The sequence below is a fragment of the Lactuca serriola genome, chromosome 8 (assembly GCF_051521515.1).
Source record: "Lactuca serriola cultivar US96UC23 chromosome 8, Lser_US96UC23_V15, whole genome shotgun sequence".
Classification (NCBI taxonomy): Eukaryota; Viridiplantae; Streptophyta; class Magnoliopsida; order Asterales; family Asteraceae; genus Lactuca; species Lactuca serriola.
Window position 1 is genome coordinate 169,695,652 of NC_136415.1, and position 72,089 is coordinate 169,767,740.

At 36.9% G+C, this 72,089-nt stretch overlaps 1 protein-coding gene across 1 annotated transcript; it reads right to left on the reverse strand.

Moving 5' to 3' along the window:
* Nucleotides 1-24,810: 24,810 nt before the first annotated feature.
* Nucleotides 24,811-28,022, reverse strand: LOC145067608 (uncharacterized). The gene is made up of 4 exons (XM_079014708.1): nucleotides 27,717-28,022; nucleotides 27,292-27,621; nucleotides 26,770-27,049; nucleotides 24,811-25,460 (listed from the first exon to the last, which is right to left on the reverse strand). The coding sequence occupies exons 1-4, from the start codon at nucleotides 28,020-28,022 to the stop codon at nucleotides 24,811-24,813; spliced, it is 1,566 nt and encodes a 521-aa protein (XP_078870834.1).
* Between the last annotated feature and the right edge of the window lie 44,067 nt (nucleotides 28,023-72,089).

Below are 72,089 nucleotides of genomic sequence, written 5' to 3' on the forward strand. Positions count from 1 at the left end.
AAAATTGAAAATTTTGAAAATTTCAAATTTTTAATAATTGAATCTAATAATAATAATTTGAGCTATAATTGCTAGTATTATGTGGGATGATCCGATGAAAGTTCAAATGTTTAGTTGAACCAATATACGTTATAGTGCATTTGTGGCCTCCCTTATTTTAGTGAAATCATGGAACAAAAACACAACCCCACTTGGTTTGAGGGATGCAATATGTTGAGCAGCCTAAACCTGAAATGTATCCAAGAAAATTATTATCATTAACCGATAAAGGTTGAGGTTGAGCGCCTCTGCTTAAGCATGTAGGTTTGAGTGAAAAAAAGTGAGGTACATGTAAAGAAAAAAAAAGAAAAAGAAAAGAGAGAATTACGAGAAAAGTGTGAAGAATTTTGGAGCAACTAAAGTGAAGATCAAAAGATCAAAATTCCAAGAAATTCAAAAGCTGAAGATACCAGAAATCAAATCAACAAAGGTGGTGAGTTCAAAGAAATCAAAGATCAAATGTCAAAGAAATGAAGAATTCCAAAAGAGCTCCATAGTGGTATCAATGATTGTAATTCTAGATTATGTATGCTTAGATTGCTCAACTAAAAATACCTTGAGGATAAGGAGGTTTTCTGAGGATGGATTCGAAGGGTTGCATAAAATGAGCATTGTTCGGAAAAAGTGGGCGAGTGTTTATGAAGATTGTGAGTATTTAAAGTATGGGGGGTACTTTAGGAATATTTTAGACACAAAAGCATGCGTTGAGGTCTTGGCATAATGGCTGAACTAGAGTCGGATTGTTCTATGTGGTGTTAGTAATTAAGAATTAAGTTTAAATTTGCTTGAGGGCAAGCAAAGCCTAAGTGTGGGGTATTTTGATATTGCCATATTTATACTTATTTTTAGGCAATATTTAAGTACATTTTTATTAATAAATTGATAATATGTTTAGAATAATGATACTTATGACTTCAAATTGTTATTTTCAGTCAATATAAAGGATTTTTGAAGAGATTGACCAAAAGTGCCAAAATGTGGAACATGGGATGTTTGAAAGACAAGAAAATAATAAATTCACGATAAACACTTAATTCACGACGTGGCGATGAAGCCCACGACGTGGCACGGGTGTTCCAGAAGATAAACATCGCGACGCGGAGGATTTCCTTGAAGGATACGGATTACTTGAAGCCCACGACGTGGCGCATCTGGCCACGACGTGGCGCGGGTTTTTGAGGATTATATAAGTCCTCCTGATTATTACGAAAGAGAGAAGCTTTTGGCAGAAGAAAAGAGTTCTAGGAGACAATTAAGAGCGAAAGAAAGGTTCTGGAAGAGGTTTTTCAACACCAAAAAGAGTAAAGGTTTATATTTTAGTTAAATAAGAACATGTCTTTCATTATTTTTAGTTGTGTTGGTTTAGTTGCTAGGATGAGCAGCTGAATCTAGCTACTCTTGTTTAGCTAGATGAAGCTTTAAACTTATGAATAGTTATATGCTTATGGATTAAGTTCAGTTGGTAAAAATTGCTTGTGTTTGATGTGAATAACCTAGCATGCTATTATTTGTTTTTCTAATTGCTTGATTGCATGTTTTGTGTAGCTTAGTGACCATTAAACTGCATGAACCTGTTTACCTAATGATTTAGTGAACATTGAATTGTTAGAGCTAGGATTGACTAATCTTAGTTAGTAATTAGAATAAATAAAGCTTAGCTGTGCTAGATAACGTGTATTGTGATCATAATTGCGTTTATACAACAAATCTTACATAGCATATTTACATTCATAATTAGTTTTGTGTTTAATTATGTGTGAACATACATGGTTTGACATGAATTAGTTAATTATTGGTAAAGTTAGAACTAAATTACTAATATAACCAAAAACCAACTTAATAATCCGTAATCATTAGCTAGCCATAAGAGAGAAGTGGATTCAAACTAAACAAGAGTGTGTTTTTATTTATTGAATTTGATTTAAGTTCATCTGATCTTGTAAAATCAGATAAAAACCCTTTTAAACTTGTTAATAAATTAGGTTAATTTAATAGTAAGTAAATTAATTAGAACACCGTTCCCTGTGATCGACACCCGACTTACCCAAGCTATACTGTAATCTGACTAGGTACACTGCCTATAAGTGCATAGTTAGTTAAGTTTGTTAGGTTATAAATATTAAAATTAGTGAGTACTTTTGTGCACATCAGTCTTCCACATTTAGATCAAGTATTCTTCGAGTAATGGTGGAATTGGACATCATGTTTCTTCAACACTTCCACCTCTTCCTCCTATGACTCTTCTAACGTCACGAGTTGAAAGATATGAAACAAGTCAAGCCTTTTTGGCATGTAAACATGAAGATGGAAATTATGTGTGTGCACACGTTCTAAAAATGAAGTCTTATGTTGACAAATTGGATAGGATAGGTGTCGTATTTCTAAGGTAGAAAGCCATTGATATGGTTCTTCTTTCTCTTCCTAAGTTATATGGTCAGTTCGTTAAGAACTTTCATATGAGGAATCTCGATATAACCCTAATTGATCTAACCCAAATGTTGATGATTGTCGAGGCTGAAATGCTTAAGAACACATATGAAGCAGAGATGCTTATAAGGTTTGATTCCAAGGTTTCCATGGACAATGGAAATGGTGACATTGGTGATCCAAAAAAGATTTCACTTCCCAATGGAAAGGGGTCGTCTAAGGTCAAACCATTTGATCGAATGGTTAAGAGAAATGCTTGTTATGGGATCGTTTCATGTGTTAAACCTAAAGAGTCCATTTGTTTTTATTGTCAATTGAAGGGACATTGGTTGCAAAGTTGCCCAAAGTACATGAAGGATCTCAGATATGGTAAATTCAATTATTATGACTCTACTTCAGGTACATCCATTATCTAACTCCATTGTTTTATAAGCTTCTATTCTTAGACTCTACATAATGTGATGATCACATTTAGATGGTATTGCAGGATCTAAAAAGAAGAAGGATGCTTAAGTGAAGTGAGCTAAATCTGATTGTGGGAAATGGACTTTGGTCACATGGTTCGATGGTCAGAATTTGGAGATACTACTAGGGAGTTAGGATAATTTCATAGATTTCTATTACTCTTTAGAAATGTCTAGAAATATAGTTTTTCATTTCATGCATTGTAAGGATAAGTTCCAATTTTCCTTTTAGCAATAAAATGAAGTTTTGGTTTCTAAAGGTGCCTTATTTCTTTGCAATAGCATTTATGAAAGTTTTGGTTATGTTTCTAATAATAGTAATGTTAATAGTGGATATTAATTCTTATAGAACGTGCTTATGGCATGGTCATTTTTGACCAAGTGAAAAGGAATCTCATCACCAAGTTTCAATTGGATAGAAACTTGGAGTCATACAATTCAAATTGCATGACGCATGAGAATCATATTTATTAGGAAATTATGACTAATTCATTGTTCACATGTCTATGTGATGCAAGTGAAGGACTAATGGATCTAGTATATATTGATATGGACTCTTCATATCCACCATAAGGGACAATCACTTTATTCTTCATGATTTACCGATGCTTCAGTAAATATGTTTTTGTTTATAAGATTATGCAAAATTTTAATACTTTTGAAAAGTTCAAAGAGTAGCAGAACGAATAGAAGAATCTGTCAGGTAGAAATATAAAAGATTATCCAATCTAAAAAGAAAGGAGAATGATTTAGTATCATGTTTTATGATCATCTTGGTAACTATGGAATTGTATCACAATTAATCCTCCAAGAACATCTTAGTGCAATTGTATGACTAAGAAGAGGAATCGAACATTGTTATAAATGTTTCGATCATAAGATGAGCCATACTTTGTTCCCAATCAAATTTTTAGAGCCATGCTCTAGTAATTATGAATCATAAATTGAAACTCAATTTAAAACTAAGAAGGATAACAACACCTCGTAATATGTGGAGTAATAATAACACATTTAGAATTGGAGTTGTGATGTTTTTGTTGATCGGGAAACAAAAGATAAACTGAGACCTATTCTACGAAGTGTTTTCTTGTCGAAAATGCACACGAACTTTTGAATATTTGTTTTAGCTTGTCAAAGAATATTTCTTGAGAGAAAAACTCATACGTCAAGAAGTCAGTGAGAGTCGTATTGATCTTGACAGTTTCAAGATTCAACTGATAATGATCATTTTAGTTATCACTAGCATGCGACTTGAGGTTGATAACCTATTGTGTTTATTGACACATTCTAATTTTTGTGCACTTTCCAGTTGATTTGGCAACGCATATGAGTTATATTTTTTTCATTTAACTGCAAAAGGCTAAGCATATTGGTCATTGAAAGTACACTGATCAATATAGGTGAGTTGCTAACAACATGAAAGCATTGGTGGGCTTTTGAGCTACCATAAGGCAAGAAGTTAGATTAAGCAAATTTCAGTCCATGATGGAGAAATAAATGTGATTTTGGTTTGTCCTAAACCTTATCTTATGACTATAGGTTGCAAATTAAAGTTCTACATGGATGGGAACATATACACATTTGAATCTAGGTGACAAAAGGTTTCACTCTAATTCATGAAAATGATTATGAGGAAACAATTTCGTTGATAGATTTTAAGGATCTAATAAAGATCAACATGCATATTGGTTGTGTTAATTTCATTCTCAAATTCACAATATGATTAAGGAATCCCTCTTCATATTTTGAATAGTGAGGAATGGCAAGGAATTGTTTAATCTTTCAGGAGATGTGTTTATCACGTCTTGAAAGGGTTTGAACACATACACTATCCAGATGTCGCACCCCCGAACCAGACGGCGGAAACGTCCAAGCGCTCGTGTGACTTAAATTGAAATATCATCACAATGAATATACATGAAACATAACATAACATCACCATGCATTAATACATTACAACTGACCTTGATCACATCAAGTACATTGTTTACATGACATATTTCAAAGCATAAATTGTCTGATGTTTAACATTACACAAAAGAAATTTCCTGAAACACACTTGGAGGTTCTTCAGTCTAACGATTGCCTGAGAATACAAGTGATTTTGAAAACGTCAACATATATAATGTTGGTGAGTTCATAAGCATGTTTGACATAAACTAGTTTGTATTGTTTGTAAAACCCATAAAATCCTATATTTTCTGTAAAAAAAACTCTTTGTAAAAAAACTCTTTGCAAAAAAAAGATGTGATGATCCCATAAGTGCATATGGATGTGATTTCGAGACAGGTAAAAGTGATTGTTGTTCAAAATTTATTCTTGTATTATAGTTATTGTATGTAGAAGTGAATAATGTTGTTCCCCCGGAAAACCCGATGTTTTCCGATATAAATAATATGATAGTTTTGTATTATTGTATCATCTTAACGAATGAATATGATTTCCCATGATTACTTAGCTGGTAATGGATCTCTATGTGAATCGTTATAACCATGCATAATAATGACTAATTCACCTGTCTTGGCATTTTATCGGATGTCGGTTTTGATCAAGATTTTGTCACCCTAGACTGGCCGAGTCTAACTATAGCGAACAGCTCAGGTGTGGGGGAGTCACCCCCGTATAGATCTATACACAAACTCTCGCTCTCCCTCCAGGAGACTCTGGTTATAACTACAGACTACGACCGACACTTACTAGTGTCAGCCGTTATTTCCCAATAAATCCAACTAAAATTGAATAACCTAGTTTAACAACCTAATTTATGTTTACTTGAATAAAAGGTAAGCCTAACAGACGAAGAGAAGAGGACTACAGAGGCCCACTAACTTTGTATGTTATTACAGGTTGTCGAGTATGCTACAAACATGTTATAGCCCATTAAGCATATTATAAAGGTTTAGGGTCTTATTAGCAATGCAAATGGACCATTAAGGACCAATAGCATATTAAAGCTGATAAAGGCCCACTAGGTATGTCATTGGGTCATCGGAAGCCCAATAAACATGTTTGAATATATTGGGCCCAATAATCATAATATTGGGCCATAAAGGCCCAATAACACGAATAGGAGGTATTTGAGCCTAACCATTGAATCATTTATAATTTATTGATCTTAAGTTTGTAATGTAGGTATTTGTAGTGAGTTCGATGTTTATTCGAAGTGTTAAAATACTTTGTCGTTTGATTTATAACGAAGCTTTGGTTATACGTATATATAGATTTTTAAAACCATGCATTATAAGCTTAATGTTTTTAGCTCAATAATTGTCTAGTTGGCCCAAAAACATTTAGTTTGACCATTTCATCCCCTTTATCTAAAAAAATGGCACTTTTAGTCCCTTTTTAAGAAAATTGACATTTTTGGTCCTTAAACCATTTTTCTTGACATTTTAGACCCAAACTTTATTTAAATAATAATTTCAGCCCAAAACTATTGTATTTATCATTTCTAGCCCTTAGTTGTAAAAATTTTACACTTTTGGCTCAAATTTCGTAAGTTTTACAATTTTTACCCCAAAATCAAAAACTTTGCATTTTTAGTCCAACTTTTGCATCAAAGTCATTTTCAACCCTTAAAACAATTTTATTTATGTTTTAAACTCAAATTTTGTTAACTTTTTGAAAAGACCTAAAAATCATCACTAAGAATTTCGTTTGAATAACATTACTTAAACCATGATTGTCAAACCATAACATAATTCATAACATAAAATCAAAGTATTAATTCAAAACATAATCTTATTATCAGAGTGAAACATCTCAGGCTGACTAATTATGGTGCGTGTCATGCAATCATCCTGATCTCTTCCCTCCGCTACCAGAAGTACCTAAAACCAAAACTGAAAACTGTAAGCACGAAGCTTAGTAAGCTCCCCCTAACTATCACATACCATACAATGACATATAAAGCACATATTGGGCCTTGCCCACTGCATCGGACCAAAGTCCGGACTAACTGGGGCCTTCCCCCTACATCGGAACGAAATCCGGAAACTGCATCGGACCGAAGCCCGGACTAACTAGGGCCTTGCCCCTGCATCAAACCGAAGTCCGGCTAACTGCATCGGACCAGTGTCCGGACTAACTGGGGCCTTGCACCCTGCATCGGACCGAAGTCCGGCTAACTGCGTCGGACCGGAGTCCGGACTAACTAGGTGAACATAGCATAGCATAATCATAACTACTAGCATAAATGCATATACTGCATACTGCATCGGACCGATGTCCGGAACACATACCATAAAAACATACTTGAATCACAAACACATCAAGCATATTGAACTATGCATCAGACCGAAGTCCGCAAACTAATACTAACTAGATGGGTCGGCATTGTGGCCATAGACCCGTTCCTACTAGCAGGAAACTCACCTGAACTACTGAATTCGGCCGATAACCCTCTGGCTTCTAATAGAAAACTCTCCGAAATGCTGCTCCTCTAGCTCCCTGAGCAACCAATACCCATAACAACACTTAGACTAAATTGTCCTCCCGGGGTCAACTAAGTCAACCTTGGTCAAAGTCCCGGTCAAAGTTAACCTTCCTGATTGACTCTACTCGCCGAGTCACCCGTCGACTCGTTGAGTTCTTATACTCAGAAAACTCCCATAACACGACTCAACTCGCCGAGTCGCCCCAGGACTCGTCGAGTTGAATGATCTCTGAATTCCATCTTGACCAACTCACTGAGTCGCCAACCGACTCACAGATCCGAAGCTTAACCAAAAGAGGTTGGGGGTCTGCGACCTGACTCGTCGAGTCCAAGACAATCTTCATCAAACTCGCCGAGTTGTTCTTCCAACTCGTCGAGTCCATGCCCATCTTCATATGACTCGCCGAGTCCACCCAAGGAACTCACCGAGTCTCTTCAGTCCTTCATCCATACAGAGGCTTTTTGAGCCATGCAGGGGATCCAAACTGTAGATCCACTCCTCTAGGTCATAACCCCCACGTAAAGTTGCAAACTTTACGTGAAACCAACGAGTTAAAGGTCCAAATCACTCTAGGGATAGGGCGTAAGACAAGGGGGCTTTACCAACAACTCTTTGACTGATGATTTATGACATTCTAGACCAACACAAGTCTAGATCTGGAGTAGCAACCTCAGATCTAAATCAAAACCCGAAATAGATCTCAAACATACCAAAATGGCCCCAACTCGCATTCATGAATAGATCTAGATGCAAAAGAGGGAATGTAACAGCTTATTACCTCCAAGATGTGCCCAAACTGAAGTAGATTCTGGATCTACACCACTCTCTTGATGCAAGCCCTCTTGATCTTCAAGTTTCTTCCACTAGAAACAACTTCCAAAGCTTCAATCTCCCTCCAAAGGCCTCACACACACGAGCTTAGGGTTTTCTGGTTCTCCAGGGCAATAAGGAGGCTGAGAGAAGGACATAAAGTCCTTTAAATTGGGTGCAACCCTCGAGATTAGGGTTTTCTCAATCCAGCACCAACTCGTCGAGTCCAGCTTCCGACTCGGCGAGTTGGTCACTTAATTCACGACTCAAAACCTGCTCCGACTCGGCGAGTAAGTATACCTACTCGTCGAGTCCCTTCTTCAATTTACAATTTAATCTCGTAACTCAAACTTCTGAAATTTGGGATGTTACAACTCTCCCCCACTTAAATTAGGCTTCGTCCTCGAAGCCTACTGCAGTATAGGCTTCCGAACTAACCACTTGCACTGCAGACTCCGAATTCCTAAATAACTCAGGTCCTTCCTGACCCTAACACTGTACCCCTTGTTAAATTAACTTCTTCTCGCGTGGCATCCTTGCCAAAACTCCATGCCGACCACCGGCCTCAAAGTCAACACATAACAACCAAGTACCACCCGATGATACTGTCCTCTTCCTGAAAGGAATACACTTTTGTGACTTGCGAAAGTTATATACCACAATAATTCACTGGGTCCTCTCCCAGTGCTAAACTACCCTCCCTTTTTTTCCATATATGACGATAACCCGAGGAACTCGCAAGGTTGGAACTCATTATGTCCTCTTCTTGAATCCGTTCCTTTCATGCTGACTACCCCAGGTTCCCACTAGAATAACAGAAATCATAGATCCATTTGTCCCTGTGATTCACTTATACTTGGCCATCCTTCGCAAGGCCCTAAATTCTGCAGATGAATGAATTCCTTGCAACAAGATCACATCTACTCCGTCTGAAATCTGTTGTCTCGAGATGGTCTGAATCCCTGACAAACCACTCATACTAAATCATTATAGATGAACCCCGCGGGAGGGGGTGACTTAGCATTACTCAGCAATCTGTCATGCTTACCATACATGAGATCCTCAAATACCATTACCACTGGAGACCCAAAACTGCCTGAAACACTGACCTACCTGGAAACACTGAACTGCCTGGAACACTGACTGCCTGAAACACTGAACTGCCTGAACACTGAACTGCCTGAACACTGAACTGCCTGAACCACTGAATTGCCTGAACCACCATGTTGCTACATGGTTGCTTTCCAACATCAATCGAGACCTTCATGGTCTCAATTCATTCGTCGGTCATCTGAAATATCGGGTTCCAACCCGGCTACGGAGCCAAAGGACTCCCTATTTAGTCGCCTCACATGAATTCTGAATAAAATTCTTCTCTGGAACTAGTTGCCACTAGTTATCATGTAACCGAGACTCTAACAACCTCCTGATCAAACCGATCGGTCTGTGTGTCGAATTTTGATGTTACTAGACCACAGCTAAACGTGACTGCTACATGACCAATCGTAGCCTTATGTCATAAATGACCTTAAGCCGTCCACTACTTCCTTGCTCTCATAACTGTAGTGGCGCTTCTACAGTCTTATATCTGGCTTAACCAGATCTAACCCGTCTGAGTAAATTTCCGAAATCAAATCCGTGGATTTCCATCTCCTCACTGATACACCCGAATTGGTGGGTACTACTGTCCTTCCCGCGTCCTAACCACAGACTCAAGCTGTCTACTAACATAGTGAATGCTACAGCTACTCCCACAGACTTACAACACTCTAATACTATCTGATTGCTAGTGAATGCTACGGCTACACCCACAGACTTACAACACTCTAACACTATCTGGCTGCTAGTGAATGCTACTGCTACACCCGTAGACTTATAACACTCTAACACTATATGTCTACTAGTGAATGCTACGGCTACACCCGCAGACTTACAACACTCTAACACTATGTGGCTGCTAGTGAATGCTACGGCTACACTCGCAGACTTACAACACTCTAACACTATCTGGCTACTAGTGAATGCTACGGCTACACTCGCAGACTTACAACACTCTAACACTATCTCATTCGCATGTTACTGATCGAAACACATCCGACGACGAGTATACGCATGACCTATCATTCCAGACTGAACCCATGCCCAGACTGGAATCCCCAACCTGATTCCCTAAGGCTTGCTGGCAAACATTACAGGAACGCAATCTCCTTACTGGCAAGTTTTTCCAAACTTCCATCTCACACTATCCTCAAATCACACAGTTGCCTAGGCTGTCTTCCCTTCTGATAAGGATGCGAAACTTATCCTAGTTTCAAAACTACTCCTACTTCTAAATCCTTGGACGATTCTCCCCTACTTTGATTCGACTAACGTTTTACAGCACACAATGTTGGAAGGATTCTCAATCCTTCTTACCATTCTATGCGCAATCTGCTGAAAACCACGCTTACCATTGCTAGTGTGTCAATACTAACCAGTCCAAAAGATCACACCACTTCCAAAAATCCGGATACATCTCCGGTAAATACCTGCTAGACCCAGGAAGCTTTGAATCTCAATTGAAGACCTCGGAAACTCCCACTGCATCGCGGCCTCTAACTTAGCCGGGATGACTAGAATACCCTTCTGATTGACAAGGTACCCAAGAAATTGTACCTTGCACAACCAGAACTCACATTTGGAGTACCTTGCAAAAAGTCTCTCCCTCTTCAAAGTCTCTAGCACCTCCCTCAAGTGCTCCTCGTGCTGGAATATAACTGATCCATACCCGAACGATACCATCCTGAAGGTAGTGAGATACTAACGAGTCTCACTCATACTTGTTATAGTTACTGCATCCGTAAGACCCTGCTCTACAGGGGACGACCTCCAGCTATTACTCCAAATCCAAGATATGCAAATGGCATATGACTCACTCGCAAGTAGGTAATATAATATTCCAATATATGTACCTACTAAATCGGTGCCGTAACATAACAACAACATAAATAATAATAATAATTGACAGGAAGGTAAAAGATGCGTACCTCCAACATCTCGTGTTGCTCAAATCCTTGCTGAAATCAACCGGAATGCTCTGCTCCGAGCCGTGGGCGCCCTGGCCCGACCCTGCTGTCTATTGGCGGCTCTCGAAGTCACAGGGGCAGGAGCTGTCTACTGCCCTGCTGAACACAAACTCGGACAGTATGCCTTATTGTGGCCCCTCCGACTGCAATGGAAACATATTGGGTCAAGTCCCTAGGCGATGGTAGCAGAACAATCTCTGCTAAAATGACCAGTCCGGCTGCACTTGAAACAACCAGGATCGCCACCTCTACTACTCCTACACGCACCCCCGTGCGTCCTGCCACTCTTGCCGCATCGGTTGCGGCCCTCGAAGTCTCTCGATCTCGAACTCGGCCCTTTGGTTCTTTTACCCGAACCTGTGGGCCACTGAACCTCATCTGGTTTCCTCTTCCTTTTCGACTCCCGGTCAATCTCTCGCGCCTGTGTTACCCCGTCGTCCCCATCAATCGTCTGAACAACCGCTATCTGATCCTGGAGCTCCTCGGTCAACCTATCAGTGACCCTCTCGACGATGTCGGGTAGCTCCTCGCGAACGAACTGTGAAATCTCCGCAACAACCCAATCATGCAGAGAACTCTCATGGGGACAGGGTGCCCACTCACTCCCGACCCCTGATGGCAAGAGCTAAAAATAGGATCCCCTCCCTGATGGATCCCTGGGATCCATAAGAATCGGGCTCTAGACGAGCCCCAAAATGCGCTGAAATTATCCCGGCCCTAAGGGCCTCAAGACGACTGTCCAAAAGCTCCTCGATTGCCTCCCTAACCGAACCTAATATCACAGGAGTCTGATCAATGATGTTGCGCATGATCTCTGCGGAAATGACATCTCTCATCTGATTCTCAAACTGTCTGGCTCTAGAGCCTGAGCCAGATCCCTCCCTGGTACCTGAACTGCCAACTGGTATCTCACGCAACGTCGCCATGCTGAAAACATATCTCATTAATGGTCAGATTACTCATCGCTACTGAGGGATCTCACACATACTCTACAAATTCCCTGGTTTCGTCCTGGCCCCTCTTGAATCGAGTACGGATCCTCTGCTTTCAATAATACGGGCCCATACTACCTTCCACATCTATCCGTACTTTCCTCAAGAGTTACCTTAACTCCACCAAGTCCCTTCTACTTCTACTGACCCCTGCTACTCTTATCCTAGGCTTGCCCTAGAGAAATCTTTGACTCAATCAATTCCATTCCTCAGCTACTGAAGGCCTCTTTATAATGCCAATTATTCATCACCTGAATACCATCACATGTGACGAGGCCCAAATAATCCTTCGAGTAAAAGACTCGTCCCTACAACGGTTGGACTCAAACAAGAGTTGCGCAATAGGGCCAAATCTAGCACTCTGAGATTATTCAACCCTGATCACATGTGATGTGACATATTCACCTAATGGCTAACTCTCATCACTCAGAGTCCCACAAAGCACAAAGCAAGCATCATTCGGACTTAGGAAACTACTCAAGCAATTCTATCCTCATAACGAGAAATATACTAGCATACAATGCTAAGCTCATACAATCAGGCATAACCTAAACAGGCTATCCTACTGCTGTCTACTCAATACTAGCATGCAATTCTCATAAAGTTGAAACACATATAGCAGGTACATAAGGCATCCTCCTAGATCCTTAGTCCTATTCTAGCATGCTGTTCTACTGAAGCTGAAAACTGATAATCATAACATAAACTTGTATGAGTAATTTGGGAGTACTTACTTAAGCTCGGCTGATTGCATGCACCACAACCTTTTCTCTTTTCAAAGTTCTTTCTTTCCAAAAATTCTTTTTTCTTTTGCTAAAACTCTTTTCTTTTTGAGTTTCTTTTTCAAAAATTTCTTTCAAAAGTGTTTTTCTTTTGAAAACCTCATACCATTTCCTTAGTTTGAGTTCAGACACACCTAAAAGTGTGCCCGAATCCTTCAAACTAAGGCTCTGATACCAACTTAAAACGACCCAAAAATCATGACTAAAAATTTCGTTTGAATAACATTATTTAAACCATGATTGTCAAACCATAACATAATTCTTAACATAAGATCAGAGTATTAATTCAAAACATAATCTTATTATCAAAGTGAAACATACCAGGCTAACTAATTATAGTGTGTGCCATTCGATCATCCCGAGCTCTTCCCTCTACTACCGGAAGTACCTGAAACCAAAACTGAAAACTATAAGCACGAAGCTTAGTGAGCTCCCCCAACCTACCACATACCATACAATGACATATAAAGCACATATTGGGCCTTGCCCACTGCATCGGACCAAAGTCCGGACTAACTGGGGCCTTCCCCCTACATCGGAACGAAATCCGGAAACTGCATCGGACCGAAGCCCGGACTAACTGGGGCCTTGCCCCTGCATCAGACCGACGTTCGGCTAACTGCATCGGACCAGTGTCCGGACTAACTGGGGCCTTGCACCCTGCATCGGACCGAAGTCTGACTAATTGCATCGGACTGGAGTCCGGACTAACTAGGTGAACATAGCATAGCATAATCATAACTACTAGCATAAATGCATATACTGCATACTGCATCGGACCGATGTCCGGAACACATACCATAAAAACATACTTGAATCACAAACACATCAAGCACATTGAACTACTGCATCAGACCGAAGTCCGCAAACTACTGCTAACTAGACGGGTCAGCATTGTGGCCGTAGACCCGTTCCTACTAGAAGGAAACTCACCTGAAGTGCTGAACTCGGCCGATAACCATCTGGCTTCTAACAGAAAACTCTCTGAAACGCTGCTCCTCAAACTCCCTGAGCAACCAATACCGATAACAACACTTAGACTAAACTGTCCTCCCGGGGTCAACTAAGTCAACCTTGGTCAAAGTCCTGGTCAAAGTCAACCTTCCTGATTGACTCTACTCGCCAAGTCACCCGTCGACTCGTTGAGTTCTTATACTTAGAAAACTCCCATAACACGACTCAACTCGCCGAGTCACCCCAGGACTCGTCGAGTTGAACGATCTCTGAATTCCATCTTGACCAACTCACTGAGTTGCCAACCAACTCACAGATCCGAAGCTTAACCAAAAGAGGTTGGGGGTCAGCGACCTGACTCGCCGAGTCCAAGACAATCTTCATCAGACTCGCCGAGTTGTTCTTCCAACTTGTCGAGTCCATGCCCATCTTCATATGACTCGCCGAGTCCACCCAAGGAACTCGTCGAGTCTCTTTAGTCCTTCATCCATACATAGGCTTTTTGAGCCATGCAGGGGCTCCAAACTGTAGATCCACTCTTCTAGGGCATAACTTCCACGTAAAGTTGCAAACTTTACATGAAACCAAGGAGTTAAAGGTCCAAATCACTCTAGGGATAGGGCTTAAGACAAAGGGGCTTTACCAACAACTCTTTGACTGATTATTTATGACATTCTAGACCAACACAAGTCTAGATCTGGAGTAGCAACCTCAGATCTAAATCAAAACCCAAAATAGATCTCAAACATACCAAAATGGCCCCAAATCGCATTCATGAATAGATCTAGATGCAAAAGAGGGAATGTAACAGCTTATTACCTCCAAGATGTGCCCAAACTGAAGTAGATTCTGGATCTACACCACTCTCTTGATGCAAGCCCTCTTGATCTTCAAGTTTCTTCCACTAGAAACAACTTCCAAAGCTTCAATCTCCCTCCAAAGGCCTCACACACACGAGCTTAGGGTTTTCTGGTTCTCCAAGGAAATAAGGAGGCTGAGAGAAGGACATAAAGTCCTTTAAATAGGGTGCAACCCTCGAGATTAGGGTTTTCTCAATCCAGCACCAATTCGTCAAGTCCAGCTTCCAACTCGGCGAGTTGGTCACTTAATTCACGACTCAAAACCTGCTCCGACTCGGTGAGTAAGTATACCTACTCGTCGAGTCCCTTCTTCAATTTACACTTTAATCCCTTAACTCAAACTTTTGAAATTTGGATGTTATACTTTTCCATTTCAGCCCCTCAAATACTTCATTTTTTGCAACTTTGGGCCCAAAACTCGTGAGGCCCAAATTTAAAGCCCATTAAGCTAAAATTTATGTTTTTGACCCCTAGACAAGTGTTATTTTCATAAAAGTTAAATTCCTATGTAAATAATACTATTTGGTCCATATAAAACCGAAAATGCCATATTTTACCCAAACTTTGATTATTTTTGCAAAAATGACACTTATAAGGATTTTGACATTGTTTTCACTTCTTAAGCCTAAAGATCCTTAGATCTTTGAAGTAAGTTGTTTAATATGTACATTATTTATGTATTCTTCACACTTTAGCCATAGATTTCAAGATTTAGCAAATAACATCATATTTTCACAACATAAACCAAAGAAATCACATATGACAAACATACACACATAGATCAACACATAGTACTTGTATTGTCCCCCAAAAATAAGTAAAAACCGAAAACAAGGTGGTATAAACTCACCTTGATTTGTTGCTCACGGTTTTGAAGAAGAAATGGAAGGGGTTGAGGTGATTCTCGGCCCTAGCAAGCTTTTTGAGAAATCTTTGGGCATAGATGGGTTCTATGAAGCATTATCATGAATTTGAATGAATTAAGAGAAGACTTTTGATAAGATATAGAAGTTAATCCATGGATCTAAGTAAAAACTTACCAAGGTTTGTGATATGAGTGAAGAGCCTTCTTAGAATGCTTGCTAATCTCGAAATTTTGATGGAAGAATGAAGGTGTTCTTGAGAGGATTTGGAAGTATTTGGAAGTGAATTAATTGTGTGTGTGTGTTGGTGCTCTCGGTCGAGAGTAGAAGAAGAAGAAGAAGAAGAAGAGGGAAGGGAAATAGATGAAGTGATAGGTCTATGGGGAGGAGAGATGTCTTGCATGCAAATCCAAAATGTAAAAATAATGTGTCTTGCCCTCATAATTCTACATTTCCCTTTTTTTATTTATCATTTGGGCTGAAATGGGCTAAAGAGAGGGGGAAGGAAAATCACTTTGGCCCATTCATGGATTTACTCAAAAACACAAGGTCCAATAAGAGGTTGTCGGCCCATTGGGCCCTTAGGGTGGTTCACAGCCCAATTTGCATAAAATAATAAATTTTATGGCCCATTAGGGCTTATTAGGTTTGTTATGGCCTAATAAGGCCCACTAAAGGTAAACTAATTCATTTTAGGTCCATTATAGCCCAAAATGTTAAGTTTCATTCATGAGGTCTAATTAGGGCCCATTTAAGGGTCCTAAGCCCAAAATAGTCAAATTGGGGGCTTATTGGTCTATTAGGTCCAATAAGTAAATCCTAGTCCATAATTGACTTAAGTCGAGATTTTTAGGGTTTCCAATCTTTTGTTGACTATTTAGAGTGTTTGCATAGGGCGATTGATGGAACTTTGGTGTTATTGAATAAACATCATGCATAACTTCAAGTTTTAGTCACAAATGGCATCATTGTTAATGTTTACAAAAGCATTAGAATTCCTAGTTGTGACAATAGATAAAGTGCACAAGCTTAAAACACCTAATTAGAGGCTTGACGAAGCATCACAAAATAGTAATCTACACTTCCATGAGAAAGTCAAAGGGTATTCATTTCTAGAAGTTTAGTTGATTTGCGAGTATATTTCAAAGCTAGTGGGAGCATATTTGTTATGTTGGTATTGCATGTAACAAATTTCAAGAGTTCATAAAATGTTTCGCTATAATGGACTTAAGGATGAGGACACCCATACTTCTTTTCAAGTCTAAAGGTTTAGATTGTAAAGAATTTAGTCAAAGGCATACCATGTTGAAATGTTTAGCATTGGGTATTCTATATATGGAAATACTATAACAAGGAATTGAACAAATATTCGACCCTTGTAATAATAAGTCGGGTCCCATATGCTTCGGATATAGGATCGATTACATATGCTATAATATTCAATTATTATATTTTTCAAATGCTTTTAGCATTGTGTGAAAAAGGATTAGAATTGCATGTGACTGAAGTTGTCAAACAACCGTCAAGAACATTCTAAGGGTTTATCGAAGAATTGGTTGTTTGTGGACAGTTAAAAATATGATATTGTTTGGAAAGGACCATAGTGGCACATTATGGAATGAGATGATTCTTGGTCAGAATTGATGGTCATATGGGAATATGGAAATGTTTCCATAATGGGAGTTTTTTTTTCAAAATATACATGTGAGTTGGAAACTTTAATGCAAATAAGTGTTCAAGCAGTGTACCTTGAATTGAGACTTCATAACCATGTAATTGTTCTAAGTAACAAGTTCTAGTGAAACATTTTGTAATGTCGAAGGCTCGGTCTCTATGACTTGAGAACCTTGACATCACAGAAAGACAACACATGTAAAGATGAAATTTCACTACATCTTAGATAGTGATAAGAATTTGGAATCGTGATTTGAGCGTCGTTGGAGTAACGTCCAATCGATATGTTCCCAAAGGAAGGACCATCAAGAGGCATAGTATGCATGTTCATGACATGGCATGAATGATGTTATATAATTCAAGTGGTTAGTTGATTACTCAAAACATTATACAATGAATAAATTCATAATTTTTATGATGATTAAATAATATGGATTTATTTATGATCAATGATTATGATACCATAGTTAATTAATTTATTATTGTGTTTCACTTTGCACGTTTTACTTCCCTGGGTAATTTTGATATTATTCAAAATTCCCCCATCTTTCCTACTTTTGGAAGTAAGTAGTGAATTAAGATTGTCATGATTTGATTGTAAATTGTCGACTAAGGTTAAGGCATTGCAATTGGAATTGCTACAATATTCATGAGTACTTTGAAAATAGAGATTTTAAGTATTGGATAAACCCACGCTTAGAGATTACTTCATGGATTCAATCACAAGTAATTTTAAGATGATAATATCTTTTATTCTTAAAGCATAGATATATAGTTTATAGTTTATAGATCAGTTGTGAATCAGTTTTCTGAAACACATCTCGTAATTGGATGTTATAAAGGGCTATTCCATGTGTGATTTGATATTTAAATTGCATGACTATATAGTTAATGTAACTCATTCCTTTTTCCTGAATAAAGAAAAGTGATATCTATGGGCCCCTCGGTGATTTGAGTTGATATAAGAAAACTAGGAGCCTGGCCTGGATTAAATTGATGTGTTCGATTTTGTAGTCTGAAATTCAATAACAAATTAAGAAATCAGGAAATAGAGTAAATGAACATTAGGTTGATCATTTAATACATGACTCAGTTCTTATGATATCTTGTAGTACAAATGAATAGTTGATCATTTATCTTAGGGGCAATAGCTTATTTGAATCAGAGTTTGGCAATGGCTTTGGAAAGCACTCTTTGTGGTTTAATTCAAGGTTTATACTTGCAATTGTAGTTACATACTTATCCAAGTGGGGGACTGTTGGATTAGGGTGTCTAAGACAATAACTAAATTGAAATATTCTTGAATTAGAAACAAATTCCTTTTTGGGTTGCCGTCATAACTAGTAACTGAATATAATGGTTTTGGAAAGAGGTTGATTTGTTAATTTATTATATGATTAATAAATTCTAACAAATAATTTATTAATATATTATATGATTAATATATTAATTAGAAATAGCATTATTTAATTAATAACTAGTGGATGAACCCGTGGTGAACCACGGGTCATGTTATTTGTCATCGTTTCTAAATGATAAACGTTTCAATTATTATTGTTGCGTATTCTACACTTAAAAAGGTAGTAAAGGACATGATATAGATGGTATTTCATAAATGAAAATTTCTTCCTTCCACTAATAGTAACTGTTGTATAATTAGTTTATTTGATAAAGTTTGTTTCCATAAAGAGATCTCATTTTGAAATAATTGTCAAGAACAAAGTCATGATTTCCCTATAAGAAAGTTGTCATTTCTCGGTTGTAATTTTAATTTCCGCTTTTACCTAGTCCTTTATGCTCTTCTCCTTATACAAAATTTGGCGTTTTCTAATATAGTAGTTGGGCACATGTTTTGGATGTTTATTGGTTGAAATAGTAGCAAAAATCAAAAAGTCTAACTAAAGGATATCATATCTGAATTTTCAGAAGAAATGGTTTAATTGATGAACAATTTCACATCCATTCTATCGTATTCTATGTTAGCAAATACCAAACCGAAATGCACCTATGCTACAAATCAAGTGTTCAAATTGTATGAATATAATCTTTTAGAAACATAACAGAATGACATTGTACTTTAAAAATATGTAAGAAGTGGTAGCAAAGTAAGCCTATAATAGCATTATACTATAAAAAAGAAAAAATAATAATCATTATTTAAAAAATGTCAATTCTGGTTGCAAAATATGCCCATAATAGCATTATGCTTTAAAAGTAAAAAGAATGGCATTATACTTTTAAAAAATGTCACAATTGGACTCTTGGATTGAATGGAAATCCATATTTGATGAACTTTTAACATAGTGTTAATCAATCCAAATATTATAATCGATTCCAAAAAAGTAAATTTGAAACTAACTATTCTAATTAGCAACTAACTATGGGGGTATATTAGAAAATTCTTTCCTAATTGATCAAAAATCAAGCGTATGTTAACGAAAACAATACAAAATTCTTATTATGTTAATGAAAACTGGAAATGGGGACAACATCAAATTCATACCTTTGGATTCTAGCAAGAGCAAAATTGTCATTTACCCTTATCCATAATGCTTACGTAATTAAAGGATGTTATGGAACAAAATTTCAAGAAAGCCATAAAACATTTTTTCTCAGGTTTCCTTTAATTCATGGGATTGGTAAAACATCTTCTATTATTTATAATTTTTTTACGATCCCATATGTTGTCCCCATTTCAAGAAGGCTTGTGAAATTTCAAATCCACGGAGTTGGAAAGGAAAAAAAAAAAAGCAAAATCATAATTGAAAAAGAAACAGAAAATCAATAATTATCACACATACAAAAAATTCTTTTATTTGGGAAAAAAATATTATATATTGGAAAAAAAACATAGAAAAAGAGGGAAATTTAAGTAATTTATTTACGTGGGACCATTTTGTAACAGATTCATGATAGAGGAACCATTTATGTAACAGATTCTTGGCACAAGGACCATTACTGCAACAGACATGTTGATATAATGACCATTTATATAAAAGTTTACGCAACAATGACCATTACTGTAATAAAAGTTTACTTTTGTTATTATTTAAATTTCTTTCTATAACGTTTCTGTACACACTTTTATATTTAGCTATTACAGTGAAAACTGATAACAACTTTGAGTTTTGTTGAGGGCAAAATGGTCAAAAAATATTAATCACTTGATATGAAAATGTTTTTAACATATGACAAAAAACTCTCATTACGGTGAGATAATAAGAAGAAGGACAAAATAGTTTATTTATTTAACTAAAAAGTATCTGAATGTCAACATTTTCCACATAAATGACCTACTTAGCATTAATCAGTAAAGGTGGCACATATTTGTAATGGTAAGTCTATCTTATGTTATACATAATGTTATGTAGTGATAGTCAGTTGTTGGTGCTATGTTGTTGGATTGATTGTTGCCCTTGTTGTTGTCTTTCTTGTGAGTTTCCCTTTTGTTAGTCGTTGTTGTTCATAAGTGGCATCTGTAAAAGCAATAAAATTGTTATGCGTTATTTTGATACACACATAGCATAGTTATGTGATATACCAGTATCTTCAGATGTTAGCCGTTTTTCGAATTTGAGTGTTGTTGCAACAGGTGTCAACTTTTTTGTTGTGACCATAATGTGTTCTGTTGTTGTCATTGGTGTAACTGGTGTGTTTGAGGGGATGACAACCTTGGGTTCTCGATTTCCAATTTCACTTGTTGAGGTGATTATGAAGCGGATGTTGTTGGTAGCTGATAAATTTGTGCATTGTATAAACCAATTTCTTGTTGATCCTTTGCATCTCTCTAATATTGGGGGTAGGATATCCCTTGGTTTACTTAGATTGCGGTTGATTAGTTCTTCTAAGGTAGCCTTTGTCAATGTTTGTGCGGCTTCATCTGACATAACAATTGTCATTGAGTCTGTGTTGTCTGTGACAACAGCTGAAACTTTGTAACTGTTATTAGATGAAAAATTATTTGTTAGTGGGTATGGATAATTGGAGTATGGTTCAATAAAGTTTTCACTCATAGAAGTTTTGGATCATTGATAGTTCCATGTGATATACAAAACCACCCATTTCCCTTTTTGTGTGTTGATTTTACACTGGTATTGCAAGGAACATGGTACCAACAATCTTTGAACGTAAAGTCTGTTATTGTAGCCTTTGCGACAAATTTCTTCCCCTGGTACATGTTTTAATTAGATATTGAACGAATGTTATATGTGTTTTTTTGGAAATAGGCGATGAGGTGAATAGTTACCACAATGTCGGAATAATTTGAGTTTTTGAGTTGTTGTAGCGTAGTTGTTATTGCTGTGGGACTAAGCCTTGGACGGAATTCAGTTCCAAACCTTGTAATTGGTTATATTAAGTTTAAAAAGTTTGGATTTTTCAGTAGAAAGTACAGTTGTGGAATAGAGTATTAATGCTATTTATAAGTATATTAGATTGTCAATTACCTTTAAAGAAGAGTTTCGGTTTCAGAAATTGGCGGATTGATATATAGGTATGTTGCCATGCTACTTGTTAAGGTTAAGCTTCCTGTTTAGAATACAAAATTAGTTAATATTGTATAATGTGTCACATAGGTGATTTGATAAGAAATAATGTTACAAAACTAACCGTTATACATTGTTGCCTTGACATTTGTTAGATAAATGACAGATGTGCTGGGATTAGACATAATGACATTCTGGTCAAACTTTGTAGGTGATTCTATGCATTCTTTCCATAAAAGTATTGTGATCTCCTCAGCACTTGTGTTGGTGGTGGTGAATTAAAATGTTAGTCCTATGCATTTTTCGGATGAGATTTGTTTATGATATATATTACTTACTTTGCGTCTGCAAGTGTCATTGCTATGAAGGGTTCCTTGTTTTTCTTCTTTCGTTCCTTTATGTTTATTAGGACCCCGATGAAATCTGAACATAGTTTTAATTGCAATGAGTATGTTTTTAAGGAAGTTGTGTACATTAGTTCTACAATGTAAGGTAATCTTTGTGTATGCATGCAAACTATACCTGGATATTCGATGTTCTTGCCAGCTATGGTATGTAAGTGAGCACGTGGTTGGAATCGAAACCACACTTTTGGAAGGGATGGACATTCAAATATTTGTTCAATTGTTGATGCCTCCCCAATGTTAATGTGAACTGGGTGATCTAGAATTTTTTGGTATTTATTTGGAGTTGTACATGTGTAATCTGTAATGCGATAGCATTCATTGAGTAGTAGTTTTGAGTCTATAGTTGTTTCATCTTTTTTTGTTCAAGTAGTTCGATTGCATCTCCATGTTGAAAAAAAAAGCAAGAAAGTTGTGGACATAAATGTGGATGACTGAGGTGGTTTGTGATTCAATTTGTTCCTTACATGTTTGTCCACAATGATGAACCAGGTGTCGTTTTTCCTAAAGTTCGATGTCCATTTTCGAAGCACACGTATCCTTAGTGGTTTTCCCAGTGCACCGAAGTAGAGGTTGGATATTCTATCCATATCTGGCATCACTTGGGTGCTATCATAAAAAAATTGTTGATTAATTTTTTAGTAAGTGAAAAACAATAATATGGTGACCATGGGGTTTGAAATTCTGTAACAAAACAATTTTACACATTGGGTTAGATAGATCATATTCCAAATACATATATATGATATAAAACCTCGCGCATTTCAACTTTCACCAACAAATCTTTGAAGACAACGTTCTTGGTACTATTCACTGGTAAATCTTCCTCTTGTTGTAATAGAATTTTAATTGAGTCGGGTGAGGTAGCTTTAGATAGTGCGACGTATAGTTGGACATGTGTGAAAACGGAGTTTTCAAGAAATAGACCGACTTTTTTAGCGATTGACCCTGAGTCTTGTTTATGGTCATTGCATAGCAAACTTTTACAGGGAATTGTTTTCTTTTGAAAATGAATTGTAGGTCTGGACTATTGTGAATAAACTTGATTCTTGGAATGTACACCCGTTTGCCTATGCATGTTCCTGTTAGTATGGATGCCTTAATGACCGACAGTAGCAACTGTGTAATAATCAAACGTATCCCATTGCACATACCTTCTCTTTGATTGATATTTCTTAGCAGCAATATAGGTGTGTTTAACTTTAACACAAGTTTGTGTGTGCAAACACTGGAAAAATCTAAGTTATTTAGGTAATCTTGTGGATACAGTGTATCCAAGTCCAATGCATCTCGAGTGGGTGATTTTATTGAAACATAGCTGCTATACACTACCTCTTGACCTTGTGTTTTTGACAAAAATAGAGTATTGACTCATTCTGCAGTCTCGTTTTTTGGACAAATAATTGCCTGAGGAAATAACTCTTGAGGTGATGCGTTAGTTAGTATTTCAGAACCATACACAAAATCAATAAGTGTTGCGAGTCCCTGATCTTTTGTTTTTATTAGAAACATGTCAGGTATGTGTATGATCCTTGTGCTATGTGGATCTTCTTTGTCTGGATTTCCGATCTTTCCATCACCTATATCTAGTAACCATGATGCAAATTCTGATGTGCGACGTGTAAAGTCAACAAAAGTTCCTATGTCTGACAATCACATCTTGTGATGCAACCTAAATACTGTAAAGCTTGACTACAAATATGAATTTGGGAGAGTAAAGGTAATTATATCTGATTTTCTACTTTTAGGTTGAACTGGAAGTGTTTGACGGAAGTCACCACCTAACAACATTGACATCCCACCAAAAAAATGACTATCATCTTCCAAGATATCACGTAGAGATTTATCAAGGAATTCAAAGCATCGTCTATCACTCATCGGAGCCTCATCCCAAATTATCATGGATGTAGTTTTTAACAGCTCGGTGAGTTGTGTTCTTTTTTTAATATTACAGGACGACTTATCAGTTAGATCAATTAGGATGACGAATCTTGAGTGTGCAGTACAACCAGACGGTAAGAGTAATGATGCAATTCCTGAGGCTGCAACTGCAAGGACAATTTTTCCAATGGATCTTAGATATGAAAGTAGGGTTGTCCACAGGAATGTTTTACCAGTACCATCGTGACCGTATAAAAAAAGGAGTATTTGTCTTTTGTCTTCAGTGGCTTTCACAACATACTCATGAACCTTGAGTTAGTGTGGATTCAATTGTGAGACCATGTATGTGTATTGGGAGGCCAGCGATTGTTTGTCATAACTTGTTTCCTCCAATAGCAATCTATTCTTAAGAATAGCTAGAACAGAAGAGGATGGAAATGGTAGCCCAAAGTCTGCAAGTGATTTCGATGGTGTTGACGCAAGTAGTGTTTTTTGAATTTCTAATAGGACTTGTTGTTCAATGATATTAGTGTCAGGTATAATTTGATAAGTTGAGTAAGTTTGCATGTATAAATAACGTATGTCGTCATCCATTTTATCCTTTGTTGATTCCCATAGTAACAAAGGAGTTCCGACTTCACAGAATATTAGTAGGTGACAGAACAGGGATCTTAGTTACGATGATGATGCTGAAAACGCAGCTTCATGGAAGGCTGTTAACCATTCCTTGTCATCGCCTGTCAAACCTAATGCATCACACACATCTCGAAAAGTAGAGTAAGTTTGCCTGCAAACAGTTCTGATATCTACAAAAGACTTACATCCTTTTCGGTGAGAAAGCAAAATTCGCAAATAAAACAACTCTCCTACGGTGGGATGTACATATGCAAGTCTACCAATAGTTGTAGAAGTTGATGTAATTGTTACAGCTCTATGAACCCATGCTTTTGCACGTGTGTCCCACTTGTACTTACTTAGGTATTCATTATATGTAAGCCCGACACCTCTTGAATCTTTTTGGTTATTATGTAACCATTCAGTCAACATTATAACTCCAAAGTCCGGATTATCTATCAATGTATCTAATCTTGCACTTTCCTTGAATATAGTAGGTTGCATGCCTTCCAAGTGAATAGGAAGCACTTGAACTGCTGGATAACGTTCCTGAATAGAAATGTTAAGGATCCTCCATGCTGCTTCATGCGGGCGTATGTATCGGCCAACTAAAAATGACTTAATCTCGTTCACAGCAACAGGTGCAATAGATGTGGAGCCACCACAATGACCTTCACTCTTCTGAAGAGTTAAACGGACACGATCTACACCTTTAGATATGTAACTTAAATAAGTACTTTATCATCATGTTCCATCCGCAATACTCAACATTAACGTGGAAATCAAACCGGCTGCATAAACGCTTATTATACGGCACCACATACTCGTTATCAACTATAATACCGTTCTGTAGAACATGGTTGATATTAGACCGCCTTCTATACCGAACATAGCCATTTTCATCAAAAGTAGTGGACTCCAGAAATGGTTTTGGAAAGTGTTTTGTGCATTTCATATCTTGCATACAAGGAGCACGTATATTGAGTAAACCACATGAACCATGTAGCATGCACGTGGTGATTGTCTTGTACAAGTCCGCCTTATTTGCAGGATCTGGCAATTCGGATGTTATGTACCTGTCAACATCACCAGCTTCTCATATTCTAAAAGGTGGCGTAACCCATAAAAGTGTATGACAATGAGGTAGACCTCTCTTCTGAAATTCAATTGTGTAAAGATCTACACGCAAGATGAGACTATATTAGTTTAAATAGAATAGAGGAACTGTACAAGACCTATATAATATATGTTGATAATTATGTTGCTCACTGTTTTGAACATTTAAATTAAGGATTTATGTGGTAAAATGGAAATAAAGGTAAATATTAAAGAAAGTAAATGTAACACCAATACTATGGAATGAATGATTACATCCAATTGTCATGTTTTGATTCATTTAAAGGAATGTAATGGTCTAATGTAACATGTTATATGTGATGTACAATTACATAATAAATGAATATAATTATTTTTACATAAATTAGTTCATACAGGTGTCATCAACATGTTCACTACATGATCTAATTTGAGGGATATTAAAGTCATTTAAAAATAAATCATAATTCATAAAAATATAATTTAAAAAAATAGAAATATATTGTTATAGTTATAGACAAACATATTTATGTTGTTCGTTTTATATAAAATAGAAAGAAAAAAGAGCAATTTCCTTTTTTATATTTAAAAATAAATCATAATTAATAAAAATATAATTTAAAAAAAATAGAAATATATTGTTATAGTTTACTATTTGTACATTTTTTGTTCATCTATTATTTTATAGTTTTACGTTAATTATAATGAAATTAGATCAGGTGAAAGAAATATTTACGGAAACATTGTGGCCGGAAAGTTGATATGCCATTAAAACTCCCAAATACCCAAATGACAAATACTATGAATATAACTTACATGCTTCGACATCGCCGAAAGTCTTATCCTCTTTAAGAAAGGTTATAAAGGCATGGACCTTTATGTGAAAGACTCAAGCTATAATGTCTAGTCTATTTTGGATATCACCTTGCCCAACAACATCCATATACCTTCTATATTCAGGCCATCTCACATTACAAGTAAAAGTGATGAAATACTGGGGCTTTCCATGAACTCTACATATAGCCAAAGCGTCTTGATAGTGTTTGTACATATACCTAGGGCCACCAATGAACGAAGCAAGCAAAAATACACGCTTATCGATAACGCGGTTGTCTGTGTCTCCTTGAGATAGGGCGTCATAAACACCACTAATATACTCAGACCTTAACTGTTGTTGATGATTCTCTATGTAATCAAGCCTAGACTGCTCAATGCATTTATAAGCATCCACTAAATATTGTTGAAACAAACGTTGTGCATGTAAAATCAAAGAATAGACACCCCTCCTCTCATGAATTTGGTAACTGTAATACATTTTATTAGTTAAACTTCTATCTTTTGATGCAGAACCACCAGGATACACATTTTAGGTGACCACCCATCCTCACTGTAAGGGAATAACAAAGGTTATTGTAGAGGCATGTATGCTGGATGTAACTTACTAACTCGTTCAGGTAATCCAGACTTGGAATAAATAACAATATCATAAACAACACCAATAACATCATCTCCACATACTATACAACCCAATGTCCCAGGAGCAGGGGGTCCATATCTTCTGTTAGGAACATTATTGAAGAGGCATACACCATATGAATCCAAACACATAGATTCAGCCATATCCCTCGCTATTTTAAAGGTACGGACATACTCATTGTTAGTATCTAACATGTGACTCAAAGCATTAATGACATCCACAGAAAACACTACATCACTGTTAGTACGAAAAGCATGTAGTATATTAGATATTTCATTCTCATCATCGCACATGTACAACTGTAAAAAGCGTGGCTGTGAAGAATCATCTAAACAAAAAGACCAATCCTATGGAAAATTTGACCAGAAATCTTGAACACATATAGACCACGAACTTTGTTAATTTCGTCATCAACTTTTGCACCAAAAGATGTCATAGAAAACATAGAGTTATAAGCCCTTATATTATGTAGAAAGTGACCATCCTCGAAAAGTTGCAATAACACAACAGGGGGAGACAGTGGGGGAGGAAGAACAATAGTGCCAGACTTACAACACTTGGTGTACCGCAGATTATCAGTCCGTGACAGATACAGAAACCTCTCATTATACCAAAAAATAGCACCATAGAATTCGCAAATACAAGAACAATTGCCACAATCGTAATACACATGCAATACAGGAACATGCACTACAGCCATATTTCTACGTGAGTGTCTTGAAACAGAAGGAACAGAAGCAGAACCTTTCCTTCGTTTACATGGAAACATCGACCCAAGAATTCAACAACAAAGGATAAACAACAATATAATAAAGAATATTGTACCCACCTTTTATTAGAAACTGACAAAATATAATTAGGAGAAGCACATAGTTGAAGCAGAGTAGGAATCCCGGTGCACAAACAATTGCTCAATCAATGTCAACCTAAACCTAAATCAATCGTGTAATCAAAACCCAAATTAATCCCTTTCATTATTTTCAAACAACAGGAACAGCAACTTAAAAGAACTTCATTCCAACCTTGTATGATTATTCGCTAAAACCTAAGCAGAAGATGAACGGATGTTGAAGTAGAAGAGAAAACCCTATGCGGAACCAAAACCCAAATCACTTCCTCTTGTTAGCCGATTGATCAGACAGCGCCGACCCAACAAATTGTAAGGATCAGAGAAGGATGAGAAAAAAAAAACTATAAACGGAAATCGTAGTAGTAGACGGAAGAGGGAGGAAAAGAATTTTGCGGTTGTAGACGTGAAAATCAAAATTAAGACATGTGTGGCCAATAAAATAAAAATTAAGACAGTTGTGGCCAATATAGGAAAACGTTAAGTATACTCTATATAATAACCATGGAAATTAATAGAGTATAATTAATCAGAAATTAATTGGAATTAGTTTTGGGATTAATTTGATTAATTAAAGTGCAAAAACTTATGTTGTAATTATTCAGTAGTTGAAAAAGAAAGAATTTCAGAACCTTTCTAAGGTTGGACGATTTTGATAAGGATAATTAGGGTTTATGGAATATTCCTTATATATAACTAAGGAGTTGGATAAAAATCAAATTTGAAATATTAATATAATATTCAAAATAGGGTTATCCAAAGCTTCCTATATCAGCTATAAATAGGGTCCTTTGACCTATTATTTTCGTGCACTCTCACTGATAACCTAAGAGCAAAAAATTTGCTCTCCCATCCTATCTCCTCAAGTCTCATAGATGTTATGGTTTTGGGTACAAACCATTAGAGGCATTAGATTTATGGTGCTTGCTTTCCAAGGCATTTGAAGAAAGGAACTGGTGTGATTATTTACTACAACAATCAAAAGGTATGTAACCCTAGATCTATATGAATTATGATTTCTATAGCCTTCCCTTAAAGTTTCTTGATGTTCATAGATTATTGCTATCAATAGAGGAAAAAACATAGATCCTTTATAAGTTGCATGTGAACTTAAGCGTTTAAGTGTTTTCCCATCACATCAAATTTTTATAACCTAGAAAACCCATCATATAAGTAGTGATTGGTTGAGGCAGTGAAGGATGTCTTACCAGCAACATAACATAGGCAGTATGCAAGGCATATCTATGCTAACTTTAGAAAGAAATTTCCTGGTGCATAATTTAGAAATATTTTCTAGAGGGCCTATAAAGCAACTACTAAAGAAGATCAAGTAATAAACCATATTGCCTTTGTTTACCTTATGGTAAATGATCTTAGGACATGGTATTTGGCTTTCTTCAGAGTTCACCATGATTCTTGTCAGTCTGTGGAGAATGGACACTTGGAAAGTTATGTTCCATTATCAATATGTTAGAGGATATCAATATTTATGCGACGCAAAGGATGGTCAAGATGCAAGTTAAAGGAAAAGGATGTAATCATTACCATGTATGTTCAGACATTAGAGACAAATGATGGGTTTATTAGGTAAAAACAAAATGCTCAGTGCGGAAAATCACTTAACAATTAAGAAGATGGCACATGCAACCTAAAAGAATCTATGTCGTTCATTTTGAAGGCAACATACTTTTAATAACACAATTAATATAAAACCTATCAATTTCAAAATGAATGTTACATGTTTACATACCTTTGATTTATTGTAGCAAAAAAATCACCTCAATCCACTCTTTGAAGAGCTTGGAAAGCTATCACCAAAAGAATGATGCCTCTAATGGATCAGACCCAAACCCTAGAACTAGAAGACAAGTGAAGAGAGCGGAGGAAAGGTATAAACTTTGTTCACATGCTCCTTGGAAAGAATAACCACGAAATTTGATGCCTAAAAGGTCCTATTTATAGTTTAGGTAATTTGCATGCCAAGCCAAATTTGACTTAATTAAATAATAGATTTAGTTCTATTTCAAATATTTTCCTTATCAACATTCAGGAGGCTTCTGGAAACCCAAAAGAGCCCCCAAAATGATCCACCCTTGGATGGTTCTAGAATTTCCTTTGTTGTTTAACTATTGAACAATTACAATTCACCCCTTGCACCTTTAGTTAATTCCAATTAATCCAAATTAATTCCAGATTAGTTTTGATTAATAATTAATTAATTCTAATTGATTTCATATTAATTTATTAATCATATAAATTAACAAATCAATTATTTAACAATTGATCTCATATTAATTTATTAATCGCATAAGAAATTAACAAATCAACTATCTATTTCAATTAATATATTAATCATATAATAAATTAACAAATAATTTCCTTATAATTTCCAATTAGTTTATTAATTATATAATAATCTAATAAATCATCCCCTCTTTACAAATGTCATTCTAATCAAGTTCTAGTTATGAGGGCAACCTAAAAAGAACTTTGTTTCCAATTACATGAATATACCAATTTAGTTATGAGCTTAGACACCTTAATCCAAAAACAAGTTAAATCCACTAAAAATTAAGCAATGCTATGTAAATATACAACTTAATGAATAATTGACAAGTTTGAGCACTAATGAATTACATTAACTAACTTTAGGTATTGGCAAGTTATTTCCTGAAGGGTGATGAAGTTTGAAACAAGAAACATGGACCAGTCTTATGTTGTTGATGTGTAGAAGAAGGAATATACATGCAGGCTGTGGCAATCAAATGGGTATAGGTGTGTGAATTCAGTTTCAACATTATCATTTTTAAACTCTAAGAATGATACAACATATGTGGACCAAATGTACTCGGAAGCCTTCTAGCATAATTCTTACTTTAACTCTCCAATTCAGGTAGTTATCCTCTATACCCTTGAAATGAAATGTTATTGCAAATTGGTCCCTTCCGTACGCTGGGCATACTTATGAGTACGCTAATCGTACTAGGGTGGAATGATCGCGAAGGTGATCCACATACGTGGGGCATAAGAGCTGGTACGCGGGGCGTATGTGGAAGATGGCCAAAACCCTAACTTTCGGACTTGTGACCTATTTAAACACCCATAAGTCATTTGGACCTTACCCTAGTCAGCCTTCATCACTCTCAAACGTCCTTAAAACCATAAAATCCTTTGTGTGTGTTTCTTGAGCATGTGAGTTAAAGTGTCCATTTAATAGTTTGGGCTAGGCTATTTAATGTAAAGGTCTTATTGAGTCTTTTTCATGTAATTGATGTGTTATTGGTGAGTTTACGGTCGTAAACAGGTTTACTGCCGTAAACCTGTTTACGGCCAGTCCATCTTTCCTATATATAGTGAATGTCTGAGTCTGTTGTCGTTGTTGATGGTTCATTATTGTTCATGGTCTTTAGTGTGTATCCAAGTTGTACTAGATGTTTTTCTGATATAAACGTGTTCAAGCTTTTGTTTAATCATCTTCTTCTCAATTCTTATCTTGTTTAATTGTTAGATTGCTTGATCACTGGTTAAGATCCTATTTTCAGGGACTTACAATCGGTATCAGAGCAAATCCGGTGTCAAATTATCCTTCAATCACGTTCTCGGTCAAAGGAGCATTATTTCATCATTGTTCAAGGCTTGTTCTGGTGTTTTCGTGGCAAAAGGGAATCAGATCTGCTTAAAACTTGCGTTTTCATCAAGAACTGTGTATTTACGGTCAAGAGTTCATAGCCATAAACTCCTTACGGCCTCAAACTAGCATTATTCATCAACCGTAAACTCTGTTCATGGCTGTAAACTCCGTTCACCACCGTAAACTGAGCTCAACCGCAATCACAACCGAAAACTACCAACCGCAAACTTGATCTGACCGTAAACTCCTATTTACGGTCGTAATCATCTGACCGCAAACTGTGTGTTTTACCTTTTAGTTTATTTTTCAAATCATTTTTATTAAAAAAAATGGACCCCCAAATCTCATTATCACATCATGAATTGGACACCACAATGGGAACCACCACTCGAATTCCTCGGTTGCTATCTGCTAAGGGATTTCCATAATGGAAGTATTGAATGGAAAAATACATTAAAATGAAATACTTCAAAATTTGGAGAAAAATTTTAAGAGGACCAATTCATATCACCACAACACTTGAAAACGGAACAATCACTAACAAGAAAATTGAAAACTACACGGATGATGACTTTGAAAAAATTAAACAGCAAGAAAAGGCATTGGCTACACTCACAATGGCATTATCTCTAGAGATTGCACAAGGTTTTAGAGAATACACTTCAGCCAAAGCTCTGTGGGAAGCTTTGATTGAAGTCTATGAAGGAAACGAATACACGAAAGAGAGTCGTCAGGATATGTTAAGACAAAAGTTCAATATGTTTAACTATGTCCTTGGAGAAATCTTGGAAGCTCAGTTGCAGCGATTTACTACACTCACTACTAAAATGAGTTCAGCCGGAATTTTTGTGTCTAAATCTGAATAAACAAAAAGTTGCTCAATTATCTGCCAAGGTCTTGGGATATGAATGTTGCTGTGATTAAGAAAACAAAAGATCTCAATCGTCTAAGTTTAGCTAAAACCATGGCAATCATTAAATCTTGTGAATTGGATGATAAACAGAGAGAGATCAACCATGTTAATTCATACTCCACTACGATTCTGGGAATTCAATCCAACAATGCCTTTTCATCTTTCACCACTCCTCAAGTTCAACCATTTGATGCTTCCCAACCATCATCATATGTCACTCCATCTATGCAAAGTGATCACTCTTCAATGTCCTACCCGCAAGTTGCTTCTATTTCAAAGACATATGTTCCAGTTGCTGCTTCAGCTCCTGCCCCAACTCCAACTCCAAAGGAAAATGCTGAAAATCTGGCTTTTGCAACTGGTCTTGTAAATTGTTATAATGCTTTTGTAGCTGGTGAACTGGCCCCTCAATTGTCATTTGCTGATCTGGACCAAATTCATCTAGAAGATGTTGAAGAAATGGACATAACATGGCAAATTGCTATGGTCGTGTTCAGAGCTAAACATTTTTCCAAGAAGACAGGCAAAAATAACTAGGGCATGAATGCAGAAAAGAAGTTTGGATTCAACAAACGCAAACTTGGCTGTTTCAACTGCCATGAACCCGGTCATTTCGCCAGAGATTGCCCAAATCCTGATAAAAGGGAAAATGGTGAAAGAACTAGGGTGCCAATGAATAGTAGCAGAGGAGCTACCATCAACAATCAGACAACATATCTCGCCATGGTGGCTCAGTCATTTGATTGGGAGGATTAAATTCAGGATCTGAGCATCTCAGGACCTGAAAATGCTCATTTCTCCCATATCAATGATGTTGCTGAAGGAGAAGCTGAAACACACCCAGAAGCAGAAATGATGGAACTCCAATTCGTATTCATGGTTCAAACCACGTCGGATCCTGCAAAGCCGGAGGTTATTGAAATTGCTTGTTCTCAATCTTGCATTAAAACTATCAAATTCCTACGTGACCAAATTGATTTGATTAAGAGAGAAAATGAGGACCTAAAATATGAACGGTACACTATTAGGAAAGAACAAAAGCCATTAAAGGAAAATTTAGAGTCTAAAATTACAGATTTCAAGAAATTGAAAGAAGATTACAACAACAAGTGTGAGAATTATGATCACGTCAAAAATAAACTTGTTGTTGTAACCAAAGAACTTGACACATTGAAAATTCGTTTAGATAATGTTGATTTTAATTTTAAGAAGTTCGATGTGTCAAGTGAAAAGGTTGCAAAAATAATTGAAGAACAAATGCAATGGAGAGATCAAAAACAAGTAGGTTTAGGATATGAGAGTGTCCCTCCTCCATTTAATCACAACTATATTCCTACTCCTTTAACCCAAGAAGAAATTGATAAAGAACCATACATGATTTATGGTAAACCAACTGTTGAACAGGAAACAGGACCTAGTGCTAGGGTTTTGGATACTAACATTTCTACTTCAAATGCAGATGTGTCAGTAAGCCAAGGAAAGCAGGGAGATGAGAAGTCTGAGTCTAGTAAATTGGTGTCTAAGTTTGGTGTTCCCATTTGTGATGAGTCAGTGTCTAATGTTAAGACTGATGTTTTTATTTGTGATGATGTGATGTCTAAAACTGATAATTCTGAAAAATGTGGTGTTGCTTTTGAAAACTCTGTCAAATCTGACACTAGTACATCCACACCTTTTACATCTGTCATATAGTCTAACTCCTGCACGTGCACATGTGGAAACATTAGAAAAGTAGATAAGAGCATGAAATCTGATCAAGGCGGTAGCAAGTCTAGTGATAATAAGAAAATTTATTTCAATTGTGGTACTGTCGGTCATATTGCTCGAAATTGTTCTAATAGAGCATTTATGCATTTTTCTTCACCAAGGAGAGAGAACGAGTATCAAGGAAGGTCTTTAACTAGAAAGTCCTCGAGATCTCGTCCTCGAGATGATGATTGGAAGGATAATCATAACAAGAAAAGGGCAGTTTTTCAAAAGAACAAACAGGTTTTCAATAACAAAGTCACAAACAATTTGCCAAAATCGAGCAAGGCTATGCCAAGGTCGGTTTCGTCAAAGAGTAGATCTGGATCTTCAACCACTTCTGGTAGAAAATCTAAATGCTTAGACCAACCTGAAAAGAAAAATACCTCAAAATCACCCATGATTTTTAAGAAACCTAAATACTAGTGGGTGCCCAAATTAACTTCCAACCAATCATTGTCATCCTCTGAGAGTGCTTTAAATGATGATTCAAAATCAAAAAGGTCAAAAGATAAGTTTATGATCGTAAAGGGTCAACCCAGGAAAGCAATGACCTAGGTCCCCAAATCTAAATGATCCCGCCCATTTGCAGGGAAAGTTGTGGAGGAATGTCATCAGACCTTGGTATGTCGACAGCGGCTGCTCCCGGCATATGACAGGAGACATCTCCCAATTGAACCACATTCAAACTTTTAATGGGGGATTCGTTTCCTTTGCGGGCGTAGAAGGCGGAAAAATTACACAAAGAGGAATTGTGACGAACGGAGTGCTGAGTTTTGAGAATGTCAACTATGCTCCTGAGTTAAAGCATAGCTTATTGAGTGTTTCTCAGATTTGCGACAAGGGTTATTCAACGCATTTTACTGATAAAGAGTGTATGATCTTGAAGCCAGGCATTGTCATCCCGGATGAGTGGATTCTTGTTAAATCAAAGCGGGATGGAAATGCATATATCATCGACATGAATAGAAACATTCCTTAACAAGTCACCTGCCTGTTTTCAAAAGTCTCAGAACAAAATGCTATGCTATGGCACCGACGACTTGGTCATACAAACACTAATAATCTGAATCATCTTGCTAAACATGAAATGGTGTGTGGCCTGCCTATCAGAGACTTCATAACATTTGAAAAATGTGTGTTATGTGCACAGGGAAAGCATCACAGAAAACCACACCTACCAAAACATGTCAATTCAATCAGTCGGGTGCTCCAATTGTTGCACATGGATCTATTTGGTCCGGTCAATGTCCTAAGCATCAACAAGAATTCATACTGTCTAGTTGTGATCGATGAATTCTCGCATTTCACATGGGTTTTCTTCGTATCCAACAAAGTTGGGGTATCTGATCTGATCAATAAGTTCATAGTAATGATAGAGAACCAAACCAATAACCGGGTGAAGGCGCTTCGTACTGATAATGGAACTGAATTCAAGAATGCGGTTCTTGATCACTTTTGCGCAGAAAAGGGAATTATGCGTAAATATAGTTCCGTTCGCATACCTCAACAAAATGATGTTGCTGAACGGAGGAATCGAACGCTTCAAGACACTGCAAGGACGATGTTGTGTGACTCCAAATTACCTGTTTTCTTTTGGGCTGAGGCGATCAACACAACATGTTACGTTCAGAATCGTGTTTTGATCAACAAAGCCCAGATGAAGACTCCATATGAAATCCTATATGGTCACAAGCCATCTGTCAGCCATTTCCGCGTATTTGGCTGCCCTTGTACCCTTCTTCACCTGGAGTCCAACCCGAAGTTCAATGCCAAAGATGATGGCTGCTATTTTGTGGGGTATGCTGCTCGCTCTGCATACAGGGTCTACAATAAAATAACAAAGCAAATCGTAGAATCCTTCAATGTGCACTGGCTGGAGGAGAATGAAACGGATGCTGGAGTGGGTCCTAATTGGCTGTTTGATTACACGTCATTGTTCAAATCGTTCAATGTGTGTTCAGATAGTTTATCTGGTTCTACTTTTGGTTCGAAGACTGTACTTGAAGATGAAGACAAAGAAGTTGTTTACAGACCGACGACAGTGTCTTCTGCAATTCCTGCGGTGGAGTTATTTGTTCTAATTACTTGTCTAGAATCTACAAGTCAACAAAATGCTCCAGATGCTGATGCTACACCTCTAACTCTTAATGAAAGAGAGTTCATGTCCAGAGATGCTTCCGTTGTTACTCAAACTTTTATGGAACTTCTCTTTCCTGAGCAAATTGCTAATAAGTTTGTGGTAGATCCTTATAACGAGACAGGTCCGTCCGAAGTGAATCATTCATCAAATGATGGAGTTATCAATATTTCACAATCTTCCCGTTTCACTCAACAACATCAGTCAGGAGACACCTTCACACATTCAACGCGATCATCCGATCGAAAATGTCATTGGCCAGCTGGGTGATGGTGTTAGAACAAGAAGTTAGAGTAGAGATGTTAATACATGTCTCTATTCTTGCTTTATCTCTCAAATAGATCCAAAGAACGTTCAAATGGCTTTGAATGAGTCTAGTTGGGTAGATGCTATGCACGAAGAGTTAAATCAATTTGAAAAACTAGGGGTTTGGACGCTGGTTAAACTTCCTAAGGGCAAAAATTCTCTTGACACACACTGGGTATACCGCAATAAGCAGGATGATTCCGGAGTCATAGTGCACAACAAGGCAAGATTGGTGGTTCGTGGGTTTAGACAGATCGAGGGTCTTGACTACACTGAGGTTTATGCTTCGGTGGCTCGCTTGGTGGCTATCCGTATCTTTCTTGCATACGCTTCCTACATGAACTTCACTGCTTATCAAATGGATGTTAAGACAGCCTTCTTGCATGGCAAGGTGAAGGAAGAAATCTACGTTGATCAACCTCCTGGGTTTATTAACTCGAAGTTTCCCGATCATGTCTACAAGTTGGACAAGGCATTGTATAGGTTACATCAAGCTCCTAGAGCGTGGTATGCAACTCTCACAAAGCACTTGCTCGAACATGGATATTCTCGCGGTACTATCGATCAAACTTTGTTCATTAAGCATGTGGGTAATGATCAGATTCTAGTCTAGATCTATGTTGACGACATTATCTTCGGGTCTACAAGTCCACAACTATGCAGAGAGTTTGAAGGAGTAATGAAAAAGAGGTTCAAGATGAGTTCGTTAGGCGAAATGACCATGTTTTTGGGGCTTCAGGTCCAAAAAAGATCAACCGGAATCCTGCTCCATCAAGCAAAGTATGTGGAGGATATACTTGAGAAGTTCATGTTTCAAGACGCAAAACCTGCCTTGACGCCAATGGCCGAGAGACCCCTGCTAACTCGAGATACTGATGGCGAATCCGTAGATCAAATTCATTACAGATCAATGATCGTTTCGTTGATGTATCTAACTGCAAGCCGTCCAGACATCATGTTTGCAGTTTGTCAATACGCACGCTATCAGGCTAATCCTAAACTTTCACATCTTATTCCTGTCAAAAGAATCTTTCGGTATCTCAAAGGCAGCCCAAATTTGGGTCTTTGGTATCCAAAAAATTCTGAATTTGATTTATATGCATTTGATGACAGTAATTACGGAGGCTGTGAGCTTGACAGGAAATCTACATTAGGAGGATGTCAATTCCTTGGTGATCGGCTGGTGTCTTGGCAGTGCAAGAAACATCACACCGTCTCAACCTCAACAGTAGAAGCGGAATATGTTGCTGCCTATGCTTGTTTCTCTCTAGTCATATGGATCCAACATCGGGTGTTGGATTACAGTTTGAACTATTTAGAAACCCCTATATTTTGTGATAATGAGGCTGCAATTCAGATTGCTAAAAATCCAGTCCAGCACTCGAAAACCAAGCACATTGAAATCAAAATTCATTTCATCATAGATTGTTATGAGCGTTCACTCATTCAGCTGGAACAGGTTCCCACTGCTAATAATGTGGCGGATCTATTCACAAAGTCGTTTAACAAAGCTTGATTCGATGTGTTTGTGAGCTTTTTGAAAATGACACGTTTTGAGGACTATTTTTTGTTTTAGGTTAGTTTAAATTTGCACATTTTAATTTCATTCTCACCCATGCACAAATTTACGGGGAGAAATAATCAAAAACCAAACAAAAATTAAAAATTAAAAAAATCCAAAAACATTATAAAATCAGAAAATTAAAAATATGTTGCTGATAGTTTCTGTTTCTAGGTGATGTGCTAGGAAGCGATATAATCATGTGATAACAGACAATCTGAATCTGTGTAAGGTGCCAAAGTTGAATTGTCTGAGATATGTGTTCGATGCGTTGGTAGGCACGGAAAGTATTCAAAATGGACTTGACTAGGATCAGATGAACTTAAGGAATCTAAAGACCTGACAAATCAATGACCTAGATAGTTTCATTTAGCTTGACAATACGACGCTTGGGTAGGTTGACCAGAGAGATATACATGAGAATCTGCAGATACATTAAATGATATGTATCTAGAACTGTGGATTAACTTTTCCTTTATGTGCGGACTTTGTCCTTAATTCCGGTATTGACGGGGCAATTAGGGAATTCCGATAAATTAGGTCTGTAGAAAATTATTTTCTTTCCCTCTATCTGTTAGTTATATGTTGTTTCCTCTGCTGATTGGAAGAGATCTGACATGGAATGCAACATATGCAAGTCTATCTCTCTGTATCTTCTTCTATGCTATTCTTCCTACCTATTAGCCATATGTTGTCTCCTTTGCGTGATTAACAATCCGACCTGGTACACAGCATATGCAACCTTCTACTTCCCAATCCCTCTAAACTCTAGTTAGTCATATGTTTCACTCTCTGCGTGATTGGAAGAGATCCGACCTGAGTATACAACATATGCATTTTAAATCTATCTTCTCTCATAATAATTGTCTGCTCATCTGATGTAAGGAGTATTCTAGAAGACCTTGATTATTGGGGTATATCAGGAAGCAGGAAACACATTCTAATACAATTAAAATTGAACATTCTATAGGTTGTCCATAAATCTCGCTACTCAATTTTGGTGGACAACAATACCTTTGGTCGTCGTCAACTGAATGGTCTTTTAGGAATATTATCTAAGTTCATAAGATCTAATGACTTGTCACTTATAGTGTGTACAAAAATTTATCAAAAACATTTCGTGTTTAAGTGCACCACAATACCGACGATCGACCAGACTTGGACATGAAGACATAAGCATCGATAAGTGGATTAAAATTGTCTAATAACTTTGATCCCAATATCACAAAATTATTTTTAGTGTTAGAAAGAGGTGAAATTAGTTTAAAATTCCTGTTAAATTTTTAAATTTTAGTTTTACTCTTAATGTTAATTTTATTTTATTTTTATTTTTATTTTTATTTTTTATTTTTATTTTTGTTTTCTTATTTCATTTTTGTCATCAAAATATTTTATTTTCTTTTTGGGTGTTGGACTTTACTTTTCTAAGGCTTTTTGAGTTGCAGCCTAAATTTTAGACATGGTATATAAGGAATGTGTACAGCCGAAAACTACTTTTCTCCTCACTTTCTAGTTCTCGGCCGCAAACTCTCTAATTCTCTCTCTCTCTCTCTCTCTCTCTCTCTCTCTCTCTCTAATTTTTTGTGAAAAATTGAGAAATTGATCTGCTAGCTTTGAAGGTACAATGATTCCGATCAAGGAAATGCTATTTTCGCTTCAAATCAACATGTTTTGAGTGGCTTAATCAGTAAAATTCATTATCGGTGTTTACGGTCAGGCGTTCACGGCCATCCGTTTACGACCAGGCGTTTACGGCCTGGTGTGTTTACGGCCGTAAACTCTCCTTTGACCGCAAACTCCATTTTAGTCAACCTGATTATGATATTTCAAATTTTTTGGGTTCATTTAAAAGCATAGTTAAAAAAAAATTCTCACTTGGCTTAGTTTAGTGCAGATTATAATGGCAGAACTTAAGTTTGCTAACAGTCATAATTTGGAAATTCTCTTGGCTGATCCTCCGGCTGCCCACGGAGAATTCAAATCAATGATGCATGGGTTGCGAGAATGTTGTCTGTTTACTGCACTGACCGTTAATCTAGCTATATTTCAAGGCATAATAAAAGAATTCTGGAAGACGGCAGATGTGAAGAAAGGAAGTGATGGTTCTGTTTCTGTTGAAGCTACAGTCAAAGACTGCAAAATCATCATCACAGAACAGTTCATCAGGGATGTTCTCAAAATTGATGATCAGTCAACCTTCCCCTCTGAGATCGAGATCTCTCAAGTTGAAGAATTTCTTATCAAAATGGGATATGAAGGTGCTTTCCCTCCAACTTTGAAGAAGTTGTTGCCACCGTTCTGGAGACTCTTAGCTCATGTCTTTGTGAGCTGCATTTTCGGCAGAAGATCTGGTGCAGATGAAATTTCTTTAAGGAATACTGGTGCTATCATCTCTCTGGCTGCAGGACTAAATTACAATTTCTCCAAATTCATTCTCCATGAGTTGATTGCAAACATCCAAGCAAAGACAAGGGACAAGTTCTTGTTGTACCCTAGGTTCAATCAAGTGTTCATTAATGAACAATATCCCGCAATGGCCAAAGACGGAGAAACACTTGACATGAAATCTCTTGGGCCGAACACCGTCGGTTTAGTGAAGCAAAACAGAAATGGAAAAATCACTTTTCAAGGAAAGTATCCCTTGGTGAAGTTTAGCTTGTTTGCCGATTTACGTGAGGCTTATGAGTCTTATGTATCATCTGATCACATGACCTCTGAAGACGATATCATTTCTAAAGATGATGTTATTCCGGTTTCTGATCACGAAGATGATGTATATACAGCTGCTGTCATTGTAGCTGAAGAGCGTGATCTACATTCGGTACAAGTTGAGAGTGATTACATCAAGGGAACAACAAAGGATGCAACAGAGAACGAAGAAGATGATGGTGATTCTTTTTCTAATTTTGGATCTTACTGTTTTTGACAAGGATGATATTTCCTTGAATTTTGGAGGCAATGAAAACCTTCTGTCAAATGAAGACCTCGATACGTTCTTTGACAATATCTATGATGTTGCTCATCCAGCAACGGAGATAAGGGAGACAGAAGATGCTCTTGAAACAACGCCTCCTTCTTATAATCAAATAGCTGACACTTCAACTCCTATGGAGACAACTTCAGGGATTCCTCCCCTTAAGGATGTCATTGCTACTGCTGAGCCAACAGTAAGTGATTCATTGATGACTCAAACCTCCTCGCCTCCATTGAAGAGGAGAAGACGCGATCCAAGACAGGGAGTTCTTGTTCCAGAATTGTCTCAAGGCCTTCAGACTCAACCAATAACTACTTCTTTTGCTGCTACTTCATTTATTCCATCCAATGAAGGTCCAAGTACTATTTTTGAGGTTTGTGGTTCTTCTGTTCCCCAAGAATCATCTCCTTCCAGGCCTTATCATGAAGTTGTCTCTGAGAGACTTGCTTTACATCTGGCCCAAGAACAAAGCTCAGAGCCTTCCTCCCGAGCTAAAGGAATTTCTATTGAGGAAGGCCACTCAGGAGAAGATGATCCCACCATTCTTGGACTTCAAAAGGAGATCAACGTGCTTTATCAAAAGAATATTGAGCTTGATATCCATGTGGCCAATCTTGAAGCTGAAAAGGCCCAACTTAAAATATGTGTTGTAGATCTTGAAGCGGATAAAACTCTGAAATCTCAACGAATTTCTGATATGCAAACACACACGGGAACATTAACTGCATGTTATTTTGATCTAAAGAAGAAGTTGGCAGAGGAGTTTGGTGACAAATTCAAATCCAATGCCGGTCAATCATTTGTTCAAGATCCCCCTGTTTATATGCCTACTGAAAGAACATCTCGGGTCGTAGATCGATTTGAGACCGAACCAGTTCAAGCACCAAATGTAGTTGCTCTTAAACGTGCAAAACTTGCAGCATATGACAAGAAAAATCAATTACTGTTCAAGAAGAGTTCAGATCAAAACACAGCTGGAAATCAAACCAAAATCACTGTCACTGATCTTGAAAAGAAGAAATTTGGACACATGTACAGTGATAGGACAGGAATTGTCTCATGGGGCTTTCATGACGGGATAAACATGTGGTTAGTAAGACGTAAAAGCAAAAATGTGGAGTACTACAAAGACTTCCATGATTTCAGTTCCTGGACTAGGGTTGATCTTTCAGAACTAACAAGTGCTCCATTCGCGAATCCTTCTGGAGATCCAAAGGCAACTTATTTCAAGATGTTCTTAGAGGACCAAGTAAAGAAGGGATTTTCTGGCATGAAGACTGTTGAGTCTTTTATTAAAAGCTTCCCTAAAGTATTGGATCCCAAGACAAATAAGCCTTTTCAGACTGTTATGTGGCCACCAACCAATCAAGTCAGACAGATTCCGGTGCTGCAGAAATTCAGTGATGGATCTCTTGCTAAAATGCTTTACTGGGTCTATGATGAAAGAACTGCGACTGCTATCAAAAAATTCCAAGATGGTTGCTTTCACCTGTATGACAAAAGAGACCTACTTCAATTTGGAAAGTAGAATATTCATCAATTGTCTCTACATTAGATTAAGGTGGCTGAAGAGATTTTCGAGTTTGCTGCTAAGGAGTTCACATCAATGGTCGCCGAGATTATTGCAAAAGAGATGTGTCAAGGGGAAATTGGGGGGGGGGGGGTCTGATGTGCTTATAATTGAAAAAGACTGAGTCACAGCTAGCCCAAACCAAAGGGGAGATTGAAGGGTCCATTTAATGGTTTAGGCTAGGCTATTTAATGTATAGGTCTTATTGAGTCTTTTGCATGTAATTGATGTGTTATTGGTGAGTTTACGGCCAGAGATAGTTTACGGCTGTAAACCTATTTACGACCAGTCCATCTTTCCTATATATAGTGAATGTTTGAGTCTGTTGTCGTTGTTAATGGTTCATTATTGTTCACGGTCTTTAGTGTGTGTCCAAGTTGTACTAGACGTCTTTCTGTTATAAACGTGTGAAAGCTTTGGTTTAATCTTCTTCTTCTCAATTCTTATCTTGTTTAATTGTTAGATTGCTTGATCACTGGTTAATATCCTGTTTCCAGGGACTTACATGAGTGCCTCAAATACCTCATTTTTGGTGTATTAGCAAAAAAGGAAGAAGTGGAAACAACCTTGAATGAGGGAAAGGCTTATGGATCTTGCATTTAGAGCAGCTTAGGAAGCTTGTGGAGGTAAAAAGCTTTCTCCTTGCTAATCCTTGTTGTTTATGGAGCTAGGGTTTTCATTGTAGTCCTCTTTTGAGTTCATAAATCATCTCTTGGGAGTTTGGGCAACTCCAGAGATTAGGAAGGGTAGATCTGAGGCCCTTTAGCTTATTCGTGCCATAAAAATGCAGACTTGTTGGGTGTTTTGACTCCATGCATGAGTTAAGACCCTTGGAAAGGTCTTAATGGGTTTGAATGGGTTTTTGGGGGCATTTTGGGCATGCAAAGGCATAAAGTTGCCAACTTTATGCCTTAGGACTTTTTAAATGACCTAAATCTAAGTTTGGAACATAACGTATTCATGCGTTAAGCACTTAACAGAGGATGTGCTTATTCCGTTTATACACTAGGCGTACCCATCGGTACGTTGTGCGTACAGCCAAAGAAACCTGTACGCTTAGCGTACTTCTGATGAACCTCGGGCGTACGCTCAACGGTGAGAGTTGGGCTTCAATGGAGTTTGTGGGCCATTTGGACTTCACTTAGCCTTGAGCCTGGACCGTTAGGATGATGTTAGGCCTTAGGAATTGCTTTGGGCTTTTGGTGTTTTGATTGGGCCTTATTGGGTCATGTGGTCCATTATAGTTTAGACTTTGGTGTTAGGCCCATTGTTATAGGATAGACTTCTAGGCTTGAATGGTGGGCCAAAGATTATGATGTTGGCCCTTAGCTAACTTTTTGTCATAAATCTAATTAGATTAATTTGTATATTTATACAGTTAGATATTTGGGGTAGTAGTCGAGCAGTTATCGTGTTCAACAGAATGAGGTGAGTCTCTTCACAATACCAATGGGTCGAAGGCATCAAGGTCGGCCCATATTTATTATGAAACTTTAATAGTTGTATGTGTAGTGAATGTGTGATTTGTTGTGTTCATGTAAAGACCATGGAGGGAGCCCTTGACAAATGGTTAAAACCACGGGGGAACCCATGGCCAATGGGTATAAGACCATGGGGCTAGTCCATGACATCTCGGATGAAGACCATGGAGGAAGTTCATGGAAAATTTTATATGTGAGTTTGCATGGCATTATGTGGATATATAGTTAGGTATGTTATTGGGAACTCACTAAGCATTAGCTTACAGTTTGTTGGTTGTTTTAGGTACCTCAGGATCTAACTGCAAGGGGCCCGACATGATGGTGCAGCGTGCACTCTCCAGCATTTTTCCCACCTAGTTGTTATGGACACTCTGATCTTTCTGAAAAAAAAATATGTTTATGTAATGGAATCTTGGAAAAAAAATTTGGATTGAACTCCTAATTATAAAATGGAATTTTTGGTATTTAAATAAAAAAAATTACTTGAATTTTTGGGCTGTTACAAGTTGGTATCAGAGCCTTGGTTTGAGGGATTCGGACACACTCTTGGGTGTGTCAGAACTCAAACTGAGGAAATGGTAAAAATTGTTTTTCAAAAAGAAACCAAAAGTTAAAAAATTTCCTGAAAATGATTTTTTGTAAGAAAAATGGGAGAGTGCAATGCGTGTAATCGGCCAAGCTCAAGTAAGTGTTCCTAATGTTTTAGCCATGCAATAGTATATATGGAAATTGGTGTTGAATGGATTATTTGCTAAGTGTATGCTTTCAAAGTTGTACATGCTTAGGATTGCATAGCCCTAAAATGAAGGAATCTGCCTTATTCTTGTTCCATATTTGGTTGTGGTTTAGGGTAGAAGCTTTATTTGACAGTCTATGTGGTTCTATTTGTGTATAACTTGCATGCATAAGGCAACCTGCTATGATTGATTTGAGTTTCTAGTTTGATGAGGATTGAGAATCATAGAATAGTTTAGGATATGAGTTAGTGTTGTATTTATGGGTCATGATTTGTGGTTGGATGATTTAGGGATATCAAGTATGACCTTGGGGAAGGTACATGTAGGTGTAGAAGGTAGTATTGGGCCCGTACTACTGAAAGCATAGGACCTGTACCCAAATCAATGACAGATCTGATAGCTCTTAGGAGTCTGGTGAGGAGGAATCCCTTTCGAATTCTTTATCATTGTTATTTATGATATTTTCAGTTGAGGATGGTGATGATCGCGCGAGGTTCAGGTTCAGGATCTGGATCAGGTTCAGACTCTGGTGCAAACCCATTGATGAGAGATTGTGCGATCTTGTCGTAGCCGAGGTTACTTGTGGCATCTTTGACGCTACCCCGGTGATCTTTGGTATCGTCAAGGAGGGCATCATGGATATCATGGAGGAGCGGCTCAGGTCTTTCCGAGTCGATATTGCTACAAGCCAGATTGGGGCCTGAGCTCCCACGTTCCGAGAGGTTAAGGCGTGTGGAGCGCCTGAGTTGTTCGGGGTCAGTGATCCCATCACTAGTCGATGTTGGGTAGAAGACATGGAGAATGCCCAACGTATGAGCTTTTTCTTCGTGGAGGCAAAGGTGGGGTTCGCATCTTGTATGTTATGGGATCAAGCACAAGATTAGTGGGAAGAAGTGACCTGCGAGGTGGGATCCGCGGGTGTGGCTGAGATTTGTTGGGAAGAGTTTGTGAGGAGGTTTGATCAGGATTTTGTGGACCAGGCTAAGAAGCCTAAGACCTCTGATCCTCCCATCAGGGGCTAGCAGGGCCGTGGCCAATGTGCCAAGTGCGGTACGCCGCACAGTGGATCCTGTTGACCAGCGGGCTCGACATGTTATGTTGTGGCCATTCAGGCAATATGAGTTGGGATTGCCGCAAGAAGGGCTTGATTTGTTTCCACTGCAACCAGAACAGTCATAAAAAAGGCCCATTGTCCGAGGTTGGTTAGAGGAGAAGGAGCGGTGGCGGCGCCTGCGCCCGCCACGATGAGGATTACTGATGGCCGCCCGATCAAGGCGGAAGCTCCTGTAGTGAAGAGCCGTGCATTTCAGTTGACTACCAAGGAGTAGGGTTGTTCACTATTTGGATAAAACCGAATTGTCCAATTGGACAATTTGGATTGGACTATTTGGTTCGGATATTCGGATTTTTGGATTGGTTTTCAACAAAACCGAATTATTATTTTGGATTCCGGATTGGTTTTGGTTTATAAAATAAGAACCGAATAGTCCAAAAAAACCGAATAACAATTTTTTATGTATTTATTTTCAATATATCTATAATTATTTATTAATTTTATAATTTTTTTAAATAAGTTTAAAAAGTTTTACCTACTAAAAGACATTAATATGTGCTTTCTCTTAAAGTTTTTTACCTATTAAATAATAAACTATAATATGCCTTATTAGTGATTGTTTATAAATTTTATATCACAACTAAATAATTTGTTTTTGCTTCTTCTGTAAAATTAGATCTTATTATAATTCTATGTCCTTTTAAAATGTTATGGTTTTTTGAAAACCGAATTATAAAAACCGATCCAACCGAATTGTAATTGGATCGGATCGGATCGGATTTGAATTTAGTTTGGACTATTTGGATCCATATTTTGAAAACCGAAATCAATTTGGATTTACTTAATTGGATCGGATCGAACCGATCCATCCAAATGAACACCCCTACCAAGGAGGCCCAAGCAACGCCATACGTTGTGACTGGTATGTGATCTATTTCTGTCTTATTTATTTTATTATTATGCTTATGCTGTTATGATCTTATATAAGGACCTTCTTGGTCAATGGTTTGTTGGCTCAGATTCTTTTTATTCGGGGGCTACCCGATCATTTGTATCTCTTGCGCTCAGCAAGAAGTTTCAAGATGCTCCAGGGACTTTGGATTCCCCACTCGAGGTACAGATTGCGGATGACTGCACGTGACCGTTGTGAGGGTATTTCGGAGGAGTGTTCTGAATATGTTCGGGGAGAGGTTTCCTATTGATTTGGTTCCGATTCCATTATGAGGATTGAAGGTGATCATCGAGATGGATTGGTTATGGACCAATGGGGCTACTATAGATTACGAGCATCAGTTAGTGAGGTTTTGAACCCCAAGTGAGGGAGAAATGGTTATTCATGGAGAGAGAGCATCGCATGGGCAAGCTCTCTGTTCGGCTGTGAGGGGTACGAAACTCCTTCAGTAGGGTTGTTATGGGTTTTTGGTTTATGTTTCGGATACGAGGGTGAAGGTCATCCCAGATTTGATTAGGGTACCGATTGTGCAAAATTTTCCTGATGTATTTCCAGAGGAGTTGCCTGGGTGCCTCCCGAGAGGTAAGTGGAGTTTTGTATCGATTTAGTGCCTGGTGCGACTCTGACAGCCAACACGCCATATCGTCTAGCTCCACCTGAGATGCAGGAGTTGCCTATGCAGCTTCATGAATTGCTAGACAAGGGATTCATTCGTCCGAGAAGTTCCCTGTGGGGAGCACCGATCCTGTTCATGAAAAAGAAGGATGGGTTATACAAGATGTGTATTGATTATCGGGAGCTGAACAAGCTAACGGTGAAGAACTGTTATCCGCTTCCGAGGATTAATGATTTGTTCGATCAACTTCAAGGCGCATCTTGGTTTTCCAAGATTGATCTTCGGTCAAGGTATCATCAGATGAGGATCAGGGATGAAGACATACCGAAAACACCATTCATAACTCGTTATGGTTATTACGAGTTTGTGGTGATGCCATTTGGGATCACCAATGCTCCAACAACGTTCATGGATCTCATGAACCGGGTTTGTAGGCCAATGTTGGATCGGTATGTGATTGTTTTCATTGATGATATTTTGGTCTATTCTTAGACCAAGGAGCAGCACGAGCAACATTTGAAAGAGGTATTGGAGACCTTGAGGAAGGAGAGGCTTTATGCCAAATTCTCCAAATTCTATTTTTGGTTGCGAGAGGTGTAGTTTCTGGGGCACATCATCAACCAAGAGGGTATTTTGGTAGATACGACCAAGATTGAGGCAATAATGCGTTGGGAGGTTCCGAAGAACGCATCCGAGATCCGAAGTTTCTTGGGTCTAACAGGGTACTATAGGAGATTTATTCAGGATTTCTCCAAGATTGTCGTACCTTTGACACGTTTGATCAAGAAAAGTGTGACCTTTTGGTGGGGTCCAGATCAGCAATTGGCTTTCAAGACCTTGAGACAGAAATTATGCGAGGCCTCGATTATAGCACTACCCAAAGGATTGGATGATTTTGTAGTGTATTGCGACGCTTCTATTTCGGGAATAGGATCTGTTATGATGTATATGGGGCATGTGATTGCTTATGCCTTGAGGCAACTGAAACCTCATGAGGAAAATTACCCCAGTCATGATTTGGAATTGGGGGCGGTGGTATTTTCCCTCAGGATTTGGAGGCATTATTTATATGGGCTCCGATTCACTATTTACACTGATCAAAAGAGTTTGAAATATTTGATGGATCAGCAGAACTTGAATATAAGGCATGTGAGATGGTTAGATGTGGTAAAAGATTATGATTGTGAGATTTTGTACCATCCCAGGAAGGCCAATGTGGTGGCCGATGCTTTGAGCCGTAAGACGACAAGTGCCCCAATTCGAGATGTTTGCGTGAGGATGACAATGATTTAACCTTTATTGGATATGATTAAGGAGGCACAGGTGGAGGGTTTAAAAATGGAGAATTGGAAGATCGATCGGATTTGGGGACAAATTCAATTGTTTGTTCGAGATCGTCGGGGGTTATTGACTCAGTGTGGTAGAATTTATGTTATGTTATTCGGGGGTGTGAGGCAAATAATCTTAGAGGAGGCGCATAATTCCAAGTTTTCTATTCATTTGGGGGCCATAAAGATGTACAGAGACCTGAGATTGAGTTATTGGTGGCCCTGCATGAAGCGGGAGGTTGCGTGGTTTGTCGAGCGGTGTTTGACCTGCAGGAAGGTCAAATTCGAACACCAGAGGCCTCACAGAAAGGGGTAGCCACTACCTATTCCAATGTGGAAATGGGAAGAGATCACCATGGATTTTATCACAAAGTTACCTAAGACAGCGCGGGGTATAGATTCCATTTGAGTTATTATGGACAGCTTGACTAATAGTGCACATTTTATTCCGATTTTCGAGAGTATCTCCACCGAGAAATTAGCAGGTATTTATGTGCAGGAGGTGGTGGTCAGGCACGGGGTTCCGGTATCTATGGTCTCGGACCGTGATGTTCTTTTCACCTCCAGGTTCTGGAGGAAGTTCAATGAGGAGTTAGGTACTCAATTGCATTCCAGCACTGCTTACCAACCCCAAACTTATGGTCAGAGTGAGCAAGCGATTCATACACTCAAGGATATGCTTCAGGCATGTGTATTAGATTTTAGAGGGAGTTGGGATACTTACCTTCCACTAGCAGAGTTCTCATACAACAATAATTATCATGCTAGTATTGACCAACCCCCGTTTAAGATGTTGTATGGTTGGAGGTGTAGGAATCCAGTTTGTTGGGGGGTAGGTAGGGCATTGAGTCATGGGTAGCACCGAAGTGGTGTTTAAAACCATGGAATTGATCTAGCAAGTGCATGAAAGACTGTGGGTTGCTCAGAGCCATAAGAAAAGCTATGCTGAACATCGTCAATAAGACCTCAAGTTTCAGGTGGGAAATTATGTCTTGTTGAAGGTGTCACCTTGGAAAGGTGTTATTCGTTTATGAAAAAGGGGCAAGTTAGGACCCTAATTCATTGGTCTATTCAGAATTTCTACCCGGATCAGCAGAGTTGCTTATCGGTTGGATCTTCTGGATGAGCTCAGTCAGATACACAACACCTTCCACGTGTCTCAGCTTCGAAAATGTGTTGTTGATGAGGTCATAGTCATTTCCTTGGATGATATTTAGATGGATGGGAACATGAACTATGTGGAAAATCTCATTACAATTTTGGATAGAAGAACAAAAGCCCTACGTAACAAAGAAGTGAAGCTGGTAAAGGTGCAGTGGCAGCACCGAAAGGGCTACGAATGGACGTGAGAGCCGGAGGATGAGATGCGTGAGCATTACCAATATCTGCTTCCGACTACAGACTTCGAGGACGAATTCTAGTTCAAGTGGGGGAGATTTGTAACACTCCAATTCAGGTAGTTATCCTCTATGCCCTTGAAATGAAATGTTATTGCAAATTGGTCCCTTCCATACGTTGGGCGCACATATGAGTATGCTTAGCGTACTAGGTTAGAATGATTGTGAATGTGAGCCATGTATGTGGGGCGTAGGAGCTAGTACGCGGGGCGTACGTAGCAGATAGCCAAAACCCTAACTTTCGGACTTGTGACCTATTTAAACACCCTTAAGTCATTTGGACCTTACCCTAGCCAGCCTCCATCACTCTCAAATGTCCCTAAAACCCTAAAATCCTTTGTGTGTGTTTCTTGAGCTTATGAGTGCCTCAAATACCTCATTTTTGGTGTATTAGCAAAAAAGGAAGAAGTGGAAACAAGCTTGAATGAGGGAAAGGCTTATAGATCTTGCATTTAGAGCAACTTAGGAAGCTTGTGGAGGTAAAAAAACTTTCTCCTTGCTGATCCTTGTTGTTTATGGAGCTAGGGTTTTCTATGTAGTCCTCTTTTGAGTTCATAAATCATCTCTTGGGAGTTTGGGCAACTCCAGATATTAGGAAGGGTAGATCTGAGGTCCTTTAGCTTATTCATGTCATAAAAATACAGACTTGTTGGGTGTTTTGACTCCATGCATGAGTTAAGACCCTTGGAAAGGTCTTAATGGGTTTGAATGGGGTGTTGGGGGCATTTTGGGCATGCAAAGGCATAAAGTTGACAACTTTATGCCTTAGGACTCTTCAAACGACCTAAATCTGAGTTTGGAACATAAGGTATTCATGCATTAAGCACTTAATGGAGGATGTGCTTATTCCATTCGTACACCGGGCATACCAATTGGTACGTTGCGCTTACAGCCAAAGAACCCAGTACGCTTAGCGTACTTTTGATGAACGTCAGGTGTACGCTCATCTGTGAGAGTTGGGCTTCGGTGGACTTTGTGGGCCATTTGGACTTCACTTATCCGTGGGCCTGGACCGTTTCTAATGATGTTGGGCCTTGGGAATTTCTTTGGGCTTTTGTTGTTTTGATTGGGCCTTATTAGGTCATGTGGCCCATTATAGTTTGGACTTTGATCTTGGGCCCATTATTATAGGATATAGTTTTGGGCTTGAATGGTGGGCCAAAGATTATGGTGTCGGGCCTTTAGTTGAATTTATGTCATAAATCTAATTAAATTAATTTGTATATTTATACAGTTAGATATTTGGGCTAGTAGTCGAGCAGTTATCATGTTCAACAGACTAAGGTGAGTCTCTTCGCCATACCAATGGGTCGAAGGCATCAAGGCCGACCCATATTTATTATGAAACTTTAATAGTTGTATGTGCAGTGAATGTGTGGTTTGTTCTTTTCATGTAAAGACCATGGGGGAGCCCATGGCCCACGGGTATAAGACCATGGGAGTTATCCATGGCATCCCGGATGTAGACCATAAAGGAAGTCCATGGAAAATTTTATGTGTGTGTTTGCATGACATTATGTGGTTATATAGTTGGGTATGTTATTGGGAACTCATTAAACATTAGCTTACAGTTTGTTGGTTGTTTCAGGTACTTCGGGATCTAAGGGCAAGGGCCCGACATGATGGCGTAGCGTACACTCTCCAACATTTTCCCATCTAGTTGTTATGGACACTCTGATCTTTCTGAAAAATATGTTTATGTAATGGAATCTTGGAAACAAATTGTGGATTGAACTCTTAATTATAAAATGGGAATTTTTGGTATTTAAATGAAAAAATTTACTTGAATTTTTGGGTTGTTACACTTACAAACACCCCCATACATGGAATGAATGGAAGCATCATATGGCCTCCTACATAACACATCCCTCCTTTTCCGCTAATAAAAAGAAGGATACCATGCATGCCAACCATGAAGAGAAAAAAAGATGCTTCTGAAAGGACTGGAAGACACACTATATCAAAGGTAGAAAACATGTATCTTGTGGTAAATGGAAACAAATAGGACACAACAAGACCAATTATGGTCAAGTTGAAAGGCCACTTAAAACCAATTGTAGTCAAGTTGAAAGGACACTACAAGACCAATTATTTTAGGGCACGAAATGTTATTTTATAGAGAGGCGAGTAAAGAACAGTCAGATGCATGGGGTTAAAATTGCAGACTCAAAATGACATTGTTTGTTCCAACTAAACGTTGATGTGACTTTATTTGTTGATGTGTCACCATTTAGCGGCTAAAATAAGTTGGGTAGACTAAAAGAACATGTCAGTAGCAACTTTATTTCCTCATAAAGCAAATAAATAAGTTAAAGGACTAAATCAACAAATTTGAAATATATTGTTGGGCTAATGTGCATTTTTCCTTATCTAAAATGTCCATGTGATTTACAAGAAAGAATAATTTAGTCTTTATTTTCTTTTACACTGATGATCCACACAGTTTTAATTCGTTGCAATTTTGTCCCCAAATCAGATAATATACTTTTTTTACTCTTTTGTTTATCTTTAATTTCTTTTATTTAATTACAATTTACATTATTATTAATTTTAAAGACCCCGCCAACCCACCCTAACCTTTTATTTCTTTTATACAGTCGTCCTCCTCCACCATCATCACCAATATCCATCAGCATAATTTTCAACCACATGAAACCATGAAAAATCGAACAACTATACTTATTCAAATAACAAAATTAAGAACTACATAACACAAAAATGCAAAACTTTTAGTTTCTCCAAATGTTACCCAATGATATAAAGATACTAATATTAATGAGAAAACTTATACCTTGGCTCAAATTCCTGAATTTGAAATAACTCTCCCTCAAACATATTTATCTATTGCACTTTCCATACCATCCCACACCTTGTATGATTCGGCCCCATTGAAAGCCAAAAACATAATTCGCTTATTGATGGTCTTGTGTTTTCAATATTGCCAAGATCAAGATCGACCATGTCATAAGTGGTCAGTAAGGTCAACACTCTTTTAACTAACTACATTTGTGTTTTTCAGTCATAAAAACCCTTTAAAGAAAAAAAAAGGCCAAAATTAAATTGTGAAGTTTGGACTGAGATTGCATACTAAAACTCTTGAATAGATTAAATAAAACTAATGATATGTTTTATAATTTTAATATCTAATCTTCCAATATGTATCAAGTCAACGTCACTTAAGCCTGACAATTCTCGATATGACACGAAATAAATGAGGTTGGGTTGAGTTTTTCAACCCTTCAACCCGCCAACCTGCCAACTTGTTTAATAAACAGGTCATATATGAGTTTGTCAAAAAACATACGAGTTGACCCGCCAACCCGTTTAGAATTTTAATAAAAAATTTATATACTTTTTAAATATATTAAGTATTATAAATAGGCATTTAAGATTAACGTGTGTATCTATGTTTGCATTAATGTGTCTTTTACATTAGCACTTGACTTTATTTATGTTTGTATTAATGTTTTAGTTTGAATATGTTTATATGAATGTTTTTAATTTTCATTTGCATCTAGAATTTATTCATGTTTAATTATCTATTTTATTTATGGAATGTGACCCACTGACCCAAATCCGAACCATGAACCCCCTAACCTGTGAACTCGTATAAATAAGTGGGTTAACGAGTCATATATGAGTTTATGTTCCAAATTCGTCAATCCGTGACCTATATAGTTTGTATAGTTAAATGAGTTGTGTTCGAAATTGGTGTATATTGACCCGCCAACCCTTCAACCTGCGACCCGCTAACCTAAACACGACACGATTGTGAGACGTAATGGTACTTCATTCATTCAATATTTCGTTCATTATTTCAACCTATGTTGTACTCCTATTTCATCTTTTACTAATTTATTATTATTATTTAATAAAAATAATCATTTTTAATTTTAAACCATTTTACTTACCAAAAAAACATAAAATTAAGTATAGCCTTAATACTAATTAAAAGGTTTCACTAATAAATTTTTTAGATGATAATAAAAATAAAAACATTATATAATAATAATAATAATAATAATAATAATAATAATAATAATAATAATAAAACATTACTATGAATTACTTAAAACATCATTGAGCCATAAGTTTTAAAAAATATTATTTCGATAATAAATTTTATATGCATGTTTCACATGTGTTCGTTATAATTTTAAAAATGTTCAATATCATTTAAATGTCGGCAGAAATAAAAAATAAAATAAAAATAAAGGTGTTATTTTAGCCCTCTTCCATTCACTTTTTAACATTTTTGTCAAATCCATTACTATTCATGTCTTTAAAAAAAATAGAAATCTCATATTTTATATGATTTTTAATTTTTAGTCCCTCAAAAATATCTTATACTTTAATATAGCCCTTTTTATTTATGTATTGATTTGAACTTTATAAAAAATTGTTTTTATACATTAGTTTTAATACAATAGTTCATCACTTTCTACAAAATTTAAAAGAGTAACACATCATTTCCTCCATATAACTTTATAGATTTTAGAAAAATAATTCATCAGATTTTTTTACATTTGTAATTTGAATGAATAAACGTCACTTCATCTATAACTTTTATAAATTTCAAAAAATAATTCATCATTTTTTATAAGTTGCAATTTGAAAGAATAACACATCATTTCATGTATCAAATTTACAAAATTAAAAAGAAAAATCATCATTTTTTTACAACTTGCAATTTGAAAGAATAACACATCACTTCATCTATAACCAAACGAAGTAAGTGAAGTTGTCAACAACTCGTTAGAATTTTCTACAAACATGGTGTTAGCTTATAGATTGTCTTTATGAATTGTCAATAAGCATTGTAAGTTTTTAATCAAACAAGATAATTTCATGTTTTCAAATCTTGTGAAGATTTAATAGTTTGGGTGCAAAGAAATTTCTACAAACATGGTGTCAGCATATAGATTGTCTTTATGAATTGTCAATAAACATTGTAAGTTTTTAATCAAACAAGTTAATTTCATGTTTTCAAACCTTTTGAAGATTTAATAGTTTGGGTGCAAAAGATAGGACGTGCACTTGGTTACATTATTATCATAAAAAGAAGAAAGATAAGAGCAAGTGGGCTCTTAACTAAAGTTAATCTTATATGTGATCGTGGTAGTATTTATAGAAGTAAAAAAAAATATTGGGTAGAAATACTTGGACAAAAAGTTATTAAATATCTTTTTGAATCGAAGGGTAAATATTATAAATTACATGATTTTTGGACATTAAATGTGGTATCTAGAATGCATAGCCATGAACCTGCAGAAGATATGGACGGTCATGCATTTGCTATGCGATTAACTGATAATGAAACTTATTTGATGGTTGATTTGTGAACAAAGAATGTGAAGCCGCATGATATTTTATTAACCTTGAAAGTGCAAAATCCAAAAAATATGTCTACACTCCAAACAATATACATTGCTAAACAGAAAATACGAAAGAATGACGAAAAAGGTATGAACCAAATGCAAGGTCTTTTGTCATCTTTGAAGAAAGGAGGTTGTATTTATTATTATCGTACATATAATTTGTCTAACAAGTTGGAAGATTTATTCTTTATTCATCCAACATCATTGGAGATATGAGAAGCATTTCCACAAGTGATGTTGATGGACGCAACTTACAAAACGAACAAGTGCCAGATGCCTCTTCTCGAAATTCTCAGTGTAAGGTCAACTCAACTAACATTTTGCATATGTAACATCACAAAAACCATAGTGATTTTTTTTTTCAAAGTCACTTTTCATAAAAACCATGTAACAGTCAACCATTGTTTCCCAAAATATCATAACAAATCAGAGTATAAAACATCACTTAAATCATAAAAATTCGTAGGATGATGTGTATGATCAAGCCTTCGCCTTTCCCCTATCATCTGAAGTATCCAAAACATTGAAATCCACAACTATAAGCCAAAACTTAGTGAGTTACCCAAAATACTCCACACAATAATACAATAACAATTACAATCTATAGGGTTTGTTGGCTTGTGGCCTCAACCCATCCATCCAGGGTTTGTTGGCATATTGCCTCAACCCAACCATCCAGGGTTTGTTGGTCTACCGCATGAAACAATACCACCTCAACCCAGTCATCTAGGGTTTGTTGGCCTCCCGCCTCAACCCAACCACTAATATGTCAACATGTGCAACAGATTAGTAAGTACATGAAATCATACAAATCTACCAATCTAACATGTCACTACAACATAGCAACATCCTATATACCAAAATACATAACACAACCTAGTGGGCCAACATTGGTGCTTTCGACCCATGAGTACAGTGTGGAAAACTTACCTCAAAGCCCAAAAGATAGTTGAACTGATCACTGCTCCAAATACCGGCTCTACAGGTCACCTATACAACAAACTGAGACCAAGCCTCATTCTACTATTAAAATTACTCCATTTGACCTATAGACAAACTTGGTCAATGGTCAAATATTAACGTTTAAGGTCAATATTCCAAGGTCACTCAGTTAGTTATCACGTCGTGACCATCTATTGGTCACGTCATGACCTAATAAATCAAAATAATTGTAATTCTTCCATTGTCACGTCGTGACACCCAAGTTCTCACGTCGTGAGGACGCTCTGGACAGAAATGAGCTATAAGCTCTTAATCTATTACGCCTTACAATTCAGACCTTCCAGAAGACTTTCTCTACCCTAGAACACCATAAAAAATTATAGCTTCTTAGACATGTATGTCCAATGCATGTCCCAAACACAAGCTAGGGCAAAACAAGAAAAGAATGGGGTTAGGATCTCATGCAAGAGTCCTAAAACCTAACCATACTTTAGATCCAACACTTATCTCATCAAAGGGACACTGGAGATCCATAAAGCCGGCAACTTTATGGACCCTTATCACTATATCAAGCCTAGACATGAAAGATGGTGCATAAAAACCTAGATCTAAGCTTATAGACTCATAAAGCACTGAACTTGGAAACTCAGAAGGGTCCAAAAGGTGTGAAAATGGGTGATGGTGAAGCTTGAATGTTGAGTTGATGCACCAATCTCTATCTTTCCTTCTTCTTGGCTAGAAAACACCTAAATGGAGCTCAAAATCAACTATAGAGGATTGGGGTTTCAGGGAGGAGGGGTGTTAGGAGGTGATGGAGGTTGAGGGTGGGCTAACCCTAGCTTTCACTCCCTTTAAATATGAAAAAAAATCCCCAAAATTAGGGTTTGGCTCGCAACAGGTCTCATGTCATGACCCTTAATTGGTCACATCATGATTCCTAAAGATATGTGTGTTTCTTCCAGCATGGTCACATCGTGACACATAAGTGCTCACGTCGTGACCATGTTTAAACTCCAAAGAAATCGATCAGAGATTCAGAAAAAAGTGTTTACCTAGAACTAGGTATTACAACATAGCATTCATATTTATGCATGAAAAAAAATCAATTACACATGTGCATTAAATTGTTTAAAGTCAACATTGGGTGGATCACTTTTCCCTCAAGTTATCATCACATAAATTGAGTTGACGTTAATGAAAGTGTGCCATCAAGAAATTTAGTTTACATATGGGCATTAAATTGTTTAAAGTCAACGATGATGAATTTAAGGGAGTCTATCAACCCATTAGAACTTTAGTTTTTGAACCCATTGTTCATAAAACTACATGTAGTCGTCCAAGCTTGAAGCATAAGCCTTTCAAAGATAATTGGGTTGATGCACCAATTGAAGATCTCTATTGACGTAGTTATTTAAACATGTCTAAACTTGGGTTAAGTTCCACAGAGATTCACGAACCACTAAGACATAGTTCATATGTAGACTAAAAAATATATTCATATTCATATATGAGTCCAAATGTATTGCATCCTTACATTAAGCAAGTACACAATGTAAAAGATAATGGACATTGTGGATTCTTAGGGATCACTTATTGTCTTGGTCTTCATAATGGACCCAAGATCGAGTTGATTTAATGGAAGAGTTAGAAACACATACTATTGAATATGGCGATATGTTTGGAAGTGAATAACCATTTCAACTATATAACTCTTTGACTTTCTTTTGTGAATCTGCACCGCTTAAGAACTGGATGATTATTCATGATATGAGTGTCCTAATGGCTTCAAGGTATAACATGATATTACATTGTTTTAGCAGAGGAGCCAATACAACATACTTACCTATTTGGTCTACTTCACCATGGATCTTAAATACTCGATGGATTTGGTTCAGAGAGAGGGCACCGTCGGATCACTAAGGTTGAATTTTGTTCATGCTCAACGGGTGGGTTTTGCAGTCAAGCTTCCTTCTGCCTTTGCACTCAAGGGCCAATCTCCATCTGACCTGAGGAAACCTTTGCACGCCTTCATTACCTTTTAGGAGGCCTACCCCCATATAAACTATCTACTTTAAGATTGTACCTTGGCCCGTATGTCCTAATACAAGGTTAGATTTCTAGCTCTTCCAGATTTGTATCTCACTGATGGCTCAGACCTCCCTCCACCCCCTGACAGCAGGAAGGAGGACTTCTTCACCTTTCACCTAAGCTATGTAGGAAAAGCCCAAATCCAAGCTTAGGGAACAATGAAGCTTTATAGGGTCATTTTGTCCAAGTGCAAGTAGTCTGCATCTTCACATACATGTCTATTTCACCGAGCCTGTCTCCAAGACAGTGCTTAGATCATTACGCCTTTCGTACTATTCAGAACTTACCTGACAAGGAATTTTTCTACCTTAGGATCATTATAGTTACATCCGTCATTCACCTGGGCTTCTGTCGTTGGATCCCCTATCACCAGGTCATCAATTTCCTTGACTTTTTGGCACTAGGCAGGCGTCAACCCCATACATGGTCTTACGACTTTACGAAGACCTGTGTTTTTGGTAAATAGTCATTCGAGCCTGGTCATGAAGACCTCCTTTGTAAGGAGGTACCCTTCTCCTGAAGTTACGGGGCTATACTGACACTTCATCGCCGATGCATTCCGCCATGTTACTAACCATAACAATTAATATGTCTAGGGCAAGAACATGAATTGGGGGTTAGTGACTGAGGGAGAAACATCCTAATTCGATGGTCACATAATTGGGCGATGAATTTTTCATTCTTGGGGTAAATTAATATATGGATGATAACATTGTAAACTGTTTTCATAGATTAATTAATTGGATAACAGTAAATGAATATTTCAAAACTACTATTAGTGGTCTACTTCTTTCAAATGATTTAGGCACACTTTATATATATATATATATATATATATATATATATATATATATATATATATATATATATATATATATCCTTTCTATTCTATGTGGTAGAGGTTAGTTTGTAACACAAAGAAACCCAACTATACATGAGGTTTGCTAATTGTTCCTAAGTCCTAACAAGAAAGATTATGTCACACCAAATGTGATATTAGAAGTGTATCAAAATAAAATGATAAATCTTAGGTATTAAATATTAATATTTATAGGTATACCACCTGATATTACCTTGGTGCCCAAGGTATGAATTGAACAAAGAAGAAAAAAAACAAAAATGAGGAATTACTTGATGAACTTTATTGCAGGAAAAAGATAACTTAAACACCCTAAACATTAATCTTATTTATACTAATAAAACTAGACTCCTACTCTAACATAAAAACTACATAAAAGGAATGTTTTTTAAAATACCCCTAGAACTAAAATTGTCTCATATTTCCTCTTATGATAAACCGATTAATCTAACAATCACCCCCTTAATCGGGTTGTCCATGCCTATCACTTACAATCGTGTTTCTCCACCATTAACCACCGACGAACACTACCACATTTATAACTTTTGTTCACCGTCGACCTACCGACTGTTTCACCTGCAAAAACCCATCGTCCGTCGACAACAGTTGCTTTAAGCAACACCATGTTTAACATTTGAATATCAAGATCCACCTGCTATCTTCATCCCGAACCATACATAATCTTGTTGTACCTTGTTCTAACAACCTGTTTTACCAAGGCAACAACCACCACGATCCTCGACCTTTCCCGGACACCCGATCTCCACCTCGGTTACGTCTAAAGTCCTCCATACCTTTTGATTGTTCACAACACACATAACATGCATCATGGCATCCCGTTGGTCACGTTCATTACCATCTCGACTTTTCCCGGATTCACAACCTCTCCCTGACCAGATCCACAACCATCTGATTTGAACTTCCACCGCCATAATGTTCATACCATGTTGTTTGCCCATTCCTTTCTTGTCTTGACAGCTATACCTTTGTTGATCCATTATATTCCAAGAGATTCTTCCAATGAACGCCCTCAGTTCATCCTTCTCACATATTTCGTGTGCATCCATAATCAACTTGAATTTGATTCCCCACACCGGATAATTCGTTGGAGTCAAAACCGGAACTTGAAACGTCATTGAACCTCCTTCTTTAACCAACGACATCTTATTCTCCTTTTGACAACCCCAACCTAATCAAACTTGTTTCGATAACACTTTTCCACCGAACAACAAGACAAGGTCACACCCACCTTTACCGTCTTTCGTCACCCACAAAACGAACCGAATCAAAGCCACCTGCTTTGACATCTTCCCGTCCGTTTATTTCACACCTCCAATTAGTCTCTCTCTACCTTAGAACAAGCCCGATCAAGAAAAATCGGGGCTGTTGTTGAGATGCTTTAACTCATGCTCAAAAAAATCTCCACCACCTTAAACCAAACCCGGTTCCCGCTGCGTCTGCCTTGCAGCGAAAGGCTATAATTTTCTTGAAACCGACTCTCAAACCGGCCGCCCTACGTCTTCACGAGCCCTAGGCTCTCATACCTAGTGTATGTATACCACCTGATATGACCTTGGTGCCAAATGTATGAACTCAACAAAGAAGAAGAAAAAAACAAAAATAAGGAATTACTTTGTGAACTTTATTGCTGGAAAAAGTTAACTTAAACATCTTAAACATTAACCTTATTTATACTAATAAAACTAGACTCCTACTCTAACACACAAACTACATAAAATGAATGTATTCTAAAATACCCCATAACTAAAACTATCACATATTTCCTCTTGTGCCAGCAATATCACATACATTAAATTCAATAATTGCATACCTTTTGGGGTTAGAATGTGACCAAATATTCATAGCCCAATTCAAAATCTAACTTTAAAGCCCAATGGCCAAACCAATATACAAAATTAGGTGAGTTATGTATTTTGAGTTTTTATAAGTGTTTAATTGTTTATTTAATTGTTTCTTGTCGCCATATGCAATCCGTTTCTATGTGATTGTCGTCTTCTCAGATGCATTTCCATTCTTTTATTAAGTGACTCTGTATACGATTTAAATGTTTGTAAATATAATACCCAATCATTGGTGATTAGTTACATAGTCATGGTTTCTTTAAGTATAGTGCTCTTAATGATTAGTACTAAAGAAAATGATAAATATAGTTTGGCTAACACAATGCGTTATTCATCATACAAAATTATAACGCGAAACAACAGGCTCGCTATGAAACTTGTGCTGCAAAATGAACCCCACATACAAAAAAGGAGCATTGAAAAGCTAATTTTTAGTTTTTATATTTATTTTATACCTAAACACATTTTAAAATTTCTCTCAACCTTAATTCCAAACTTCGATTTGGCTTCAAATTTTGTATAATATAAGTAAAAATTCAAAATTTCTCTTCATGTCGAAGGAAAATGAATGGTAAATTTTGTATAATATTTTTCTTAATAGCCATTTTGTGGTTTGATTTTTAAGTGACCATTTCTTAGTATAAAGAGTAAATTACTGAAATCGTCCCTATGGTTTGATTAAAATTACATGTTTGGTCCCTAACTTTTATTTTGCACTCGGATCGTCCCTATGGTTTGATTTGGTTGCGTTTTTCGTCCCTAAAGTTTGGTCAAAATTTCACATTTGGTCCCTAACTTTATGTATGCAAGGGACGAAAAACGCAACAAAATCAAACCATAGGGACAATCCGAATGCAAAAGAAAAGTTAGGGACCAAACATATAATTTTGACCAAACCATAGGGACAATTTCAGTTATTTACTCTAGTATAAATTTCATAATGTCCAATTCACAGGCCATTTTGCAGTGTCATTTTCAGTTCCTTATATTAGTTTCATTCTTTGGATTCTAAATATTTTCATTCTTTGGATTCTAAATATTCATTTATTAGTTTCAAGTTTTCAACACAATATGGTTCACTCCCAAAATAATCATTTTTAATCGGTCAATCAACTACTAATAATCTTTATGAATTATGAAAAGGGAAAATGACAAAAATAGTCATTTACACTAATGGGATTACAAAAATAGCCAAAAAAAAAATCAAAATTACAAAATTAGCCCACAATTTCGCAGATGGAGATGCCCCATCTGCGAAATCAGCATCTCATCTGCGAATGTACAAACACCTAAAGCACAGCTGTGCTTTAGGTGCTTGTACATTCGCAGGTGCTTTTAATTTTTTTTTTAATTTTTTTTTCTGTATATATAGGGGTAATTTCGCAGATGGAATAGGTCCATCTACGATTTACTCTCATTCTATCTGCGAAATTGTGGTTTTTTTTGTATTTTTTTTTAGTTTGACTATGAAATGAATTAGTTTGACTACGAAATCATGTTGCTATATAAAAAGTTTTATAGAAAAATATCATTTTGGTTGTTATTTGTTTAGGAACTTTCTCTACAATTTGCTCAAAAAATGATTGAATATTTGGTTTGTCTTGTAACCGGTGGGAGATGGCAAGTTAATGGAACTAATCTGGAATACATATGTCCATAGGGAGGTATTTCTGAACTTGCTTTGATATTTTCTGAGTATATTAGTTATAGTGATTTTGTATTTTTGGTAAGAAGCAAAATTGGTTTGTTAGACAAATATAGAATTAGTCTTTGTTTCCACCATCCTGAATTAAATTATTATATAACTATAGTTGAAGACATGGATGTTAGAATGTTGATAAACGTAATCAAATGTAGTGGAGGAAGGGATGTGAAAGTGTTTGTGGTGGTTGATGAAGTTGAGGAGGTTAATGGAGGTGGTGAAATTGGAAACCAGCTTGTTGGTAATTTATGCAGTTATAAAGGGAGCAACGATCCGATAGGTACTTTCAATACTCCTAGTGTACCTCAGTTTCACAGTGTTGCTGAAAATGTTAATGTTAGTTATTCACCTATTCGCTATGTGGATCCTGAGAATTACAAGCATGTTAGTGATGATGATGTTGGTACTTATCTTGACGATGTGGGTGGTCGTTGTGATGATGTTGTCGAACAAGAAGTTAAAGTTATAAGTAGGCGTGTGGTAGATAAAACTAAAAAGAAAAAAAATTCAAGTCAAAAAATGAAAAAAGATCATGTTTACGGGCATTATGTTGATGTTGGTGATGTATGTTTAGATATAACCGAGCTACAAAGCAATTCAAATAGAGATGAGTTGGATGATGAAGTTAAAGCTAAGTTTCCCGATAACCTTTTTCACGGTATGCCCCCTGTACCAGCATGGCCAGTTGATATTAATGAAGATATCCCAACACAGATGGTAGACATTAATCTTCAAAAGATTCAATGTGAGAGTATATTTAAGAACAAAGAACTTTTAAAGCGGTGTATTGGTAAAAAAATGTCTTCGAGAAGGTTTCCAGACGAGGACAAGTAGATCCACCAAATCAAGGTATGAAGTTGTGTGTGTTTCGAAAAATTGTTCTTGGTTACTAAGAGCAAAAGCAATTAAAATTTCTGATGGACTTTTCCAAGTGAATAAATTTGTTGATGTACACACATGTTCTTCAACATTGTTGCAACCTAATCATCGACAAGCAAACAAATATGTTTTAGGTGAATATGTTGCTGATGTTTTGGTTGAAGACTATAGTAGAGTTTATCGGGGAAAAGAAATTGTTAATGATATGAATGCTCAATTGAATATCAATATCTCATACCATCAGACATGGCGTGCGAAGCAATATGCATTGTTGTCGTTAAGGGGTACGAAAGAGGATTCTTTTACCAAACTTCCGGCGTATTGTCACAACTTGGCCAAACATAATCCGGGTACTGTCACACATATTAAAACAGATGCTGATGATCGCTTTGAGTTTTTGTACGTCGCACTCGGTTGCTCGGTTAGTATTATCATATTATCTTAATTTTTTAATATTTATTTTGGTGTATTTGAATAGATATACAATGTATTGTAGGTACGCGCTTTTGTCAATTTTTGTAAGCCTACCCTAGTAGTAGATGGAGCTCACCTAAAGGGCGAGTTCAAAGGTACCATGTTACTTGCAGTTACTAAGGACGGACAAAACCAAATATTACCGGTTGCATATGGTATATGCAAAAATGAGTGTACCGATTCTTGGACATGGTTTTTTCAAAAACTACATGATTGCATAGGAAATATGCAGGAGCTTACAATTATATCTGATAGGTCTCCATCTATAGCAACATCCGTTGCCAACATTTTTCCTCACGCTCATCATGGAATATGTGGTGTCCATTTGTATTTCAACACAGTATCTAGATTCGGCAAGAGTAAGACGGTTAAAGGAATTTTTTGGGAGGCGTGTAGGGCGTACACAGTTGATGCTTTTGATGCTGCCATGGATGTTATGAAAAAGACAAAAGAACCAGTATGGGAGTACTTAAAAAGTATAAATCCAGAAGCCTGGTCAAGGGCACATTTTAAAGGGAACCGATACAATCTTATGTCGTCCAACAGTGCGGAGTCTATAAATGCATTATCTAGACATGCACGTAAGGTGCCAATACTTATGTTGATCGATTTTTTTCATGCTACAATGCAACACTGGTGGTTTCAAAGACATAACTTTGCAGGTATTAAGTAAATTTGTAATATTAATGTTTTATTAGTTTTGATGTTATTGATCTTAACTTCTTCATTTTGGCTGTTTTTTTAGCGGAAGCAATAACAATACTTACCCCTTGGGCGGATGAAGTTGTAAAAGAAAACAAGAAAACTTTTACCAAATGGGATGTTCGCATGATCTCAAATACGAAATGCGAGGTCAAAAAGGGGGCACAAAATGTGATTGTTAATTTTCAACATATGACATGTACATGTAGGCATTGGCAACTTGATGGGATACCTTTTGGTCATGTCATAAGATGTTTAACAGTGAACAATTACCAAGACTGCTCGAGGTTTGCATTAAATGCTTACCTTACCGAAACACTGAGGAAAACATATGAGGAATCAATAAACCCTCTGCCAAAGCCATCCGAATGGGAGATCCCCGATGATTTGATGATTGTTAAGCCACCTATAATGGATAAACGTCAGCCAGACAGGCCAAGAAACACATACCGCATTCCATCCCAAGGCGAGGGTCCAATTATAAAAGAGTTTTCTACATGTGGTCAACTAGGACACACGAGAAATAATTGTACTGGAAGGGCGTCCGGTAGCAGAGCAGGTTACATAATTTCTACTGCAGAAATGGCATATAATATTGGTGGTTTAGCGGGTTGCTCACAAACCTATAACGCTGATTTTGATATAAAACAACCTTGAAATTAAGAGTAATGATGAGTTGTTTACTTATTATGTATTGTAATATTTTTATTAACTCTTACAAGACATTGTTATGCTTTCATATTTTAGTTAAGTTTGTTGATTATAACAATGAATGAAGCCTTTATATTATAAAATATAGTTTGCAGATTTTTTTTAACAGTTACAACATGTTATTTAAAAAAACAACAAACGATCCTTTTGCAACCTAATTTGTTTCATGATAATATTACAACAACTTTGTAACTAATTTTTAAACTCAGGGAACTGCAATGGGTACTTCTCTTTCTCCATTGTTATATAGTCATCCCTAATTCTCATTTTGTCTTCGAAACGATCCTTTTTTACCATAATGTGTATCAACTGCTCATCCTTCTCAGCAAGCCGTTTTTCAGTCGTTTTGATTGCCTTCTTACTCATTTTTATCCAATCTTTATGCTCTTTGATTTTGTTTTGATTGAGGTCAATCCATTCTTGAGCTTGTTTGCATTCCGATTCAATATCATTAGCAAGTTGAGTGAGAAGTCGGGATGACTCTTTGTCCTCTTCTTGTTGTGCTTCAGCCTTCTTTAATTCTTCAAAAATTTCATGTGACATATATGGCCCAGCTGAAGAGGGTGTAAAAAAAGGGTCTACCGAATCACAGTAGTAACAATCTACTTCGTTGCATGAGCAAATTTCGAATTTGTGTGAGGAACTCATAATAAAGTCGATATTGTATTAAACTGGAGCTATAAGTGGTATTTATACATACTAGACAGTAATGAGAATTCCAACTTAGAAATGACTAGACAGTAATGACAAGTCACTATAGTAACCTGCACATCGTAGTGGGACCCTTAAGTGACAAGAGATAAATGACAGTTTGACATGATAAAACACTGCATAAAGTTGAAAATCGTAGTCCAAATATAACCATTTCGTAGTCAAAGTATTAATTCATAGTCTATTTATTTATATAAATAGATGTTTAAGATCTAAAAACCAAACACCCAAATCACCTAAACGAAACGAACTCTCATTATTAGAAATGTCGTCGAATGCAGCAAGTTCTTCGAATGAAGTACCTGGTTCCAATTCTGAAAGGCCATGGACGACAAACGAGGTGTTAGTTCTAACACGATGCTGGCTAAGTGTTAAGGATGGTGTATCGTTACTTGCTCCCCCGCATTGCCTAATTGGTGATGAATGGACTCGCATAACATCTTTGTTTAACCATGAGATGGGAGAAGGACAAAAAAGAGAAAAATCAGATGTTGTTACTAAGTGGATGGATGTAAAGGAAGAAGTGACATGGTTCAATCGAGCATGTAATTATGCGAAAAGTAACAATGTTCGTTATCGTGACGAAGAAGAGTTCTTGGAAGTTGTTACAGATTTTTACATCTGTGAGCATGACGGCAGAGACTTCGAATATGAGGAAGTTTGGAACGTTGTTAAAGATAAACAGTATTTCATGTAGACCGCTCTAATTTCTGTTAAGAATAACCCATGGACTTGTGTTTTACGTTAATGCTTTGTTCGTATTATGTCGTTGTTTTTCATGTAATTGTTGTAATGTTTTTAATGGTTCATGGAATCCTTGTTACTAATGTATTCTAATGTATTGTGAAAACTAATGCAATGGACATTTATTTATTCAAATTAATCATACGAGTTTCTCACATAATAAACTAAAATAGATTTTAAACAAACGAAATACATACGAAATACATGAAAATAACCTAGTACATGAAAATAACCTAGTACTCACATAATAAACTAAAATAGATTTTAAACAAACGGAATACATACGAAATACATACGAAATACATGAAAATAACCTAGTAAATGAAAATAACCTAGTACTCACATAATAAACTAAAATAGATTTTAAACAAACAGGATATATTTCAAAATATTTCAAGGGGCTTCAAACTGGAATTCCAACCCGTTACTTAATGACTTGTATTCCTCCTTAGCAGCTTCCAAGATGACCTCCTCAGTAGCATTTAAACGGGTGTCGTCAATTTTGGTATAAAGATCGTTGAATAATAGAACTTCGGTTTTCATTTCATACCATCTTGCTAAGATGTCTAGTTCGCCACGATCGTTTCTTGTAGCCATTTGGTTTTCAGCATTGAAAATATTGGTTAAACGGCTCCAAAACATTGGATCGTTCAACTTGCTTGTCTCGTACACATGAATATAAGCATGTGTAAGAACCAAGAACTCTTCATTGCTCCATGATATAGAACTCATTTTGATTGAAACAAAGAGAGTAGAATCTAAAAAACAATATTTGAACAGCTGTATTGGTTTATTTAATAAAGTATTTATGTAACTTAAGGTCAATTTATAGTAGTTTCTACAGAAAATCGCAGTCCAATCTTCTAATATGTCTGCAATTCATAGTCAAAATTAACTGATGAATGCAGTGTACTATACTTATAACACAACAAATCATTGTTCGAGTTGACAAATCATCCCCGGTCGAATGACAACACAATACATTGCTGCTTGAATTGACAAGCCATTGCACCAGGAAAGTAACGAGTCGTTATAAATAGATTTTAATATCCATTGTAATTGTATCGTATTACTTCCCTCCGTGCAATTATGGACTCACCACATATATGGAGGAACGCAGAGGAGGTCGCTTTGGTTCAAGCTTGGATTATAATTGTAGAGGAGGATTTTCCACCGGGTCCCCCACAAGTTCGTGCTGGATCATTTTGGTCTCGTGTCTGTCATTTGTTTCACCATTTAATGAGCCGTACTCAATATCGAAGAAGAAGAGATGTCAAAGCGAAGTTTCTGGATATGAAAATAAAGGTGAAACAATTTCAACGTATTTATAACGAGTTGGATAACGAACATGCAAATACGGATGAAGACATTCTACGACAGGTGGATTTGGAACTATACCGTTTTGAATATGATGGTAGCGAGTTTACCCACTTAGATGCATGGAATCTTTTAAAGAATGTCCCTTATTTTTAAATACATGTTGGTTAAGTTAATTGTTTTTGTTATTTAAGTTGCTTGTTGTTGTATGTGTGTAGTCGTTACTATTTAATAAACGTTCATTTCTTTTAATGTATGTTGTTTCCTCAATAACCAATACATAGAACGCCATAAAATATAAATGGGGTACATAAATAACTAATACATAATACGATATAAAATATAAACTGGGTACATGGATAACTAATACGTAACACGACACTAAAATAAAAACGGGGGACATAAAAAACTAATACATAATACTACATAAAACATAAAGGTGCTACATGAATAACTACTGCATTGAGGGAGGTAACAGGACCACCGTTTCATTTGGTATTTCCCAATGCACATGTGATGGTATAGTATTCACCAACTCAGATCCATATGCAAGTCGATACACATAATTAGTGAACTTGTAATCAACCATTCCGTGAATGGATTCAGATGTACGGGTTCTTAGACATGCTATAGCGTGGCCACATGGTATACCGCTTTTTTGCCATTTACCACAACTACATACCCTTCGTTCAAGTTGTACGTTGCTGGTGGCAAAATTGTCATCGACTTCAAATGTATCCCCATACAAACGTCTTGCATTACAATTATAAGACTTGTTGATACATTTTTGAACCTTACTCTCAACATAAGGGGTCAACCCACCAGACAACCTCCCTGTAAAATTTGATATTTTAATAAAAATAGTAGCACAATAAAAAAAACTAAATATAACAATCTCCCTTACCCGCCACTTCGGCCCGTTCAGCATACTTTGATTGTATCGACGTGGTGATTAACTCAATCATCGTTGTTATAGGAAACTCACGTGTGGATATAATTTGCAAAATTTCAGGGACGTCAATCGATTTAACATTGTAACATATTTTTGGGAAAAATGCTCGTGTCCATTTTGAAATCGGTATATCGTCAAGCCAGTAAATTGGACTCATAAGCAAGGTGCAGAAAGGTGGTTTCCTACATGTACTTTGCAACCTTTCCAAACACAAGTAAAAATCATCAACGCTATATGCATTGCATGACTTCCAAAACAACGATTCGACTTCCGTATTGTTATGTCCGACAGACTCACGTATCTTTCGAGCTATATCTTTAGGATAATATCCATGATAGGAATCCGGGTAGGCACTCTGAACACCAAAGTCTATTTTATCACACAGGTTGCTTATGAAACCAACCTCTATGTCCTCACCTAAACAATCTTTTAACCTCATCATGAACCATCTCCATGATTCTTCACACTCTAAGGTTCCCAAACCAATTGCTAAGAGTAGTGGTTCATGATTTCCATCTAAAGCCACTGCGAAGTACATTGTTGTCAGATAGCTCCGAAGAAGGGGTAAATAACCCACATATATCAGCGGTATCATGCACCAAAGGAAGGTACGAATCTACATAAAAACGAACACATATTAGTGATAAGTAAAAACTAAACGAGATACATTACCATGAAATATTATATAACTCAATAAAAGAAGTATGTTATACCACGCAACCTAAAGCCACAAAACAGAATTGAAAGCGGTTGGTATCGGTTTTCTTAATGGCTGTGAATGTATTAGGATTTGTTCTTTGAAGGTTATGCAAGAAAATTGGTAGCTGAGAAAAGCTTCTTTCGCTGTAAGTACTCATTTTCAATACCGATGATAGTGCTCTACAATCATCACACAAATGCAATATGAAACAAATGCAATTATAAATAGAAAATATTGTATCTTTACTGTTCAAAATTCATATTTTAACCTTTTAAATTCATAGTCAAATCAGTTCATTTCATAGTCAAATTTCACTGTCCGACATGACAATACTACAGAATGTACTTGTCTGCATTTCGTAGTTCAACTTTTTGAATTCATAGTCAAACCAGTTCATTTCATAGTCAAATTTCACCGACCGACATGACAATACTACAGAATGTACTTGTCTACATTTCGTAGTTCAACTTTTTGAATTCATAGTCAAACCAGTTCATTTCATAGTCAAATTCCACTGACCGACATGACAATACTACAGAATGTACTTGTCTGCATTTCGTAGTTCAACTTTTTGAATTCATAGTCAAACCAGTTCATTTCATAGTCAAATTCCACTGACCGACATGACAATACTACAGAATGTACTTGTCTGCATTTCGTAGTTCAACTTTTTGAATTCATAGTCAAACCAGTTCATTTCATAGTCAAATTTCACTGACCGACATGACAATACTACAGAATGTACTTGTTTGTATTTTGTAGTTCAACTTTTTGAATTCATAGTCAAACCAGTTCATTTCATAGTAAAAAAGAATTGTCTGTAATATGATTTCTTCTATAAATGGGTGTCACTCAGTATGAAAAATTTAACTTAGAAAGTAACTCCGATTTAAAAGAAAAAGAAGGCTAATGGCATACTGCAATTGCGGAGGAGAACGTATCGTTAGGATTTCGGGTACAACTAAAAACCCAGGAAGATTGTTTTACGCTTGCCCATATTTGGTATCATGTTGTTAACGTCATTCAAATTTAAACCCTCGTGTTTACATGACAAAAATTTATTTTCTTACTGTCAATGTTAAATTTAACAGGGACCAAAATGCGGGTTTATCAGTTGGGTTGATGAAGAGAATGACCAATCATCTATGGTAATAGCTAAAGTAGCTAACTCTAATAAGCTCTTTCAATCAGAAAATAAGAAGTTAAAGATAGCATTGGTTTGTAGTTGGGTGTTGTTCTTGCCAGTTCTTGTTTACAAGTTGTAAGCTTTTCAATATTGTTTTTATGGTTTTGAAGTTGTTAGGTCAATAAATTGTTGTATTTGTAACGTTAAAACAAATGTTGTAGTGGTTCTTATGTTGTATGTATTGATAAGTAATTAGTAGGTCATTAATTTGTTGTAATTGTCGTAACGTTAAATTTTTTGCCATCCGTTGAGTAAACTGTAAAAATAAACTAATAATCAAATCCAACATTAATTTAGATATACAATT

Bases quoted from the DNA above. Each gene is read 5' to 3' on its own strand.
- LOC145067608 (XM_079014708.1), bottom strand. From the start codon at position 28,022: ATGGCTGTAGTGCATGTTCCTGTATTGCATGTGTATTACGATTGTGGC. The intron at 27,622-27,716 runs GTTCGTGGTCTA...CGCTTTTTACAG, and splicing joins TTGATGACGAAATTAACAAA to TTGTACATGTGCGATGATGA. The intron at 25,461-26,769 runs GTGATATCCAAA...ACATATCTAAAG, and splicing joins TATGGATGTTGTTGGGCAAG to GTGTAGATCGTGTCCGTTTA.